Source organism: Bos javanicus, chromosome 14, assembly GCF_032452875.1.
Source record: "Bos javanicus breed banteng chromosome 14, ARS-OSU_banteng_1.0, whole genome shotgun sequence".
NCBI lineage: Eukaryota > Metazoa > Chordata > Mammalia > Artiodactyla > Bovidae > Bos > Bos javanicus.
Window position 1 is genome coordinate 6,449,126 of NC_083881.1, and position 72,089 is coordinate 6,521,214.

At 44.5% G+C, this 72,089-nt stretch overlaps 1 long non-coding RNA gene across 1 annotated transcript; it reads right to left on the reverse strand.

Annotated features, from left to right (window-relative positions):
• Positions 1 to 5,061: 5,061 nt before the first annotated feature.
• LOC133260308 (uncharacterized) lies at positions 5,062 to 49,265 on the reverse strand. Its single transcript, XR_009740738.1, has 6 exons — positions 49,064 to 49,265; positions 48,446 to 48,543; positions 30,946 to 32,963; positions 30,276 to 30,362; positions 9,680 to 9,739; positions 5,062 to 5,661 (listed from the first exon to the last, which is right to left on the reverse strand). It is a non-coding gene; the product is annotated as an uncharacterized LOC133260308 (long non-coding RNA).
• Positions 49,266 to 72,089: the final 22,824 nt, after the last annotated feature.

Genomic DNA, 72,089 nt, shown 5'->3' on the forward strand with positions numbered 1-72,089 from the left:
CAGCAAAAACCATCCTTTCCCATCCTGATGTTTCTTTCACCTTCTGCATCAGCTCAACAAGTTTTTCTTATCTCTCCCCACCCCCATTTTCCAGACTTCCCTGAAGATAAGCATTGCCCAGGGTTCTGTAATAGGCATCAGACTGCTGAATATTTAGCTGGACCTCAGCGATTTTTATCCTCAAGGAGCTTGGGGAACCTGGGCCCCAGGACTTAGGAATGTGGGTGCCTTAAAGCAGACGTGGTACATTTGCATGCTGTGTTCACAATAGACGTGATGCAAAAAACACCGTGTCAATCAGACAATCAGTCAGACATGGAAGCTCAAGCTGACAGGTGATCCGAGAATTCCAGACATCTGGACCCAGGACCTGAGGAGTGCGTGCAATGTCTCGAGTTTTCCTTCCATCTTTCTCTTCCTCCTCCTCTGGCTCCTCTTCATTCTCCTTTCCTTTCTTCCTCTTCCCCGCCAACTCCTATCCTTGTCCCTTTAATCTCCCTTGTCTCCTTCCCTTCTCTCTTCTATTTTTCCCTTCAAAATAGACATTCAAATAAATCAAACGACTTGCCCAAGGTCAACAATGGAAGTGAAAAAAAAAAAACAATGGAAGTGAGTGTACTTACATCCCACTCTAGAATCTTTCACACATTTTGGAGGATTTCATTTGAGGAACATTAAGCAAAATCATTTAAAAAGCAGAAAAAATCTGCCCAGCTAATATTAATAATTTAAAGTTGTACTCAACATAGGTGTGACTCTGAAGGAAGCTCACATGGCGAGGGTTCCACCTGATGTTCAAAGGTCTCTCTCTTGCAGCCGGGAGTGGGGGGGTCCCATGTCACTGGAAACCCCATTCTGGCTGGGTGTTACAATGGCAGCCATGCTGCTTGGAGAAGGTATTAGACACGTAGGATGTTTGCTAAAGTCATTTGTGTCACAGCAGCAGTTATTATAAAACAATCACAGTTTCTGTGGGGTTCAGGGAAAAAAATAATTTGAGAGAGAAGGCTTTCAGGGAGTTCATTAATCATGTGTACACTTTTAAGGGCCAACAGTCAAAGGAACAAAATGACAACCTTTTCTCACCACCAAATGCCCTTTCTTTCAATTAAGGCACTCCTGTTGGTCTCCCTGAGACTCAGGAGCACTTGTAGAAAAACCCCACGTCGTGTGGGAGAAGGCTTGACTGGTGCTGCCTCAGGGCTTTGCATTCAGAGGGGCTTTGCAGAGGAGAAGAAGGGGCGCTGGGTCCAGGCAGAGGGGTGCAGCCACCGTCTGGGACCTCGGGCAACTCTCTCAGCCTCCATGGCCTCCACTCCTAGGGATAAGAAACCTTCCTTATAGGGTTCTTGTAGGAAATAAGAGGGGTTCACTTATGTGAAGGGTTAGGCCACCAACTGCTACTCACTACGTGGTCAACACAGAGGAGAGAGCTTTTGGACACGTCGTAATAGCCCCCATTTGACAGACGCATCATGCCTGCCTACTGAGTGCCTGGGACTTTACATGCATCATTTCTTATCTTCGTAACAACCCTACAGGAAGGAGGGTGGAAGCTAGGCATTTTGGAAAGTTGCGATTCATATTAGAGACTGTGATATCTCACTGACCTCCACAGTCTAGGTAGTAAGCACCCACTGATCTGTCTTGCGGAATATTGAGGTTGAGAGGGATCTTAAACATCTCTGGTTATGCTTGTGCTGAGTATCACCCAACTCTTTGCAACCCCATGGATTGTAGCCCCCAGGGTCCTCTGCCCGTGGAATTTTTCAGGCATGAATACTGGAGCCGGTTGCCATTTCATCCTTCAGGGGATCTTCTTAACCAGGGATCAAACCCACATCTCCTGCATTGGCAGGCAGGTTTTTTACCACCTGCCACCTGACTCTAACCACCATAAAATGTGTTAAACCTCTCTGCAACTCCAGGACAAGGGAGACACAGCATCAATTTGAATGCACGTCATGATGGAGAAACTGGTCAAGCAGACAGTTTCCTTGCAGAACGTTTTCGACCATTAGAAAGTTCTAAATAATGAGCCAGTTCTCATCTTCACCTTCCATCCTTGATCATTGGGTTTATGCAGAAAAATGTCTAAGTCATGCTTGGGCTGAGTTTATATAGCTAGCTGCTAGATAATAGATCTATTTAACAGAAGGACAGGCTTGTCCCTTTCCTCTCGATTTTTATATTTTGAATGCATATAAAGTAAAGTGCTTTTAAAGTCTGGGGTCATTTTAATAGCTAATAGTTATACTTTGGTTAAGAAGTAGGGATAATGTTGTACTTAACAGAGTGGGCTCTGGATTTCTACAACCTAAGTTCAAATCCCAGCTCAGCTGCTTACTGGCTATGCGACCATGGGGCAAGTTACTCAACCTCTCTTAGATCAGCTTCTTCACCCACAAAAGGGGCATGATGAAGTTAATACCCACCTGAAAGCACTGTTGTAAGAACTAAATGAACTCATATATGAATAATTCTTAGAATGTGTCTGTAATATGGGCTTTCCTGGTGGCTCAGATGGTAAAGAATCTGCTTGCAATGCAGGAGACCCGGGTTCCATCCCTGGGTTGGGAAGATCCCCTGGAAAAGGGAATGACTACCCACTCTAGTCTACTTGCCTGGAGAATCCCATGGACAAAGGAGCCCGGCAGCCTACAGTCCATGGGGTCTGTAATACAGTATGTATGACATAGTATAGTAATCCCTCTTTGTGACTGAAAATCAGGTATAATAGGAAAGAGGAAGTAAGAAAGAAGGATGTGAGGTTGAAGCCGTGTCCGTTGACAATAAGACTCAGGGTGATGTGGCCCTGTAACTTCCTGTTCTGGATGTGAGGCAGGAGATAGGTGGACTAACCCCCCTACCCCTTCCCCAACAGGGTAAGCAAATGGAATCCATTCCCTGTGGACAGAAACTCCAAAATATGAATAGCAGGACAATCGAGAGAGGAGGCTGAGCCCTGCCCAGATAAGAGATTAAAAACCAAATATTCCTCATTCTTGAGGTCAGGGAGACCTTCCTAACTATACATGTGCAGGAAGGCTTCTCGGAGGTCAAAAGGGAGGGGCCTCACATCATAGTCAGTGATGCAAACCTCCCATAGGCCTCTTCACTAGAATCCAGCTTGGCCAAGAAATACGCACATACAGGAGGACCCTGAGATAAACCAAACATGGTCTCAGAACCAGGCAAAGCCAGATTATTGGCCAATGGAAACTGGAAAGAAATGCCCCATAAAAAGGATTCAAGCTACCACGAGGGCGGAGCCCGCCCGTGTGTTTATCCACACGTACTGTACTCTTCCCCCTAATACACACTTTCCTTGTTTCGCTACTTCCTTTTTAAAAAATGTTTACCTGTTTATTTTCTGGTTTTGGTGGCACTGGGGCTTGTTGCTGCATATGGGCTTTCTCTAGCTCTGGTGTGCAGGCTTCTCGTCGCAGTGCTTCTCTCGGTGCAGAGCACAGGCTTGGGGGTGCATGGGCTCAGTAGTTGTGGTTCCTGGGCTCTAGAGCACAGGCTCGATAGTTTTGGAGCATGGGCTTAGTTGCTCCGAGGCATGTGGGATCTTCCTGGACAAGGGATCGAACCCATGTCCCCGGCACTGGCAGGTGAGCCAGGGAAGTCCCTTGTTTCACTACCTTCTGTCTCAATGTAGAAATTCCTTTCTACACTGTTGACAGGCCAGGGCCATGTTACTGGCTACGGTCCCTGGTGGCCTAGGGGCCAGGATTCACCACTCTCACTTCTGTGGCCCGACCTCAGTCTCTGGCCAGGAACCGAAATCCTGCTTCAAGCTGCTGCAGGCTGAGGCCACTCGAGATCAGATGAGTGTATGAATGAATGACTACAAGAAATCCACAGAGGCCAAAAGAATACCAAGCTTCTCCCCTTCAGGGCTGTCCTTTTCCTGCCATGCTCCCGCATGGCAGCATGCCCCATTGTGTACACACACAGATGCACCTGTGACCAGCACTCAGCGTTTGTTAGGTCACTGGTCTTTTGCTTGTCTGTTTCCCGTGGCTTCAGCGGGCAGTGACCCTTCCCACCTCTATACCCAGCACCTAGCATGAGTCTTGACAAGTAATAGGTGCTCAGTACGTTGTTGAATGAGTGAATGAACACACCTACAATCCATCAAGCTGAATTTGAGTTTTACCCGCTCCCAAATCAAATGAAAACCACAGCTTTAAAACAATGTCTTAACAGTGTGCATGGCTTTCCCCTCAGAGTGCTAAGGACAGCGCTCTACTCAGATGAATAATGTTCCCATCAAACTTTACCTACTGAATGGAAATGAGTCCAGATGCTAATTTGGGGGCAACCTTTGTGCTTCCACCTGTAGAAAAATGAGCGCGTCCTGCTCAGAAATCAGTCTGTGGCTCAGTTGGAATCATGCAGAACTTCACAGCATGCTTTTCTGCCTGATGACTTTCTTTTAAAATTGTGTTTTCATCTTATTATTCCAGCTTATTCTCCTTTCACCCCAGTCTTCTAATTTATTTTTATTTTTGTCTCATGGTGCTGTGTATAAGGACTTCTTCAAATTCTTTTCAGAATGAGGTCAGCTTTAAACAAACACACAGCAACAAAAAATACATGTCCTTGGGAATTCAGTGACAAGCATTCACCTGTGTCATCTCTTCATTGCTTCCACTATCCACCCCCACCCCCAATCCCCAGGGAAACATTAGTTAACCTACTCTTGCCTTTCCAGCTAAGTTCTTTTTACCAGTGGTCTGATCTGATTGCCATCATAGATTTTCAGGTCTCTTCACACCAGCCATGAATTGGCTTATGACAACACCAGAAAATATCAACAGGAGGCCTCTGTTTAGGACTTCTAAAGCTTCGAGAAAGACCTTGAAAGAACGGTTCAGCTGTGAATGCAAACTAAAGGACTCAGAGTCTTCTCTTCATCCTGAATTTCAAAATATTTGGAATTTTCTATAGAATTGAAAAATGCAATCATTTTTCCTTTAAATGCCCTTGAAAACAAAGCAACAGACATTATTTATAAAAATCAAACATTTAAGATTTATTTTTATTGTTTCTCCTGCAACTACAATCTTAAAGCCTCTATCATGGAAGAAAGAGGTCTCAGGTCCCATAGTCAAATCATGTCACTGTCAAATATAAAATGAATCAAGAACAAAGCCCTTCCTTGTCAAGAGAGCTTTTTTGCACTGGAATCTCTTTTCCCCTTTATTACGGTCCTTAGTTCTTTTAACATCCTTATTACTCCCACCACCCAGGGTATTGGACTTCTGGCGTGGATTGTCATTTACTGAGCTGGCTGAGGGTGGAGTGGGCTCTCCGAACTCCCAGGTATATCGGTGGGTGGTGCCCACTCCTTGGTCTGGATCTGGATTGATGAGTTAAAACACCATCAGATCGGGACTTTACTGGTGGTCCTGTGGGTAAGACTCTGAGCTTTCAGCATGGGGGACTCAAGTTCCATACCTGGCTGGGGACAGATCTTGAATGCAGCAACTAAAGATCCTACATGGAGCAATGAAGATCCCACACAGCCAAATAAATTTATATATAAAAAAGACTGTCAGAACTTCACAGGCCCCAAACAACCCTCTCCAATATTGTCCTTTATGATGCTGAAAGTTCTTCTGTCTCCTTTTGTTCTAAGAAACTTTGTGCCTGCCAAACAACAGGAAACGTGGAGAGATAGGGAGAACAAAAAATAATTAATATTTAATCTCCTTATCTCCTGAATTTTGTATATATTATTATGAGATTTTTAATTAAAAGCTCATCTCAGATTCAGTTTCTCTATTAAACAGGGTAAAGGGAGACGGGTAGGGTGAACAACATGACTTAAGTTTAGAAAGGTACGGGTTTCATTGACTGTTCCCTGATCCTCTGAAAGACGGTAATGGCACACATCAGATAACTGGGAAGGATCTTCAGCTTTCTGTATTTCAATTTCTGAGGAGAGATCAGTCTGGTGATGCACTGAGTTGGACTATTAATTAAATACTTTGAAAGCAAAGAAGAAAATCCAAATCATCGCTGCTCTTGTGGCCCCACTCGAGTGATGGTAGGATGTCCCCCTGCCCCCCTGCCCTTCTCCTCTGTGTGTGAGGGTCTCTGTGGGATCTTCCCACCAGGGCTCTCTCCTATTCCAGGCTAGGGTGGAACCTCTCACTCGGATGAGTTTTCACTGGAGATGCTCAACTGGTCACCGCAGCTCTGGAACCAACAACCTTTCTCAGACCAGTGCATTTCAGCGAGAAAGAAGAGCCCTCTTGTCTTCTGTGCCTCGATCTTAACACAGGCGGTTCTGTAATGTTGAACGGACCCTACCTGCAGACTAGAGTGGTAAGGAAATGATAATTCAGAGGTACTTATGCTGGGTAAAACCACCTTCAGCTCTGAAGGAAAAGCCTCTCCCGGGGCTGGTCCTATGCTGATGCCTCGTGACTGCTCCAGGCTCCTCTCAGTAAGCAGAAGTCAGTTTTGCCTTCTGCACCAGCGGGGTGAGGTGTTGAGTACATCTCTGATCCTCCACAGGACAAAGTGTCCTCTCTCTCCTGATCTGGGTCTGTCAGCAGACGCTTTTCGTCTGTTTTCAGATTTGCTCTTTCCAGAGAACACTCCCTCCCTCCTGGAATCCCCACCTCCTTCTCCTAAGAGTTGGTCTTGCGCTGTGTCTTCCAGCAGGCAATCCCACGCAAATACAGCAGTCCACACGCAACGCAAGGCACCTTGCTGGCCATCTTCATTCTGGAGATGATCAACCACTATGACTATGAGTGGAGCACTAGCAATCTAATGTGGGCTCATTGTAGGGTCTCTTTTAGCTGGAGATGGTGGTCAGGCCCACGTGTCATTTCTGCATCTTTAGGGGGTCATTTCCTGATGTTCTGTGAGAAAATGGCTACCCAGACACCCCTCTACACACACATCTAAGAGTAAATGAAAAATTTCCATCCTAAATCCATATACAGAGAAGAAATCTTTCTCTAGGAAACAAAAGTGGCAGATACTCAGCTCTGCCCATGATACAAGCAGGTTTTCATGGAGTTAGCCACTAGGTGACAAATCTAGGCAATGTATTAAGAAGTAGAGACATCACATTCAAAACTACGGCTTTTCCAGTACTCATATGTGAATGTGAGAGTTGGACCATAAAGAAGGCTGAGCACTGAAAAATTAATGCTTTTGAACTGTGGTCCTGGAGAAAACTCTTGAGAGTCCCTTGGACAGCAAGGAGATTAAACCAGTCAGTCCTAAAGGAAATCAACTCTGAATATTCATTGGAAGGACTGATGCTGAAGCTGAAGCTCCAATATTTTGGCCAACTGATGCGAAGAGCTGGCTCATTGGAAAAGACCCTGATGCTGGGAAAGACTGAGGGCAAGAGGAGAAGGGGGTGACAGAGGATGAGATGCTTAGATAGCATAACTGACTCAATGGACATGAGTTTGAGCAAACTTTGACAGATAGTGAGGGACAGAGCAGTCTGGCGTGCTGCAGTTCATGGGGTCACAAAGAGTCAGACATGACAGCAACTGAACACCACCAACAAAGCTGCCAGGACCCAGAGTACCTTAAAACCCTCAATTTGAGAAGCAGGTCTGTGCTGTATGCATGCACAGTCATAGGAGACAAGGAAGTGAGGGGTGAGTTTAAAGGACAGCACTCGTTTTCCCACCTGAAAGGTGGTATTCCTACAGCAAAAGCATGGTTAGCTCCAAAGGTGGACTCAATTGTCCACCTAATAGAACACAGAGACTTTCTCATAGCTTCAAAATGAGAGATTTCCAAGACCTAAGGGTAATGATTTAGTTGAAATTCAATATACAGATGTCTCTCGTCTCTACCTCCCTACCCTTACACCATCATCTCTGCAAGATGAAGCCTCCACCCAGGGACTGGCCTCAGAGTGAGAGCTCAACTCTGAGAAGTAGGCTGAGGCAGGTGGAGGCTGGGTTGCCCCTCTGTTACTCTGCTCAGGCTGTTCCAACAGAATACCATAGACAGGGCATCTTAAGCAACCAATTTTTGTTTGTCTCAGTTCTGGAGACTGGAGGTCTGAGATCAGGGTACTAGCGTGGGGGCTCCATCCCCTTGACTTCATGTAAACCCTGTTACCTCCCAGAGACACCACCTCCAAATACCATTGCCCTCGGGATAAGGGATTCAACATATGGACTTGGGGGGATGTAAACATTCAGCCCATAGGGTCTCTGACTAGATATTGCTAGGAATTACTTTCTCCCTCCTTCTCTCTCTCTCCTCCTCCTCCCGCCATCCGCTTCTCTCTCTCTCTCTCTGTATATAACTGTGTGTGCAAATGAGAGAAAAAGGAATACAAATTTCATCAAGCATCCAGATGTCTTCAGAAATCTGTCATCACATACTTGATTGAAAGCCATTTTCACCCAACACCTGTTTTTTGTTGCTGTGTCAACTCAGGGTAAGACGAGCCAAGTTTTCAGAACGGGAAGGGAACGTTTTGATTCTAAGTCTTTGAGACAAGTCAGGACTACTTGCTGCATGGAGTGTATCAGACCCCTTTGCATCCTGCTTCTCATCCTCTCCACCTCATCTCCCATCCCAGCCCACATGGGCAGATGCTGCTGTGCAGGATTAAATGCCCCCATGCTGGTGCTTCTCTTCTTGGGCTCAGGTCATGCATCTTTCCTGGCCACTCTGATGCCCTGATGCTGGCTTGATTCTACTTAGTGAGGACCCTCTCCCCATATGACCGGGCAGTGCAGGAGAGTCAGCACCCACAGATGGACTTTCCAGATGCTCAGTGGTGAAGAACCGGCCTGGCAGCGTGGGAGAGGCAGGAGACGCGAGTTCGATCCCTGGGTCAGGAAGATCCCATGGAGAAGGAAATGGCCACCCACTCCAGTATTCTTGCCTGGGAAATCCCAGGAACAGAGGAGCCTGGCAGGTTATACAGTCCTTGAGGTCACAAAGAATCGGACACGGCTTAGCAGCTGAGCATGCACAGCACACACACAATGGCAACTCTCAACAGGGGTCATCTACTTCTCCTGGTTGGTTTTGGGTGAAAAGCCCCGAGAAACATTCTGGACACTCTTCAGAAGTGCCCCAGAAGGACGAAACCATGGGTGCCCATAACGTTGCGTGACCAAATGCTGACTTTTCCTCAGATGAGGAAATTGAAGCTTTTAAAAGATTAAGTAAATATCTAACAGCTATTAATAAAAATACCAGGACTTCAACTCAGGGTCCTCCTTCTAAGACAGAAACCAGAGAGAACTGATATTAACACTAATGACAGCTTTTTCTTTACTGAACAGATGTCGGGATCTAAGCTTATGGCTTTCTGTACGTTATTACTTTAATTCTCACATGAACCCTATGAGAAGGATTCTGTTAAAGCCATTTTAAGGATTAAGTATAAAGATGGGCAGAAGTTGGCAAAACTGAAATGTGGAGAATCTGGGATTCAAAACCAGGTCTGTTTGTCTGCAGAATCCTACATTATCTACTTTTTCATCCAGGAAGTCATTGTTTTGCTTTTTTTTTTTAAATTGTAAACAATTTTTTGTAAACTGGCAATAGTTTGATTATTACTAAAAATCATACTATGACATTGTTGATCTTCCTCCTACTATAAAAATGATTTCATTGTATATTTCTTATTTCATACTTATAATAATATTATGTTTTCTACCTACCAGGTACTTTGCTTAGTGTTTTCCCTGAATTATTCTTTTCGATTCCCGTGGCAGTTCTGAAAGAGAAATGTTGTTATTAGTCAAATTAGTAGATGAGAAATCTAGACTTCAGGGTGTTTAAGCTACTTGCTCAAGGTCGTCTCTGAATCCAAACCATATCTACCCACTGTGTTATACTGTACCCTTCTGAATCTTTAAGGAGAAAGGAAGCCTTTAAAAGAAAGCATATTGAAAGGACCAACATGCCCCCTCCCCCACAGAAGTGAAATCTCCAGCCCCAGGAACACGGTAACCCTGCTGAGTACCCACTGCTGCTGCTGCTAAGTCGCTTCAGTCGTGTCCGACTCTGTGCGACCCCATAGACGGCAGCCCACCAGGCTGCCCCATCCCTGGGATTCTCCAGGCAAGAACACTAGAGTGGGTTGCCATTTCCTTCTCCAATGCAGGAAAGTGAAAAGTGAAAGTGAAGTCACTCAGTTGTGTCCGACTCTAGCGACCCCATGGACTGCAGCCTACCAGGCTCCTCCGTCCATGGGATTTTCTAGGCGAAAGTACTGGAGTGGGGTGCCATTGCCTTCTCCAGAGCACCCACAGTACACGGCTATGATTTATCTCATTTTCATATGATGAACTGTGCTTCTGTGTCACGATGGTGTCATTCTTGATTTCATCAGGAGCTCTGCTTTCATCTCCCTCTTTGTATTTTCCCTGAGTCTCATTGTTTGGGTCCAAATCAGACCTGAGCAGGGAGAGTGACAGAGGGTACATTGTGCGTTCTGTTGTATAGACAGTTGTGGCTGGAGGTCACAGCTATTCCAAGAGAAGCATATTTTCTGGACGGAGCATTTGCAGGGGGTGGGGGTGGTTGTTCAAAGAGAATTACAAAATTGCAAAAATAAGACATCTGGCCATTTCACCTTGTTGACAAGTTTTCAGGCAAGATAGATGGCTCCAGCTCTGGCCCCAACATACACATGTGCCAATACTGTAAATTCTTTTCTAGTCCATACATCTTGATTAAATCCTCGACACTACCGATACACTTGATGAACAAATACCGAGCACAAAGGCTCAGCGAGGCGAGCAAGTCCAGGGAAGTAATTTGACTTGATGTAAGAGAATGAGGTGGTAGATGCCCTAGTAAAGGGACTCCCTGATGGGCCCATCACCACTGGAAGATGAAATGTCGGCCGGTGACCTCAGCAGGCCCACGAGGCAGGCAGAGATGCACAGATGCATGGTTCAAGGAAGGTGAGGTGGGGCTCCAACTCCAGCGGGCTCACATTCACCCTGGCTCCCATTTCTTCAAGCATCAAGTGCCCCGTGAGCACCGAGCCTGTGCTTGGTTCAGTGCCGGGGCTGGTGGCGGGGGGCAGATTATGAGACACTACCATCTCTGCCACTAAGATGAGAAAGACTCAGAAACAAAAACTGACCCAGATTTTATCACAGGAGGGCAATGCAGATGGTGGGAGGGAAAGCAGGGAGGCATCATTCAGGTGATGAGGTTTGGAGGAGAGCCAGGATTGAGCAAGGAGAAAGAGGAGGAAGGAGGAACAGCAGGTGATGGCTTGAGTGTCTAGACATGTCCAGGGTTTAGAGTCCATGAGGAAGTGGGACTGATAAAGCTGGGAGACAGAAAACAGGAAGCAGGTCAAGTCAGCTGTGAGACTTTATTAGATAGAACTGCTTTTTTTTTCAGCTTCTTTACAGCCACACACATCAAAATGACATGTCCTCCTAACATTGTTGAAGATGGCAAGATGAACAGGTTATTGTTACTAAAATAAAATAGAGGCAAGCATGGTTTTGTTTTTCTAGATGTAGTTTTGAAAACCATTGTTAGAGGCCACAGAGAAGCGCTGAGGGTTTTGAGCATGACACACGTATACACCAGGGCTCCTTGAAGCCCCCAGCAGAGGCCACTACACACCAAAGTCCAGTCTTAGGTTAACACTTGAGGTGTCTTAAACTTTTGTCAACGTATTAGAAGCATCACTGGGAAATAAAGTTTATGCAGAGCTCATCTATTCTCAGGGGAACTGATGGGAACTAGACAAACCATAGTGATAGACAAATTGATACCAACTGATTAAGTTTTAATTAGAAATTTGCTTCCTTATCACAAGTCCAGATTGCAAGTGGATCTGTACATCCTGGCCTTTGTTCTTTCCCCTCTCGAGGAGGAAGATGATCATGGAGAAATGGAATTATTCTCAGGAATTTGTTGGATGGATTTTCATCCAATCTGGTAGTGTTTGCACCAGGGACTCTGTAGGGTGTGTGTGTGTGTGTGTGTGTGTGTGTGACACAGCACACACCAGGATGGTGAGGCAGAACATCTGCACCAAAGTTGCCTGGGGTCTAACAGGGAAGACGCACCTCAGTAGGAATTGAGTACAAGAAAGAAGTGTTGAAATACAGGTAGGATCTGAGAAAGCCAGAGAAGTGCAAGACCCCCACTTTCATATCCCACAAATAATATTTCTTTATAAAACTGGTCACATCTGATTCCTGGTACAGCCCTTGGCAGGAAGCAGTGGTTTTCCAAATGAAGTCATTAATAGAAATCTAATAGCAAGGGACTTGCAATGAAGTAGATAATAGGCAAACTACTTATGCTGGATGACTAAGCAGGCTCTGCGGAGTTGGAGCCGATGCCACAACAAAACTCACAAACTGAGCAATTTAAACAATAGAAATTTAGTTTCTCACAGTTCTGGAGGCTAGTAGTGTGAGATTAATGTGTTGGCAAGTTGGCAACCTTTCTCCTAGGCTGACTTCTTAATGGTTTTCTCACGGTCTTTCCTCTGCTTGTGTCTGAGTCCTGATCTCCTCCTCTAATGACACTGCTCATAAACAGGGCCACTTCAGTGATCTAACCTTAAAAACCTCTTTGAAGACTATATGTCCAAGTATGATCACACGCTAGGTCTTGGGGTTCAAAGTTCATTATATTCATTTGCATTCAGTCCACAGACTTCGCTGGTGGCTCAGTGGTAAAGAATCTGCCCACCAATGCAGGAGACTTAGTTCAATCCCTGGGTCGGGAAAATCCCCTGGAGAAGCACATGGCAACCCACTCCAGTATTCTTGCCTGGGGGATCCCATGGACAGAGGAGCCTAGAGGGCTACAGTTCACGGGGTCGCAGAGTCAGATATGACTGAGTGACTAAGCAACAACAACCAACAGTTGAGTCCACAAAAAAGCCATATTGTGTGACACTAAGATGGGGAAATGTGAAAGCAGGAATACTGCTCTAAGTGGAATAGAATCAGGATGTCTGTGAAAAGAGGAACCAAAGTGCCATAAATCTAAGTGGAAAGGGGCAGCTCGCAGGTCTTGATTGACAGTCGTCTGGACAGTGGGCTTGTTCAACACTATGCTGTCCTGCATCCTGACTCCCACAGCCTGGGACCCAGGGCACTGGCTGGGCGGGGAGGTTCGGAAGCATAAGGAGCCCCACGTTAATCTCGGACAACCTCTTCCAGTCGACACTCTCAGTCAGTGTTGTACTCGTAAGATATCTGTGATTTCCACGAGGTTGATGACATTGTCACCACCTGACAACAGAAAGGAACTCTCTCAGGCAGCCTGAGATCGCATGGATGCCTCTGCCACCAGATTTGTCTTCATGATTGACTGAATACTTTGGCCACCTGATGCAAAGAGCCAACTCATTGGAAAAGACCCTGGTGCTGGGAAAGACTGAGGGCAGGAGGAGAAGGGGACGACAGAGGATGAGATAGTTGGATGGCATCACTGACTCGATGGACATGAGTTTGAGCAAGGTCCGGGAGTTGGTGAAGGACAGGGAAGCCTGGCGTGCTGCAGAATCAAACAACTTAGTGACTGAACAACAAGTTCCCACCTAGACAGTGGTCTGTTAATGACCTGTTATGTGTTGCTCTTCCATTTTAAAAGGCACAGTGATGCATCATAAAAATAGTGAGTGAAAAAATAATTACATGTTCCTGAAACTGCTTAGTAGTTATCCTTGAACTATCAAATCATTGCAATTAATTACTTGGTAATATAACTTTTCTTTTTTTAATTTCATGTTAATGTTCCAATTTACTAGCCACAAAAGATCCTGACATCACTGCTACACCAGCAGGGTGGATATTTTAAGCAGTTTTGACAATATAATTATGGTGATTAGCTAGATATTTGCTTTCTATCAGCTAAATGATAACACCTTGTCCTGAGAACCTGTTTCTTGGAGGAATCTCAAAGATGTTTATCAGCAAGCATTATTTATGGGGATGGTGGGTGGGTCAAAGGCCCCCAGGTTGAGGGGCTCACATTTCAGGTTGACACGAGGCCAGTGGTAGTTAAAGGAGACCCTAGCCCAAGAATGGCACTCAGAAGAAGCAGATGGTAAGATCATAAAAGCTTCATGTCACCAGGGAGCCTGGTAGCAGGGGTGTGGTCCCTGGATCAGGGGCCCTTGGGACTGAGATTCTTATTTCTTTAGGCTGTGCTGGGTCTCCATTGCTTGCAGGCTTTCTCTAGCTGCGGCAAGCCAGCACTGCTCTGCAGCAGTGGTGCGTGGGTTTCTCATTGTGGTGCCTTGTCTTGTTGCAGAGCATGGGCTCTAGGGCTCCTGGGTTTCAGCAGCTGTGCCATGTGGCCTCAATAGCGGTGGCTCTCGGGCTGAGCTACACCGCAGCACGTGGGGTCTTCCCGGGTCGGGGATTGAACCCATGTCTCCTGCACTGGGAGGCGGAGTCTTTACTATCAAGCTATCAAGAAAGCCCAAGGCTGAGATTCTGCACCACAATGTCAGGAATTTGGGCCTCTACCATTTCTGAGAGGCCAGTATTAGAGCCCAATATAACAGATAGGTAAGTTCCTGAAAGTCTGCTATGTCCCAAGAAGTCTAAGCCAGATATATTGTGTGCTCTTGTGCTAAGTCGCTTCAGTTGTGTCCAGCTCTTTGCCACGCTACGGCTTGTGGCCTGCCAGACTCCTCCGTCCGTGAGATTCTCCAGGCAAGGATAGTGAAGCAGGGAACCCACCTGCCAATGCCTGGTATATTTACCTTGGCAGTAAAACAAGCAAACAAAATAACTCTTACTTTAAATGCATAGCCTCATTAGCAATTAAAGTAACATTAAGTAAAAGCAACTTCTAATTTACCATAGAACACCTATTGAATAAACAGTACCAAACAGATGCTGTCAGGGATGGAAAGACACACGAGTACACTCTGCCTCTTTTTTCTGGAGAAAGGCAACTCAACTGGATCTATAAAACTATTTTCTTTGACTTTTAAATTATTTCAAATGGAATCACATGGATGAAGTTCTGAGTACTTTGCCCAGCACTTAGCAGGTCACCAAGGAAACCATGTCTCCTTTCCTTTGGGTACTGCTTTAGCTCAGTCTCCTGGAAAATCAACCTGAGGCACAGCCTAAGTGATAGTGTTTATAAGGGGATAAAAAGCCTGGGTAGCAAGAGGTGGGAATTTTTGTTTTTTTAGTTTTTTTTTTAATAAGAGAAATAATTTTAAGGTGGGAGCTTTAGGATGAAAGTTTCTTTTCTTACTCAGGGTATGATGAGGCCAACAGATTTGGAAATGACTGCCACAGTTTGTTATTTCCAGTTCCCAGGAGGAAGGACACACATGGTTCCCACGGGAAAGCACCAAGGTGGATCAGGATGCAGAGGCAGTGGTATAAGTCAGGGATGGAGGCAGCATTGTGGGTCCTGAAGGGAAGAACAGGGTGGGTGAGGGTGAGCAGGCTTAGGGTTGGCTGATGTGAATAATTCCTGTGGGTGGTGACATAGGGACTCTCTCTGGTGGTCTGGTGCGTGGTCCTGGAGCGATCAGAACAGGCGGGTGTGGCAGACTCTAGGTTCATCCACATCACTACTGATCCCGTTTTATTTTTTATGACCGAGTAATATTCCTTTGCATATATGCATACATATCTTCTGTATTCACCTCACGGCGGACATTTAGGTTGCTTCCATGTCCTGGCTGTTGTAAATAGCACTGCAGTGAACATTGGGCAGCTGCTGTACAGCACAGGGAGCCCAGCTCTGTGATGACTTAGAGGGGTGGGATGGGGGCGGGTGTGTGGGAGGGAAGCTCAAGGGGGAAGGGATATATGTATACTTACAGCAGAAACTATCACAATACTGTAAAGCAATTATGCTCCTTTTTTGTTTGTTTGTTTTTCAGAGGACAGGTGGGTGGTAAGCCTGAGTGTGAGAGCCCCAAAGAGATGGGTGAAGTTGGGGGCGGGGGGAGGCTCTGGATTTGTTGTTTGCATGTAAAAGGTAAACTCACAGGTGAATCCTTTGCTATTTCTGGCAGGTGGCTGACCCCGAAGGGGCAGTCTCTACTGGGTCAGCAAGATCCCAGATGTCAGAGCATCAGTATTACTATAGCAATAGAGAGGGAAATGACCTAAGAAAAACGGGAAGAAAAGTACAAAGTGCATTAAGACTGAGAAAGCTGCATTTTCACACACAAAAATGCTGGTGGATTCTCTGTTGTGTGTGAGATGTCCCCAGACACCATGGATTGGAATGACTTATTGGGGTGGGAGAAGAGAAGGATTTATTTTCCAGCACCTCTCCATCTTCTATTACTCACTCTGCAAGGGTTACCATCTGGGTATGAACCTCACTGTACTCCCAGGTCACATCCCAGAGTCACCAAAGGGCAGAGGGCAAGAGGTTGACAATGAGGAGACAGGTGAGGTCTGCTCCAGCTTTGAAAAGTCAGAGAAGGACCCCGAATGAAAAAGAAACATCTGTGGGCAGAACCGTGATTGCCCCCAAATCCGTATGCTGAAGTCCTATCCCCAAGACCTCAGCATGTGTATTTGCTGCTGCTGCTGCTGCTGCTAAGTCGCTTCAGTCGTGTCCGACTCTCTGCGACCCCATAGACGGCAGCCCACCAGGCTGCCCCGTCCCTGGGATTCTCCAGGCAAGAACACTGGAGTGGGTTGCCATTTCCTTCTCCAATGCAGGAAAGTGAAAAGTGAAAGTGAAGTCGCTAAGTCGTGTTCGACTCTTTGCGACCCCATGGACTGCAGCCTACCAGGCTCCTCTGTCCATGGGATTTTCCAGGCAAGAGTACTAGAGTGGGGTGCCATTGCCTTCTCTGGTATTTGCTACTAGTCTTGCAGTAATGCAGGTAAGGTGCAGTCAGCAGGGGGGCCTGTCCAACAAGACTGTTGTCCTTATAAGAGGAGATCAGGACACAGATGGGCCCAAAGGGAAGGTCATGTGAAGAAGCGGGGAGAAAACGGCCCTCTGAAGACCAAAGAGAGAGGGCCCAGAAGATGCCAGGCCTGCCAACCACCTTGAATTTGGACTTCAAAAACTGTGAGAATATAAATTACTGTTGTTTAAGCCACTCAGTCTGTGGCACTTTATCATGGCAGCCCTGGGAGGCTAATACAGAAGCCATTGTACAAAGTTGTTCACAAGCTATGAACTTACAATAGATTTCAGAAAGGATGATTGAAGAACAAAATAATGAATAATTAATAATGAATAATAAATACCTAGCCATTAAAATAAAAATTCTCTACAGTAGGCAGACAATTGTGGGCATTGAATGATGGTGAATAAAAAAGGCAGAAGGGAAAATAGAATGTATATGCTGATTACAGCAAAGTAAAATAAATGCAACATCTATTAAGATTAAAGAAGATTTTGGAGTGATGGGAAATTAATTCTTTTTCCCCCAAAAGTTGTTTGAATTATACTACAGTTGAACACAGGCATACCTTGGAAATATTGTGGGTTTGGTTTCAGGCCACTTCCATAAAGCAAATATTGCAATAAAGCAAGTTATACGTACTTGATTTCCTAGTACATATAAAACTGATGTCCATCGAGATGATCACACTACGTGAAGTCAGAGAAAGACACTCATAGTATTTCCCTTATATGAGGAATGTGAAAATGATACAAATGAACTTATTTACAAAATAGACTCACAGACATAGAAGAGGAGCTTCTGGTTATCAAAATGGAAAGGGACGAGAGGTATAAATCAGGAATTTAGGATTAACACATGCCCGTTACTATACATAAAAAAAAAAGATAAACAACAAGGACCTACTGTATAGCACAGGGAAATACAACTAATATCTTACAATAACCTGTAATGGAAAAGAACCTGAACAAGAATACACATCTCTATATGTATGGGTACAAGTGAATCACTCTGCTGTGCACCTAAAACTAATACACCATAGTAAATCAACTACACTTTAATAAAAAAAAATAAAATGAAAAAAGTTTTATTTACACTCTACTGTACCCTACAAAGTATGCAATAGCATTATATGTACATACCTTAAATTTTAATATGCTTTATTGCTAAAAACTGCTAACCTTCATCTAAGCTTCCAGCAAGTCATAATACTTTTGCAATAGTAATAGCAAAGATCACTGGTCACAGATCACCATAATAAATATAATGAAAATGTTTGCCATCTAATCATCTCATTCTCTACCACCCAATCTATCATTTGTCCCCCTCAACTTCTCGTATCTTCTGTTGCCTTGAATTGTTTTTGCTGCTGTTGTTCAGCCACGCAGTCATGTACAACTCTTTGTGACCCCATTGGACAGCAGCATGCCAGGCCTCCCTGTCCCTCACCATCTCCCAAAGTTTGCCCAAGTTCACGTCTGTGCATCAGTGATGCCATTTCATCCTCTGACCCCCTCTTCTCCTTCCGTCCTCTGTCTTTCCCAGCATCAGGGACTTTTCCAATGAGTCAACTGCTCGCATCACATGAATTGTTTTCACTGTTATGCCTAAACAGAATATGCAAATGATCAGGGGCTGGGTAACTCCACTAACTGTATTAGTTTGCTCAAGTCTGCTTACTTGATCTGTGAAGCTAAGTTCAGTTGCTCACTTGTGTCTGACCCCATGGACTGCAGCATGCCAGGCTTCCCTGTCCATCACCAACTCCCGGAGTTTACTCAAACTCAAGTCCATTGAGTCAGTGATGCCATCCAACCAGCTCATCCTCTGTTGTTCCCTTCTACTCCTGCCCCCAATCCCTCCCAGCATCAGGGTCTTTTCCAATGAGTCAGTTCTTCGCATCAGGTGGTCAAAGGATTGGAGTTTCAGCTTCAGCATCAGTCCTTCCAATGAATATTCAGGACTGATTTCCTTTAGGATGGACTGGTTGGATCTCCTTGCTGTCCAAGGGACTCTCAAGAGTCTTCTCCAACACCACAGTTCAAAAGCATCAATTCTTCAGCACTAAGCTTTCTTTATACTCCAACTCTCACATCCATACATGACTACTGGAAAAACCATAGCTTCGATTAGATAGACCTTTGTTGGCAAAGTAATGTCTCTGCTTTTTAATATGCTGTCTAGGTTGGTCATAACTTTCCTTCCAAGGAGTAAGTGTCTTTTAATTTCATGGCTGCAGTCACCATCTGCAGTGATTTTGGAGCCCCCCAAAATAAAGTCTGTCACTGTTTCCACTGTTTCCCCATCTATTTGCCATGAAGTGATGGGACCAGATGCCATAACCTTAGTTTTCTGAATGCTGAGTTTTAAGCCAACTTAAATCACTCAAATCACTTTCATCAAGAGGCTCTTTAGTTCTTCTTCACTTTCTGCCATAAGTGTGGTGTCATCTGCATATTCAGGTTATTGATAATTCTCCCGGCAATCTTGATTCCAACTTGTGCTTCATCCAGTCCAGCATTTCTCATGATGTACTCTGCATATAAGTTAAATAAGCAGGGTGACAATATACAGCCTTGATGTACTCCTTTCCTGATTTGGAATCAGTCTGTTGTTCCATGTCCAGTGTTAACTGTTGCTTCTTGACCTGCATACAAATTTCTCAGGAGGCAGGTCAAGTGGTCTGGTTTTCCCATCTCTTTAAGAATTTTCCAGTTTGTTGTGATCCACACATTCAAAGACTTTGGCATAGTCAATGAAGCAGAAGTAGATGTTTTTCTGTAACTCTTTTGCTGTTTAGATGATCGAACGGATGGTGGCAATTTGATCTCTGGTTTCTATGCCTTTTCCAGCTTGAAAATCCAGCTTGAACATCTGGAAGTTCATGGTTCATGTACTGTTGAAGCCTGGATTGAAGAATTTTAAGCATTACTTTGCTAGCATATGAGATGAATGCAACTGTGTGGTAGTTTGAGTATTCTTTGGCATTGCCTTTCTGTGGGATTGGAATGAAAACTGACCTTTTCCAGTCCTGTAACCACTGCTGAGTTTTCCAAATTTGCTGACATATTGAGTGCAGCACTTTCACGGCATCATCTTTTAGGATTTGCAATAGCTCAACTGGAATTCTGATGCTTCCTAAGGCCCACTTGACTTTGCATTCCAGGATGTCTGTGCACTCCTGCATAATTTCTGCGTTTCGGGGAATGAGTTCTCATCTCATTGCTATTTAGTCTCACAGTTGTGTCTGACTCTTCAGTGGCCCTGTAGCCTGCCAGGCTTCTCTGTCCATGGGATTTCCCAGGCAAGAATACTGGAGTGGGTTGCATTGGGTGTTATTGCAATTGGGTAAATTGAAGTAAAATGTGTTTGGATGGAAGAGAAGGAATCATTGCTCATCCCCTTCTACTTATATTTCCCTTTGGAAAGCTTGAGATGCACTATTTGACAGATCTTTATTGTATATGCAGGCACATATATGTATGCATATGTATGTCAGAGACTGTTGTGTGTTCACTAAAACACACACCTCTCCCAGACCAGTGGTGGGAGATAAACTCCATGAAGATTTTGGACTGCCTCCTTGGTGAAATTGGGTGAAGACAGGTGTCTAACCTTCTGGGGCACATCACAAGGTATAAGCCACATTATTGAACCATGAGTGCATGTGTGCTGTCACTTCAGTCGTGTCTGACTCTTTGTGACCCCATGGACTTAGCCCACCAGGCTCCTCTGTCCATGGGATCCTCCAGCAAAGAATACTGGAGTGGGTTGCCATGCCCTCCTCCAGGGATCTTCCTGACCCAGGGATTGAACCCGTGTCTCTCAGGTCTCCTGCACTGGCAGCTGAGTTCTTTCCCACTAGTGCTACCTGGGAAGCCCTAGTGTACCTTGAGTTCCCTGCAGATAAAAGTTGGGCACTGTGTTTGATGGGCCTCTTTGGTTTTGGAAGCAGTGTGTACCACATTTGAGAACATTGTTCCAACAGTTTATTGATGACTAGGAAGGCTGCCAGTTTTGACTGGGGCCAAAAGCCAGAGGCCAAAAGCAACTTCTGCAAGAGGATCAGCCTGCTGTAAAGGCGGCTCTGACATGGAGCTATATGACCAGGCAGATTTCAGGTGCCAGATCTATTGAAGTAGACACGAATGCTGTGTGGAGGGCTTGGCAACTTCAATAGGAGAGCCACAGAGAAGACCTTTAGGTTTCTGGATCAAAAACACACTTACATCACAGAGAATTACGCACTATTCAAAAAGAAGCTCCTGCCATGCTACTGGATCTTAATAAAAACTGAGTGTCTGATCATGGGGCATCAAGCAATCGTGTGATTGGAACTGCCCACCAAGAGCTGGGTGTTGTCAGCTGGTCAACCTAGTCAGAAGATTGAGTGTATACAGCAACAATCCATCACATGATGAATTGACTCCTAGTCAACGGACAATAAATGCTAATTCTTCTCCTATACAAGTTAGAAGCATTTAGGCTAAGCTCATTTATGATTTAGAAGGAAAGATAACTTGATTACATTTCAGATGCTATCAAATTCCAAAACACAATGAGTACTGCAGAGGCTAAGAGAAGAGAGAAGAAAGCAAGTTTTTGGAAGCAAATGAGATGAGATTTAATATAGATAAAGGTAAGCGAATGCACCTGCAAAAAGTCACAATCAGCATTAATTTAAAGTTGGAACCTGCAATTTGTGGAATAATCATACTGGCAAAAAGCTGAGGATAATAATGTATAATAAATTATGGATTGAGTAATGTGGTACTTATTAGAAAGCCTACGTCTACCCTCTTGTGGGATGGAAATAAATATGAACAGACATGGTCACATCGCTCCAGGACTCTTCCTGAGACAGAGCTAGACACTGAGGATGCGCTGGTCAAGGTAGAATGGAAAAGCAAAGTGAGGAAGGAGACAGGGGGTTCAGCTGAGTCTGCAGGGCACTGTGGACTTACACAGGGTTGAGATAAAAACCGTGGAGCAATCCAATCTCAGAGCATGGGGATTAAGACTAGAGGTCAGCACAATGTCCTCAGCCAGGTAAGGGGTCAGGGTAGCAGATACACAGCATCAGTAATAGAGACCTTGAAACTCTGGTCAAGGTAAGGTTATTCTGACCTCACTTGAAGGCTTTGGTCACTGAGTGTCAGAGTAGAGATGAATCCCTGGGAGAAGCTGACCTTTCTCCCCTTTTTTAGGGTAGAATTTAGGGTTCTTAGGGTGAACAGTGAAAGTGCTTCATGTGAGGGAGTCAGCAGAGAGGTGCCTTGGATAAAAGCTGCTTGTTTCCCATATGACCTGTTAGCTGAGATTCCATTCATCCGCAAGTATGAGAAAGCTGGACACTGTGGCTTATGTAAGCACATACCTTGCTTTTTTTTCATGAATCAGGCTGTCTGGAGGTTGTCTATCACTGGCATTGGGAAGAAAATGAAGCCATATGCTTATTTCTCTTTCATGAGATGAAAAAGCATGTGCTGAGTAGAAGGACTCACATGAACGAATGCACAGAAATGTGTAGAGAATGATACCAGTGGCAATCACAGTTTACCATCTACTCAATACACGTGGTCCCTTTCTTCCTTCGTAATCAAAGCCCAATTCAGTTTGGAAGCCACATGATCATCTTTAGAGAGACACGTGCTTTCCTCAGCATCCATTGATCTCTAGCAATTAACTGAAAATTTTCCTTCTAATAATACGTTTTCCTAACGAAAGGTAAGTACATATATGGCATCACTGGTTCCCCTTACCCTGTCTTTCTGGCTTGAATGAGAGTGTGGTCCTAACATCGTGGCTGCTGCCTTGTCATCATGGAGGAAAGACCAAGACAAGCTCCAAGACGTCCGTCCTTTAGGATCCAACCTCAGGGTCACCTGTTCAGACACCCTTCATGGGGACACCCTCCAATGCTTCTCTGTCGCTTCCTTTGCTTAGTTCCTTCACTGAATTTATTTCAACCTGAAAAAAACCTTTGTTTTTCAACATACTTGTATTATCTCTCTCTCCCATGAAAATGTAAGCAGTGCCTTGAAGTCAGGGATGGTGCATAGCGGACACTAATGAATAAACGTTAGATATCCAAACTCCTGAAGGTAGGAGTGAGGCCCGTAGGACTCCGTCATCTCCAAGGCCCTTTATCATCAAACAACCAACCACTGATCCCTCATATTTCTAGGTTTTTCTTTTGATTGTTGGGTTCTTAAGACTTTTTTGATCATGACCTCCTGGCAGCAATAACTTTTGCATCACAGCTAATTGTGTGTACTTGGTCAGGAACTGTATTGCCTTAATGTTGAAAAAAGAAAGAAACTAACTCCCAAAAGGTCGGACACAGTGACTGAGCAACTAGCACTTTCACTTTCTTTTCCACTTGTTTATATGACCTATTAAAGGTCTGCAACCTGAAGTCTGAAAAGCTCTTGCAGTTGAGGTATTTTGTCCCATGCAATCTGCCATTAAACTATGTCTTACTTGGGAAAATATTTTTAGTAATGATAAAATAATAATATACAAGGGAATATGCTTGTACATTATTATAAAATATATAGCATGCTATAGAAGATATAATAATAATATAATTAAGCAATAAATCTAACATGTATACAGCTCTCCAGAGCACACAGATTACCATCACACAGAGTGTCTCGTCTATGTACTGTGTCAATCCTCTAATGATGGTAGGCTCATTTATCATATGAGAAAAACTAGCTCAGAGGGCATATAATTTATCTAGGAATACTTTGCAAGCTAGTGACAGAGCCAGGGCTCAAACCAGGGTGTTCAACTCCTCTCTCAGATAGCTCTCTCCTCATTAAATGCCTGTTAAGGATGCAGATAATTTAGATGAATCCTTTCTGTCATTCTGGCCATTGTCTCTCTCTGCTGTAGCATCCACTTGGGCTCTGTTCATTGCAGTATAAACTCTGGGAGTCAGGACAGAGACTCAGAAGGAATCAAAAAGCATGCACAAGTCCATCTCGTTTCATGACCTGGCACGTTATTTGACTTCTCTGAGACTTGGTTTCCTCACCTGTACGTGGAGGTCATTCCCGTTGGTATACCAAACTCAGGGGCTTGTTGTGAATGTGCTTGTGGAGATCCTTAGGCAGTCTGAGCCTCTGGATTTTGTCAAGGGCCTTCCCTCTGCTGGGGATGTCTGCCCTTCTGCTTGGCACAAACTAGACATTACTTATCCTCATTCACATGTCTCCTCCTGGGCACTCCTGCCTCATGTTATTCTTACTTTGATTACAGCTCTTCCCCATCCCATTAATATGTGCTTCCTGTACATTTTAGCGTTTGGATGGAGTGGGTGCTCACTAATTATTTCAAAGCATCATCCCTTGTACTCTATATTCTAGACCTGAGCTGTGCTCTGGGTAGTTATCCAATAGCAAGCTCAAATTCTTGGGAAGATGTCAGTATTTCCATCATCTGCAAACTTTGTGGGAGGAATCACAACACACGCTCCACAAAGCGAGTATTACAGAATGTCCCCCCAGTGGTTTGATGACTTTCAGTGGCACCCATATGGATCATGGAATTCCATCTCTTAGTCCTGCACTTGGTGGCCTCAGGACTGTGGAATTACAAGTAGAAGTTTGTAGGCAGGTGGCTGCAGATGGTGCAGTGCTCAGTGAGGTCATGGACTGGGGACAGAGAAAGGACAACCTTTTTGATTAATGTGCCAGTGAAGACATCAAATGTAGAAGGTGTTACTTGGATACTGTTTCTCAGGCAGCAGGGATCAGAGTGCATGGAGCATGCAGCATTCATTCTTCAGGAAATGCTAAGAGAAGCAGAGATACGAGTGAGGGGCTGGATGAAGCAAGAGGAACAGTGAGGGGAGATAAGATCAGAGAAAGACCAGAAACTCAGTGTGTGTGGACAGGGGGTGAGCTTAGTCACTAAGTCACATCCAACTCTTTTGTAACCCCATGAACTATAGCCCACAAGGCTCCTCTGTCCATGGGATTTCCCAGGCAAGAATACTGGAGTGGGTTGCCATTTCCTTCTCCATGGGATCTTCTAGACCCAGGGATCAAACTGGCGTCTCCTGCATTGCAGGTGGCTTCTTTATCAATAATTCACGGTGCCCAGGACAAAATGAAGATGCAGAGTCTCTGGTTCAGAAATTACTAAGAATTCCAAGACAGTGACAGTGGAGCTTCAAACCAAACACAGGCCCTTCTGAGCACGACCGTGCAATACCGTCTGCACACCGTGAAGCCGGCCATGTGTGGGCCCGGGAAGCCACCACTTGCTGCTTCGCTCACTCAGTGAGAAATCCCCAGAGACTTGAAACCAAGGGGGGTACAGTGAACCGTTTCACTTAAATCACTGAATGTTCTGGAGGGGTGCAGCAGGGGAGGAAGGGAAACAGAGAGACCAGCTTCAGGGGTATCACTGTCATCAGAGAAAGGGGTGTCTTGAAATACTTTCCTGTCAGATCCCATTTCTTTTTCTTTTCTTTTTGGCCACACTGCACAGCATGTGGGATCTCAGTTCTGCAACTGGGGATTGAACCTGCACCCCTACAGAGGAAGCACGGAGTCTTCTCAGTGGTTAAGATTCTGTGATTCCACTGCGCGGACATGGGTTCCATCCCTGGCTGGGGAACTAAGACCCCACATGCTCTGTGGTGATGCCAAAAAGAAAAGGGAACCTGCAGAGGAGCGGTCCCATCCGAGGTGCTTTTTGGGAGTAGAGACATAGGGATTTGCTGGTGAGGTGAGTTGAGTTTGAGGGCCAGAGAGAACATGAAGGTATTTTCTAAGTTTTTGGTCTGAGCTGTTGAGTGGATGCTGATGCCATTTACAGAAACAGGAAAGACTAGAGGGGAAACAGATTGTGTAAGAAAAGAATCCTCTTGGAACTGATGTTAAAGATGTGGGTCAGACATTCAGGTAGACAGACATGAGTGGTATGGTAAGACAGACATGAAGACACGAGACAGACATGGTTAGCACCAGAGATGGAGTTGGCCTCAGTACACGTGGTCCATGAAGGCTGCGTTCAATAAGGAAGGTTCCATACGTCCTAATGTTCACCACCAACATGCAAAGCTATGCTTTTAGGTAGAGTCCCAGCTCTCCTGCTTATCAGCCATGTGCCCTTGGACATGTTTCTTTGCCCCTTTCCATTCATAAAATAAGAATAAACATACATATCTCCTAGGGTAGCCCTGGAGATTAAAAGGGATAATGCGTGTAATCTAATGGCCAGCAGGAAGCACTGTATCAATAGTTGCTATTAATGCAAATCAGTTATCTATGAGATAAATTCAATTGTCCTGAAATGTACTTAAGGAAATTTAGTGTTCAAACAGAATAGATTCAACCTTGAAGATAGGCAAGAGGTATTTTCGACTCTCCTCCCCCTTCCCCAGTGAAGGTCAGAGATTTGACTTTATTTAAAGTTAGACTAGGTTAAGAGGCCAGACACTCGCATAAAAACATCCCCTTTATCTCTTTTCCTTTCCACATAATTGCTGCAGAATCTCTCTCTCTCTTTTTTCTCAGTACAAGCTTTCAAAGTCCTGGCTAAAGATTCAGACTTCCTGGTACCCAAAAGTTAAGCAAAATAAGACGTTTGAAAGCAAGAAAGGCTGATCTTGGCTCCAGAAATATGGGATGGTCAGAAATACTGGGGATTTGATGTGGGGGTGCTACTGCATTTGAAATTTGAGACCTGAAAAAAAGGCTTCCCGAACCTCTTGAGAAACCTGTATGCAGGTCAGAAAGCAAGTTACAACTGGACATGGAACAACAGACTGGTTCCAAATAGGAAAAGGAGTATGTCAAGGCTGTATATTGTCACCCTGCTTATTTAACTTACATCCAGAGTACATCATGAGAAACGCTGGGCTGGAAGAAGCACAAGCTGGAATCAAGATTGCTGGGAGAAATGTCAATAACCTCAGATATGCAGATGACACCACCCTTATGGCAGAAAGTGAAGAAGAACTGAAGAGCTTCTTGATGAAAATGAAAGAGGAGAGTGAAAAAGTTGGCTTAAAGCTCAACATTCAGAAAGTGAAGATCATGGCATCTGGTCCCATCACTTCATGGGAAATAGATGGGGAAACAGTGGCTGACTTTATTTTTGGGGGCTCCAAAATCACTGCAGATGGTGATTGCAGCCGTGAAATTAAAAGATGCTTACTCTTTGGAAGGAAACTTATGACCAACCTAGACAGCATATTAAAAAGCAGAAACATTACTTTGCCAACAAAGGTCCATCTAGTCAAGGCCATGGTTTTTCCAGTGGTCATGTATGGATGTGAGAGTTGGAGTATAAAGAAAGCTGAGTGCTAAAGAATTTATGCTTTTGAACTGTGGTGTTGGAGAAGACTCTTGAGAATCCCTTGGACTGCAAGGAGATCCAACCAGTCCATCCTAAAGGAGATCAGTCCTGGGTGTCCATTGGATGGACTGATGCTGAAGCTGAAACTCCAATACTTTAGCCACCTGATGGGAAGAACTGACTCATTGGAAAAGACCCTGATGCTGGGAAAAATTGAGGATAGGAGGAGAAGGGGACGACAGAGGATGAGATGGCTGGATGGCATCACCGACTCAATGGACATGGGTTTGGGTGGACTCTGGGAGCTGGTGATGGACAGGGAGGCCTGGCGTGCTGTGGTTCATGGGGTCGCAAAGAGTCGGACATGACTGAGTGACTGAACCAAACTGAAGCATGAGGAGAGATCAGACCTGGCTCCTTGGAGAAGGCTGGAGACACTCCACCTTTGGGAGCTGAGGGTCCTGGTTCCACCAGGCTCTCCACAAGCCTCTCCCCTTGCTCCATTCTGTCAGCCAGACCTGCAATCATCTGTGTACCTTCTTTAATTGATTCAATTAGGAAATGTACTAAAAACTTCAGAGAATAATAAACTGTCCATCCAGATATTTGCTTTATAAATTATTTAACAGTAAAAGAAAATGTAAAATGGAAGTCCCTTCATTCCATTCTCCTCTACTGAGGAAATCAGGGTCTAAGGAATGGGAAAGACTAGAGATCTCTTCAAGAAAATCAGAGATACCAAAGGAACATTTCATGCAAAGATGGGCTTGATAAAGGACAGAAATTGTATGGATATAACAGAAGCAGAAGATATTAAGAAGAGATGGCAAGAATACACAGAAGAACTGTACAAAAAAGATCTTCATGACCCAGATAATCACGATGGTGTGATCACTGACCTAGAGCCAGACATCCTGGAACGTGAAGTCAAGTGGGCCTTAGAAAACATCACTACGAACAAAGCTAGTGGAGGTGATGGAATTCCAGTTGAGCTATTCCAAATCCTGAAAGATGATGCTGTGAAAGTGCTGCACTCAATATGCCAGCACATTTGGAAAACTCAGCAGTGGCCACAGGACTGGAAAAAGTCAGTTTTCATTCCAATCCCAAAGAAAGGCAATGCCAAAGAATGCTCAAACTACCGCACAATTGCACTCATCTCACACACTAGTAAAGTAATGCTCAAAATTCTCCAAGCTAGGCTTCAGCAATATGTGAACTGTGAACCTCCTGATGTTCAAGCTGGTTTTAGAAAGGGCAGAGGAACCAGAGATCAAATTGCCAACATCCGCTGGATCATGGAAAAAGCAAGAGAGTTCCAGAAAAACATCTATTTCTGCTTTATTAACTATGCCAAAGCCTTTGACTGTGTGGATCACAATAAACTGTGGAAAATTCTGAAAGAGATGGGAATACCAGACCACCTGATCTGCCTCTTGAGAAATTTGTATGCAGGTCAGGCAGCAACAGTTAGAACTGGACATGGAACAACAGACTGGTTCCAAATAGGAAAAAGAGTTTGTCAAGGCTGTATATTGTCACCCTGTTTATTTAACTTATATGCAGAGTACATCATGAGAAACGCTGGACTGGAAGAAACACAAGCTGGAATCAAGATTGCTGGGAGAAATATCAATAACCTCAGATATGCAGATGACACCACCCTTATGGCAGAAAGTGAAGAGGAATTAAAAAGCCTCTTGATGAAAGTGAAAGTGGAAAGTGAAAAAGTTGGCTAGAAGCTCAACATTCAGAAAATGAAGATCACGGCATCCGGTCCCATCACTTCATGGGAAATAGATGGGGAAACAGTGGAAACAGTGTCAGACTTTATGTTTTTGGGCTCCGAAATCACTGCAGATGGTGACTGCAGCCATGAAATTAAAAGACGCTTACTCCTTGGAAAGAAAGTTATGACCAACCTACATAGCATATTTAAAAGCAGAGACATTACTTTGCCAACAAAGGTCCGTCTAGTCAAGGCTATGGTTTTTCCTGTGGTCATGTATGGATGTGAGAGTTGAACTGTGAATAAGGCTGAGCACCGAAGAACTGATGCTTTTGAACTGTGGTGTTGGAGAAGACTCTTGAGAATCCCTTGGACTGCAAGGAGATCCAACCAGTCCATTCTAAAGGAGATCAGCCCTGGGATTTCTTTGGAAGGAATGATGCTAAAGCTGAAACTCCAGGACTTTGGCCACCTCATGCGAAGAGTTGACTCATTGGAAAAGACTCTGATGCTGGGAGGGATTGGGGACAAGAGGAGAAGGGGACGACAGAGGATGAGATGGCTGGATGGCATCACTGACTCGATGGATGTGAGTCTCAGTGAAGTCCAGGAGTTGGTGATGGACAGGGAGGCCTGGCGTGCTGCGATTCATGGGGTCGCAAAGAGTCGGACACGACTGAGCAACTGATCTGATCTGATCTGACCAAACACGCTTAAATCTTTGGACTATCCATATACAGCTCCACAAGCAAAACATATTTTTGTTTTTTGCACATTAAAGCACTTCCATATATGTCTTATGCTCATATGACTCTTTTTGTAATTTGCTTTCCTCATTCGACATTATGTTGATAAATATGTTCTGTTCATTAATTTTAATTGCTAAGTGCCTCATTTCACAATTTATCTGTTTCTATAATGAAACAATGTAGGTAGGTTCTTTTCTCTTGTTGTTTCACTCACTGTTTCAAGCGACGCTGGCTTGGCCACCCTGGGTGTGGACCAGCACACCTGCGGGTGACTCCCCAGTGCCCTCTGACAGCAGACTTGCAGCAGAGAAGCTTGCTTCTCTTCCATATTAACAGATGGTACCGGATTGCTTTCCTAATGGTTTCCCTACTTTACATCACTGCCGGGGATGTTGAAAGTTCTTGCATCTCCATAGTCTATGACTATGAGTTCCTTACTACTGTGCTAAGTGGGAAAGGCACCTCCTTGTTGCTTTCCTTTCATTTCTTTGATGGGTGGGACACGTCCCTCTCCAGATCCTTATTTGTCAAAGCCTCTCTGGCTGGATCTTTATTACCTGTAGCCAAATGTCATTTCTAAGGAAGGCAGGCTTTCTGACCAGTGCTAACTGACCTGCCGGGCTTCCCAGGTGGCTCAGTGGTAAAGAATCCACCTTCCAAGCAGGAGACTTGTGTTCAATTCCTGGATCAGGAAGATCCCCTGGAGGAAGAAATGATAACCCACTCTAGTATACTTGCCTGGAGAATCCCATGGGCATAGGAGCCTGGTGAGCTACAGGCCATGGGGTCACAAAGAGTCAGACATGACTGAGTGACTAAACAATGACAGTAATTGACCTGTGAGGGACCACCTGGAGCTCAAGCCGGGGAGGGAGAGTGAAGAGAACGGGAGTGGGTATCTCAAAGGACAAACTTCATCAGCTTCATGATTTTGCCCAGGGATCTCAGGAATCTTGCAATTCAATTTAATACACGATTGTCCAAGATTAAACCTAACAAAACTGTGTTCTCCGATTTTGGATTCTAGTTTTGACATGTGTCTCCTCCCCACTGCTTACCTCTGTGCGGGGTGCTTGAGGAGTTCTCTGAGCTTGGGCATCTTGCCCAAGACTTATAAAGAGTCAGTCTGGACTTAAAAGAAACCTCTATGCAGGCCAATCCTGCAAATATTTATCAAGTGTCTACTATGAACAATTCACTGTTTTCCTTCAAATACAATGTATTCCCTTCGAGGGCCAATTAACAAAGTGATTAAAGAAAGGAACAGATGTATCACTGCCTACCTTTCTCTTTTGAGAAGCCCCAGGTCGGGTAGGAAGTGGCGGTTTCTTCTCAGTTCCCCAGCCCCACCGACTGAGTCACCAGGAGAGGTCCCAGACCCCACAGCCTTCTGTCCCAGACACCTGGCCGTATCCTTGTCTGGGACCCTCCTCAGCTGCCAGCCCGCCTCTCTCCATACATTGTCAGGAGCACTCCCTCCGTTGACTTCAACCGCATTTGGAAGTTAAAAAACACAGATGGCATTGTGGTTCCAGGCTAATTGCAGCATATTTCTCTGATAAGCGATTCTCATTATGTGCTCGTCAAACGATTATGGAAATTAGTGGTGGTTCCATCTTTGTGCCTGTCAGGTCTGGTTAATAAAAAATGGAAACAAAAAACTAAAGAGAGGAAAACTTAACAGCTAAGAGTGGTCTTGTGACCAGGAGGCTGGAGGTAAAGAGGAAGGAGCACTTCCAGGCAATCCTCAAGGACGGCTCCAGGCAGGACTGGCCATGTCTGCTCCAGGGAAGTTCGGTCTCTACTCAGGGTCTGAGGCTCCCCAGACTCAGGGGGAGGAGCACATAGGAGCTGCTCATCCCTTGCCCCGCCTTGCACCTGATGCCCTGCCTTGACTTCCTTGGGTGAGCTTAGCCCTTGAGCCTTGGGATGCTGCTCACATGACCGTGGAGATTCTGCTCTGGCTCCTGTGGCTCCTCAGGCTTCTCCATCCACCATGGAATGCAACACAATCTAGAGGGGGGGAACGCAGGCTGAAGACAGACCACGCAGGTTCAATCCCAGGTCCACCACCTTTAGCCATCGCCTTACACTGATGGTCTGAGCCCTCCAGAGCTCAGTGTGCACACGGGCGAAACAAGAAACAGCAGGAGCACTCGTTCCGTGCAGCTCCTGTGAGGCTGTGATGAGATGCTGCACCCAGAGCCCGTTGCACGACGCCTGACTCCACACAAGCAGTCAAGCGATGTTGGCCCCGTCAGGTCACAGCTGTGGAGCCAGTTCTGCCATCTGCTCATCGCTTAGCCATCTTAGTTGACCAGTAAGCTCCACGAGAGCAGAGACACCGCTCTCAGAGTATGCCAACAGCTCACACATGAAAGATGCTTAACAAACTGATACTGAATGAGTAAGTACGTTGAGGAAAACCGGCCCTGAGAACTGTACGCATACTCATAATGGGAAGATGGAGAAATGACTAACCAGAGATTCTCAGGGGAATAATGACATAGGAGCTTATAAAGCCATAAAGCCATATTAAAAATTGCAAAAGAAACTAATACAAAAATAGTTCTAAATTTCCAAAATGATTGTCACTTATGTCAGTTAAATAATCTCCCCATTGAAGTGACTTATTTATGATCATGATTAAAATTTTATAGGAGAAACCTATGATTTTCAGAGAGGTTAAGTAACCTTCCCAATATTGCCCAGCTATTAGTTAGCAGGCATGTGCTAAGTCATTTCAGTCATGTCTGACTCTGTGTGACACTACAGACTGTAGCCTGGGGTACAGTCCTGTAGGCTTCTCTGTCCACGGGATTCTCCAGGAAAGAATACTGGAATGGGTTGCCATGCCCTCCTCTAGGGGATCTATCAGACCCAGGGATTGAACCTGCATCTCTTATGTCTCCTGCATTGGCAGGTAGGCTCTTTACCACAAGAACCACAAAGGGTGAGATGTAAGCTTGGGTCCTTTGAACCTCAAACATGCTCTCTCTTTCCATTAAAAGACCCGTTTACTGCTGGAAGAGCCAGGAACACTTGTGGGCTCGTGGTGACACTTGCTGTTTGGGGAAAAAAAAAGCCACACAGATATTAAAGTAAACTACTTCCCTTTTGGTCTTTCCTTTCATATTAGGCAGAGTTCAAAGTAAACCGGTTCTTGTAATCCTCTGACGATTTCTCACCCTTGTGTATTGATCTGAGAAGCCTCTGGAGTACTTTGCTTCCCAAGGGCTCATCAATAAATGAAGAGGCTTTACCATCAGCAGGTTACAGCGGCAGAGGGAGCTGAAGGAAACTGGCAGACAAAGGAGAGGTTGGGTTGACTGGGGAGACCCAGGGGTCCACCTTTACACGACAGCGCCTGAAGAATTTCCGGCCGGTGACCCTGTCCCTTCTTCCCTCCTTCACACCTTTCTGGTGTGTATCCACGTGACATGATGCTTCTTGGCTGCAGCAGATGGAGTCTCAGTTGCATGGATGGTGGGGTTGGGGGCCTGGAGGGCCCATCTGGGGGGGGTCCCTACAGGGGGTGCCCAGCACTGTCAAGCTCCCAGGACCACTACTGAGCCCCACAGGCCCCCAGACTCAATGGCTTCCCTCCCAGGCCCCTGCTCTCTGTTTCCCCAGCCCCCCCACCCCCACTCCCTCTGCTCTCTCCAGAATGGTAGCAGAGTGGCCAGCCCCCCACCCCACTTCTTGTGCCTGGCCACATCCAAGGGCAGGGCCCCTGGCCCTCCGGCCCACAGGATCTCACTTTCCAAAGAGGACAAGAGGGTGTGGGGTGAGAAGAGCCCAGTGAGGGGAAGGATGAGTGCTCCTGAAGGCCGAGCCCCGTGGTCCTACTCTGGGGTGTTGACTCTCCTGGATGAATGCTCCTTATCCTCTTCCTGTTAAATGTCTTGTTCTAGGCCTACAGGCAAAACTGGGGCTCACAGGCGAGAAAGGACCCGGAGCCCCAAGCTCCTACCATGTGCCAAGCATTGCACTGGGTGCTAAGACCAGGATCCATAGAATCCTCAGAAAGGTGCAAAACCAGCCCTTTCTGTGTCCGTTTTGTGGATGAGGAAGGAAGATATGAGGTGCCCAGATGGCGCAGCCAGTGGGTAGCAGTCAGTACTCAAATCCCACCAACTGGGACCCCATCTCTTTTCAAATGTCCATCCGAGGCCCTCCTGTCCTACAGCTGGGCCCATGTTACTACGGAACCCCATTTCTTGAGGGAGGTTTGGGGATTCTTTCCCCACACTGGTACACAACATCTTGGGCCTGTAAAGGTGTGGGAGCTTGACTAAAGGGCTACAGGATATGAGAAGCCTGGCAGGACCCGAGGCTGTTAGTGGACTTGACTGCTTTGTTGTCAACACTTGAGAGCAGTTGGGAGTTAGGGAGAAGAGTTTAGACAAGACTGCAACTGGTAACGCGGGTTACTGGGCTTGCATTCATTTTTAGATCTTATTTCCCCAATGCTGGTAATTAGCACTTGGAAGTGTATCTGTGCTGATGAAACTGCCTGCCTGTATTTGTTTCCTGGCTTCTCTGAAAACAAAGGGCTTCATCCACCCTTCCTGAGCCTGTGCATGTGAGTCAATGGGAATCATAAAACATACATTGTAAAGCTGTGTGGTGCTGTAGCAACTGTGAGGAGATACCCCACGTCCATGGGCAGAGAAGCCGCGGCAAGACAGTAGGCACTGGAGCAGCGGCTGCCCAGGGCTGGAGCAGCTGTGAGGAGATATCCCACATGCAAGGGCAAAGGAGAAGCCCCAGAAAGAAGGTAGGAGGGGCAAAATCGCATTTAGAATCAAACCCCATACCCGCCAGACATGCTCAGAGGGCTCAAATATACCTTGTGCACACCAGGACCCAGGGACTCCACAGAGACTGAGCCAGAACTGTGTTCAAGTGTCTCCTGAGGAGGTACAGGTCAGCAGTGGACTGCCACAGGGGCAGGGACTCTGGGTGCAGCAGACTTGGGTATGGCATAAGCCCTCTTGGAGGAAGGAGCCATTAACCCCACCATAGAGCTGCCAGAACATACACGGGACTGGAAAACAGACTCTTAGAGGGCACAAACAGAACCTTGTGCACACCAGGACCCAGGAGAAAGGAGCAGTGACCCCACAAGAGTCAAGACTTGCCCGTGACTGTCCAGGAGTCTCCTCCAATGGAGGCGTGGGGTCAGGGGTGGCCTGCTGCAGGGTCAGGGGCATTGAGTGGGGCAGTGCATGCATGCAACCTTTTGAAGGAGGCCACCATTATCTTCATTACCTCCTCCACAGTTTGACCCCAAGTCAAATAACAGGGAGGGAACACGGACCCACCCTTCAACAGAAAATTGGATTAAAGATTTACTGAGCATGGCCCTGCCAATCAGAATAAGACCCAGTTTCCCTCTCAGTCAGTCTCTCCCATCAGGAAGCTTCCATAAGCCTCTTATCCTTCTCCATCAGAGGGCTGACAGACTGAAAACCACAATGACAGAAAACTAACCAAACTGATCACCTGGACTACAGCCTTGTCTAACTCAAGGAAACTATGAGTCATGCCATGTAGGGCCACCCAAGATGGATGGGTCATAGTGGAGAGTTCTGACAAAACATGGTCCACTGGAGAAGGGAATGGCAAACCATGTCAGTATTCTTGCCTTGAGAACCCCAAGAACAGTATGAAAAGGCAAAAAGATAGGACACTGAAAGATGAACTCCCCAGGTTGATAGGTGCCCAATATGCTACTGGAGATCAGTGGAGAAATAACTCCAGAAAGAATGAAGAGACAGAGCCAAAGCAAAAACAACACCCAGTTGTGGATGTGACTGGTGATGGAAGCAAGGTGCGATGCTGTAAAGAGCAATATTGCATAGGAACCTGGAATGTTAGGTCCATGAATCAAGACAAGTTGGAAGTGGTCAAGCAGGAGATGGCAAGAGTGAACAATGACATTTTAGGAATCAGTGAACTAAACTGGACTGGAATGGGTGAATTTAACTCAGATGACCATTATATTTACTACTGCGGGCAGAAATCTCTTAGAAGAAATGGAATAGCCATCATAGTCAACAAAAGAGTCCAAAATGTAGTACTTGGTTGCAATCTCAAAAACAACAGAATGATCTCTGTTTGTTTCCAAGGCAAACCATGTACTATCACAGTAATCCAAGTCTATGCCCCCAACCAATAATGCTAAAGAAGCTGAAGTTGAACAGTTCTATGAAGACCTACAAAACCTTCTAGAACTAAAACCCAAAAAAAGATGTCCTTTTCATTATAGGGGACTGGAATGCTAAAGTAGGAAGTCAAGAAATACCTGGAGTAACAGGCAAATTTGGCCTTGGAGCACAGATGAAGCAGGGCAAAGGCTAATAGAGTTTTGCCAAGAGAATGCACTGGTCATGGCAAACACCCTCTTCCAACAACACAAGAGAAGACTCTACATATGGACATCACAAGATGCTTAATACCAAAATCAGACTGATTATATTCTTTGCAGGCAAAGATGGAGAAACTCTACACGGTCAGCAAAAACAAGACTGGGCACTGACTGTGGCTCAGATCATGAACCCCTTATTGCAAAATTCAGACTTATATTGAAGAAAGTAGGGAAAACCACTAGAACATTCAGGTATGACCTAAATCAAATCCCTATGACTATACAGTGGAAGTGACAAATAGATTCAAGGGATTAGATCTGATAGAGTGCCTGAAGAACTATGGACAGAGGTTTGTGACATTGTACAAGAGGCAGTGATCAAGACCATCCCCAAGCAAAAGAAATGCAAAAAGGCAAAATGGTTGTCTGAGGAGGACTTACAAACAGCTATGAAATGAAGACAAGCAAAAGGCAAAGGATAAAAGGAAAGATATACCCATTTGTATGCAGAGTTCCAAACAATAGCAAGGAGAGATAAGAAAGCCTTCCTCAGTGACGAATGCAAAGAAATAGAGGAAAGCAACAGAATGGGAAAGACTAGAGATCTCTTCAATAAAATTAGAGATACCAAGGGAACTTTTCATGAAAAGATGGGCTCAACAAAGGACAGAAATGGTATGGACCTAACAGAAGCAGAAGATATTAAGAAGAGGTGGCAAGAAAATACAGAAGAACTATACAAAAAAGATCTTCACGACCTAGAATAACCATGATGGTGTGGTCACTCACCTAGAACCAGACATTCTGGAATGCAAAGTCAAGTGGGCCTAGGAAGCATCACTACGAACAAAGCTAGTGGAGGTGATGGAATTCCAGTTGAGCTATTTCAAATCCTACAAGATGATGCTGTGAAAGTGCTACACTCAGTATGCCAGCAAATTTGGAAAGCTCAGCAGTGGCCACAGGACTTGAAAAGGTCAGTTTTCATTCCAATCCCAAAGAAAGGCAATGCCAAAGAATGCTCAAACTACCACACAATTGCACTCATCTCACGCGCTAGTAAAGTAATGCTCAGAATTCTCCAAGCCATGCTTCAACAGTATGTGAACTGTAAACTTCGAGATGTTCAAGCTGGATTTAGAAAAGGCAGAGGAACCAGAGATCAAATTGCCAACATCCGTTCTATCATCAAAAAAGCAAGAGAGTTCCAGAAAAACATCTACTTCTGCTTTATTGACTACACCAAAGCCTCTGACTGTGTAGATCACAACAAACTGTGGAAAATTCTTCAAGAGATGGGAATATCAGTCCATCTGATCTGCCTCCTGAAAAATGTGTATGCAGGTCAAGAAGCAATAGTTAGAACTGGACATGGAACAACAGACTGGTTCCAAATCGGGAAAGGAGTACATCAAGGCTGTACATTATCACCCTGCTTATTTAACTTATATGGAGAGTACATCATGAGAAATGCTAGACTGGATGAAGCACAAGCTGGAATCAAGATTGCTGGGAGAAATATCAATAATCTCAGATACGCAGATGACACCACCCTCATGACAGAAAGTGAAGAATTAAAGAGAATCTTGATGAAACTCAATGAGGAGAGTGAAAAAGTTGGCTTAAAACTCAACATTCAGAAAACTAAGATCATGGCATCTGGTCCCATCACTTCATGGCAAACAGATGGGGAAACAGTGGAAACAGTGACAGGCTTTATTTTGGGGGGCTCCAAAATCACTGCAGATGGTGACTGAAGCCATGAAATTAAAAGACACTTGCTCCTTGTAAGAAAAGTTATGACCAACTTAAACAGCATATTAAAAAATAGAGACATTACTTCAACAACAAAACTACAGTTTTTCCAGTAGTCATGTATGGAAGTGAGAGTTGGACTATAAAGAAAGCTGAGTGTGGAAGAATTGATGCTTTTGAACTGTGGTGTTGGAGAAGACTCTTGAGAGTCCCTTGGACAGCAAGGACATCCAACCAGTCCATCCTAAAAGAAATCAGTCCTGAATATTCATTGGAAGGACTGCTGCTGAAGCTGAAACTCCAATACTTTGGCCACCTGATGTGAAGAACTGACTCACTGGAAAAGACCCTGATACTTGGAAAGATTGAAGGTGGGAAGAGAAGGGGATGACAGAGGATGAGATGGTTGGATGGCATCACCAACTCAACCGACATGAGTTTGAGCAAGCTCTGGGAGTTGATGATGGACAGGGAAGCCTGGCGTGCTTCAGTCCATGGGGTCGCAAAGAGCAAGACACAACTGAGCACGTGAACTGAAAGCATACGTCAATCCAGGGCAAATGTGAGATGAACCCGACTTTCACCTACAGGCAAATGCTTTGTGGGACCCATTTCTGGCTTGATGGTGTGCTGTGTGTGGCCATGAGGCTGTTCAGCCCCAGCTCTGGGTTCCCATGTAGGTTCAGCCTCTTCCTAACACTGTGCCCTTGGCATGAGGCTAACCTCTCTGAGCTCTAGTTTTCTCATCTGTAATATGGTGATAAATACAGAATCAGAGATAATAGGTGCAAAACCCCTGACACAAAGTGAAAAGTGAAGTTTTTAGTCACTCAGTCATGTCCCACTCTTTGCAACTCCATGGATGATAGCTCGCGAGGCTCTTCTGTCCATGGAATTCTCCAGGCAAGAATACTGGAGTGGGTTTCCATTCCCTTCTCCAGGGGATCTTCCCGATCCAGGGATTGAACCTGGGTCTTCTGCATGACAGGCCAGATTCTTTACCATCTGAGCCACCAAGGAAGTCCCAAAGTAGGCTATTATTATTACTATTATCATCACTTTATCTTGGTATAGTAGTCATGGTTCTCCAGAGAATCCAAACCAACAGGCTAGATATAAATATGGATATAGATACACATACACACAAACACACAGATTTATTCTAGGAAATTAGCTCATGTGATTATAGATGCTGAGAAGTCCCAAGATCTGCATTTAGCACACTGGAGACCTAGGGGATCTGGTGGTACAGTTCTAGTCTGAAGGCCCATGGGCTCAGGATCCAAGAAGGCCAAGGTTTTTTCTGGCCTTCAGACTCTCAGTTCACTTATGAAGACCAGGAAAGATCGATATCCCCATTCAAGCAGTCCAGCAAGAGGACTTCCCTCTTCCTTGATGGAGAAGGCACAGTCTTTTTGTGCTATTCAGGCCTTTACCTGGTTGAATGAGGCTCACCCTCATTAGGGAAGGCAATCTGCTTTATTCAGTCCAGCAATTCTGATGCTAATCTCATCCAAAAACACCCACCCAGAAACTCTCAGAATAGTATTTGAACAAATATTTGAGTATCTTATTGCCCAGTGAAATTGATACAAAATCAACCATCATACTTGGCATGGTCCAGTTACTTAGCAGTGAGACCAGATGGGGAGGAGCCAATGGCTGGCTCTAAAGCCCACACTCTAGAAGGAGAGATGCTGAGAAGAGGCAGTTGTAGCCACAGAGGGGAGTGGCAGGTGATGTGATCAGGCACTACTAGAACCAGAAGGAGAGCCTGCCAATGAAGAGATTCGGGTGTTAGCTGGTGCGAGTGGAAGCACACCCAGGAAGCCAATGTGCAAGAAACAGTTGAAGGGATATGGGCATACGGCTTCCCAGCTGATTCAGTGGTAAAGAACTTGCCTGTCAATGCAGGAAATGCAGGAGACACAGGTTTGATCTCTGAGTCGGGAAGATATCCTAGAGTAGGAAATGGCAACCCACTCCAATATTCTTGCCTGGGAAATCACATGGACAGAGAAGTCTATTGGGCTACAGCCCATGGGGTCGCAGAGAGTTGGCCATAACTGAGCACACACACACAAGTGATGATGTGAGCATAAGAGCACTGAGTGTGTCTGCTGCAGATGCCTGGACCAGGGAGGCTCCTCAGAGAAGGTGACATTTAAAGATGAGAAGAAGCAGACATGAGCCTAACAGGGAAGAGAAGCCAGACGTTAAGTGGAGAGGACAGGGTTCTGCAGAAACTGAAAGAGCCATGGACAGTGGTAAACTGGAAAAGGGTGCTGGTAAAATCTGCTTTATCCTTCCTGTTTTATAACAGGGACAGGGGAGGAAGCGGGAGGCCCAGAGAAACTGAATAACTTGCCCAGTTCACAGAGCCAGCAAAGCCACAGACCTCAGTTCTGACTGCATGAGCAAGGGGGTGAGGGAGGCAGGTAAGACCATGCTGTCAGAGGGGTGAGGGGACTAGAGACACAACTCAGGGAGCCTAGCAGAAGAGAACAGGCAGGAACACCTTGACCCCTCCTCCTCCCACTCCTGACCCAGGGAGCCTCCTGGGTTGCTATGGTTCTTTCTTCGGGCAGGAAAAGCTTCTCAAGTACAAGGATGTAACTGAACAGACACGGTTATAAATAAAGTGACAGATACCATAGCAACAGGGAAAGCAAAATGAAATGTGCCATCTTATTGTAAAGGGCAAAACCTACACTATATATACAACAAGCAAGCATCTCCTTCCTCTTCCCAGTGCTTTCCTACACAGACATCTCAGACTTCACACGCAACAGGCCTGTCTCCTCCACTGAAGCAATTCTGATACAGAATTTATACATATCTTTGTGCCCGTCTCTTTGTGTGTTCAAGTGTTTAGTTACATAAAGTGCCCCCAGCTCTGTACATCAAGATATACTTTACCTTATGATCCAGCAATCCCACTGCTAGGCATACACACTGAGGAAACCAGAAGGGAAAGAGACACATGTACCCCAATGTTCATCGCAGCACTGTTTATAATAGCCAGGACATGGAAGCAACCTAGATGTCCATCAGCAGATGAATGGATAAGACAGCTGTGGTACATATACACAATGGAGTATTACTCAGCCATTAAAAAGAATACATTTGAATCAGTTCTAATGAGGTGGATGAAACTGGAGCCTATTATACAGAGTGAAGTAAGCCAGAAGGAAAAACATCCATACAGTATACTAACGCATATATATGGAATTTAGAAAGATAGTAACAATAACCCGGTGTACGAGACAGCAAAAGAGACACTGATGTATAGAACAGTCTTATGGACTCTGTGGGAGAGGGAGAGGGTGGGAAGATTTGGGAGAATGACATTGAAACATATAAAATATCATGTAAGAAACGAGTTGCCAGTCCAGGTTCGATGCACGATACTGGATGCTTGGGGCTAGTGCACTGGGACAATCCAGAGGGATGGTATGGGGAGGGAGGAGGGAGGAGGGTTCAGGATGGGGGACACATGTATACCCGTGGCGGATTCAATTTAATATTTGGCAAAACTAATACAATTATGTAAAGTTTAAAAATAAAATAAAATTAAAAAAATAAATAAATAAATAAAAAGAACTAAAAAAAAAAAAAAGATATACTTTAAATTGTAGCTATATCTTGGACTGCAAGGAGATCAAACGAGTCAATCCTAAAGGAAATCGAGCTTTGAATATTCATTGGAAGGACTGATGCTGAAGCTCCAATACTTTGGCAAAGAGCCGACTCATTAGAAAAGACCCTGATGCTGGGAAAGATTGAAGGCAGCAGGAGAAGGGGGCGACAGAGGACGAGATGGTTGGATGGCATCATTGACTCAATGGACATGAGTTTGAGCAAGCTCCAAGAGGCAGCTAAAGGCAGGGAAGCCTGGCGTGCTGCAGTCCATGGGGTCGCAGAGTTGGACATGATTTAGCAACTGAACAACAATACATAGTAAGCCTTCCCCAAAGGCTTAGTAGTAAAGAATCCGCCTGCCAATGCAGGAGACTCAGGTTCAATCCCTGGATTGGTAAGATCTCCTAGAGGAGGAAATGGGAACCCACTCGAGTAATCTTGCCTGAAAAAATCCCATGAACAGAGGAGCCTGGCAAGTTACAGTTCAAAGGGTCTCAGAGCACAAGCATACATATTATATCTCTGCAAAATACTAAGGTATAGAGATTAGGTTCTGTGGCAGATTATATTTTCCAAAGATGGCAACAATATTTGTCTACAGAGACCTTGACCACTCTTCTTCTTGACCTATTGTAGATCTACATCCTCTCCCTTTGAATCAGGAAGGGCTTATAACTGCTTCACCCAGTAGAGTGTGGTGAAAGCAAAGCTTTGTGACTCCTGGGGATAAGCAAGAAAAGGGCCAGGCAGCTTCCACCAGTTTCTCTTGGGACACTGGTTCTATGAGGGGCCAGCCCCCATGTAAAAGCTCAATTTCCTTGAGGCCACCATGCTAGAGAGACCATGTACTGACACTTCAACCAAGAGTCTCGACTGAGCTCAGCCGTCCAGTCACATGTGCCAAAATGTCAGACACTTGGGTGAAGCTGTTTTGCATCCACCAGCCAGGTACCAAGAATAACCGCAGGTGATGCTGCAGAAAACAAAGCATGAGCCAGGTCCTGCCCAAATTTGGGACCCAGTGGATTTGTGAAACATGATTATCACTGAAGTCACTGAGTCTGGGAGTAATTACTTACACCACACTAGAGAAGGGGGATGGGTACCCACATAAATGTCACAAGAGCCACCAAGAGCACAGCATGTGTCACACCCTATGCTGAGCCTTGACGTTCATCATCTCCTTTTAGCCCCAAGTCAGCATCATAAAGTAAGAACCACAACCTCTCCATTTTTTTTCCAAAGTGCAAATAGACTATGATTTATCTAACTCCTCTCACTGTTGGGTATTTAGATTGCCACCAGTTTTTAATTTCACAGATAATGTCACAAAAGTGGGAAGAAGGGAGGAAGCAAGCAAGGGTAAAGAGCAAGAAGAGCATCAGTCCACACCATCGTATCATCTAAGACCTAGAGGCAAAACACAGCGCCACGTTCAGACCTTTGGTCACGGAGAGCTGACCTCAGGCTACTATACTTCAGATATCAAGCTACAACCTCTGCTTTTCAGATGAGGAGACCTGCTTTTCAGGTCTCAAGCAGGAGCCAAGAATAAGAGCCTAAGAAGAAGAATAAGAGAATAAGAGCCTGGTCCCCTGGCTGTAGAGGGCCCACTTCTAACTACGAGGCTAGACCTCACTGCTGAGATTCGACCCTTTTAGCTTTTCCTTATGTAGACTCACTCATGCTTTTTCCTTTTTTTTTTTTTTTCAGAAAAAACAAAATGGGACTCTATTATGCATACTCTTGTGTAACTTGCCATTTTCAGTTAACATATTTCCAAGTCAATACATACAGATCTATATTACCATTGTAAACGGCCATGGCCCACTATGCCAGATGGATTTACTTTAATGCATCTAACCAGTCCTCCTGAGGATGGATATTTAGGTTGCTTAAATAATTTTTTTTGTACCATTACATATAATGTTTTCAAGAACTGCTTTGCACATTTATCTTTCTGCTCTGGTATAATTATTTTCCTAGAACAAATTCCTACACATCAATAGACTGAATTCCGCAAAGGCAGTATTTAAATTTTTACAATAGCATATATGAGCTCCTATTTATCCAGGCCATTGACAATACGGGAATTTCTCCACTGGTTTTCATTGTGTTCATGTGATAACGCTGAAGCTCCAATACTTTGGCCACCTGATGTGAAGAGCCAACTCACTGGAAAAGACCCTAATGCTGGGAAAGATTGAGGGCAAGAGAAGAGGGTGGCAGAGGATAAGATGGGTAGATGGCATCACTGACTCAATGGACATGATTCCGAGCAAACTCCAGGAGACAGTGAAGGACAGGGAACCCTGGTGTGCTGCAGTCCATGGGGTCACAAAGTCAGACAAGACTTAACAACTGAACAATAGCCACTGGTTTCAATTTCTACCATAAGCACCTGTTCAATGCTGGTTGAAAAGACCCTCTTGAAGTCCGTGCCTTCTGTCAGTTCTGGGGTGATCCTGGCTCCCCCCACCATGATAAGAGTGGTTTATCCATTGCCATGGGTCTGAGCTTTGGTGGCTGCTGCCGGCACCTCCAGCTATGGCATCACTTTAGACTGTGAAGTTGGTTTTTGTTGTAGCTGAAAAAGCATCCTTAGCAGCTTCCTGAGCTGAAAATGCAGGTGAGGCTTCTGAAGTTTGAACGCCGGGGTTTTGTGAGTTCTGACACCTCCACCACAGTCTTGTCCCCAGGGCTTTGCCTTTCCCGGCCTCACAGTTACTCAGACCTGTGTAATAGGCATGGCTTGAAAGTGAAAGTGTTAGTCGCTTAGCCCTGTCCAACTCTGTGTGATCTCATGGACTGTAGCCCGCTAGGCTCCTCTGTCCATGGATTTCTCCAGGTGAGAATACTGGAGTGGGTACCCATCCCCTTCTCCAGGGGATCTTCCTGACCCAAGGATTGAACCTGGGTCTCCTGCATTGCAGGCAAATTCTTTACCATCTGAGCTATCAGGCATAACTGGCATGGCTTACATAGCAAAATACGCTCCTCAGTTGTACATTTCCCTGTGGTCCTGGCATGTGCCTCTGATGGCCCACCTCTCCCCTTATTTCTAAATTCATATCAAAATTTGAACTTGCTTCCTAAGTGGGCTCCTTTCCTATCATGCCCCCTGGCTGAGTTTTCTCTCTCTCCTTTTCTTTTGATTTGCTCTCTTACTGATACAGAGAAGGCAATGGCACCCCACTCCAGTACTCTCGCCTGGAAAATCCCATGGACAGAGGAGCCTGGTAGGCTGTAGTCCATGGGGTCTCGAAGAGTCGGACACGACTGAGCGACTTCACTTTCACTTTTCACTTTCATGCATTGGAGAAGGAAATGGCAACCCACTCCAGTGTTCTTGCATGGAGAATCCCAGGGATGGGGGAGCCTGGTGGGGTGCTGTCTATGGGCTCCCACAGAATTGGACACAACTGAAGTGACTTAGCAGCAGCAGCTTACTGATAACAAAACTTGTTTTTCAAACACTGTCCGTATGTTAACTTGTAAGCACAGCACAACAAAATAGATGGAGTCAAGAAGATCTAGGCTTTCCAGAACTATCCAGTTTTAAATGAATCTTGACCACACATGTCCCTCTGAGTTGTACATTCCTCCTAGCAATGGCTCCTCCATCAGGGCAGCCTCTAGCCCGAGCCTCATCGATTGCCTGTTCTCTTGGAAGAACCATGTCTTCTCTGGGTCCCAGTCCCATACATGATTTAGGTGTGCCTGCTCAGAGCACACTTTTCTACTCTTTTCCCCTTGGATCACACTTAATACTGCCAACCTTCTCAGGTTACCCCTTTTGACTCTGTCTAGATGTGTGTGACCACTTGGCCTGGCTCCTCTGGAGTCTAAGAAGAGCTTGTCCAGTTGTTCCAATGATGGTCTCCACCTCTGGCTTTGAGAATGAGCCTCTACGTACTTTCTGGACCTGGAATCCCTTCTGAGAGTCACTCTCTTCTGCACCTTCAGTATTAGATTTATTTGATCTTTGATCCCTGCCATTTCTTACCATCTGCTGCTGCTGCTGCTGCTGCTAAGTTGCTTCAGTCGTGTCCGACTCTGTGCCACCTCATAGATGGCAGCCCACCAGGCTCCCCCATCCCTGGGATTCTCCAGGCAAGAACACTGGAGTGGGTTGCCATTTCCTTCTCCAATGCATGAAAGTGAAAAGTGAAAGTGAAGTCGCTCAGTCGTGTCCGACTCCTAGCGACCCCATGGACTGCAGCCCACCAGGCCCCTGCGTCCATGGGATTTTCCAGGCAAGAGTACTGGAGTGGGGTGCCATTGCCTTCTTACCATCTAGGAACAACTAAAACACATCCTTCCTGTTGATTACATCTTTCATGATGTTTGGGATCATCCTGACCCAGGGATCCAACCCTCGTCTCCTGTGTCTCCTGCGTTGGCAGGCTGACTCTTTACCACTGTGCTCCTGGGACGCCCCATGACCTTCTTCATTTTCCTCCCCTGCTTTGGTAAGAAATCTGAGGCACATTTTCAACTAGTTAATCCTGTTGTGACTCTGGAGGCAAACAATAATTAGGCAGAGAAAGTTTCTTACACAGAACATTTAAATATCTTCCTCGTCCATCACATTTGTAAAACTGTTACCACATTGTTTCCTAATTCAACATGAAAAGCTGACACAAACCCTATGTCACAGGGACCCTGCTCCTTTTTTCTGTTTTTTGGATCTCTGATGATATCCAGCAACTTGTGGCGGACAGAGCAGCAATCTGAGTCTCTGAAATCTAAAGCCATGGCTGGACCCAGGTGTCTGCGTGGGGAGCGACTGATTATGAGCCCCGTTTGCCGCATTTAGGGCACAACCTTCATACATTACTGCCTCTGGAGCTCACAAGGAATTTATCTGCTTTTCCAATTTGAAGTCCTGGCTTATGGTCCTTGCTGAGAAACACAGTAAAAGAAGCAAAAAGTTATTCCTCCCACTGTCAGCTGAAAAGTCCATAAACTGAAGCTCTATCTGTTCTGAGGCAGGTCTTCCCCAGGCTAAACAACTCCCTTCGTCCCAGAAGCAGAGGCTTGGCTCATTGGTACCTGCTCAAGTCAGAATCAGCCAGCAATATCTGAGCATCAGGACTCACTAATGATCATGGTCCAGAGTCACGTGATGGTCATGAGCATGCCCGCAGGAGAAGACGCTGGAAACCACAGGTGAAAACCCTCTGGGACACACCTGAAACATCTCGGCCATGCCAGCAGCAATGTCTCCCCGCACTATTTTGGACTCCAAATGATCATTCCAATGCCCATTTGTTCCAAGCAAAACTTTTTATATGTAGGATTTTGAGGTGGGGGGGGGCATTAAATAATAACTATGGAATCTCAGAGTTTGAAATAAATCAAGAAATGACACATAGGAGTCAGAGAAATGGAAATCAAGCATCAGTTCTATAACCAGGCTGGCTGGTTTGGAGAGTGTAGCTTCCATGAGCTGTCATAATCTGGGCTTCCCACCCCCTTCTCCTCCGCCACATTGAACATGACCAGCTCAGTCTCCAGGCCTCCTCATCTCAGGAACCCAGGCATTTGCTGCTTCTCTAACTTTATCAGATGGATAAGCAGAAAATGTGGGTCTCCCAAGGCCTCCAGGAGGCCCATTGACTTCTCCGCATCTAACCCATCAGAGCACTGACTTCCCATCCTGAGTTCCCTGGAGATGGGGCTTAGGGCTGGAAGAGGGGCAGAAAGATGCCTACAGTAGACAAAGAATGAGACTAAGTGTTCCCTAACACTAGTCCCAAGGGACTGCTGCTCTGTTTGTGCCTCATTAAAATGCCAGAGCTATGCTAAGAGTTCAAAACACCCTCCAATAAACAGTAGGCTGAGCAAGAGGCAGAGAAACAAAAAAGGATTCGAGAAGTACATGAAAACTTTCTACCTTACATGCCTGGACTGCTGCTCAAGTCACAGGACTCCTCTGCCCTATCATATCCTGCCAGAGGTACCCATACTCTACTACTACTAAGTCACTTCAGTTGTGTCCAACTCTGTGCAAGCCCGTAGACGGCAGCCCACCAGGCTCCCCCGTCCCTGGAATTCTCCAGGCAAGAACACTGGAGTGGGTTGCCATTTCCTTCTCCAGTGCAGGAAAGTGAAAAGTGAAAGTGAAGTCGCTCAGTAGTGTCTTGACTCTTAGCGACCCCATGGACTACAGCCCACCAGGCTCCTCCATCCATGGGATTTTCCAGGCAAGAGTACTGGAGTGGGGTGCCATTGCCTTCTCCACTCGTATTCTAGCTCCACAGAATTGGTACATTTATCTGCCTGGGAGAATCCGGGGGTGGAGAAACCTGCAGGTGAGTCCCCCAGGACAGGGGAAGAATTCCAGAGTTCAGAACCAGGGAGAACTCAAGTAGGGTCTCATAAGCATAAGAACTGGGTTGGGACAGAGATGGGAGGAGTGTTTCAGACTGATGACACAAACTTCTGCTATAGCAGAGGACTTGCTTTCATTGATCGGATGAACATAATAGTGGATTTACTGGACTCACTGGGGGCTTCCGAGTGGCACTAGTGGTAAAGAAACTGCCTGCCAATGCAGGAGATTTAAGAGACATGCATTCAATCCCTGGATCAGGAAGATCCTCTGAAGGAGGGCATGGCAACCCACTCCAGTATTCTTGCCTGGAGAATCCCATGGATAGAGGAGCCTGGAAGTCTGCAGTCCATGGGGTCTCACAGAGTCAGACACCACTGAAGTGACTTAGCGCACATGCATTGGGCTCATTTAAAGAATCTTTGTTATATAGATGAGGAGATGGAGACCAGGAGTGGTAAAGGAAGTTGCCCAAGGTCATGTAGTGGGTGAGCTTGGATTTGAACCCTGTCTCCTGACTCTCAAGCCCATGCTCATTAGTAACAGGAGGCATCTTTTGACTAAACTTGGCAAAGCTGCCGTGACCCTTCTGCATTACTTCATCACACAGAGAAAAGCCAGGGGCAGCCTTGGTCTCCTGAAATGCTCCACAACTGACATGCAAATGACCTCCTACCTTGACCTTGAGCATGATCACAAATTCATAAAGAACACATGTATGTATACATAAACATTCCCTGTGTTTGAAGTAGGTAGGAGTCCTTCTGGCGTAAGCTAAAAGGGAATAAACAAATACATGGTATATAACATCCTCAGTAATGGGAAAACAAATTCTAAGTTGGATTAAAGGAGAGCAAAATCTTAGAGCAGGAAGAAAACCACTTGAAGAAAATGTCACAGAAACAGCATCCACCCACTCCTTGCTGCTTCCATTCTTTCCCATCAGCTCGGGCCAGCTGGTATCTCCCTCTGCTCCACCCACCACGGCTTCAAGGTCCCGTTTGCAGTTCTCTGCCAAAGTCTCCCCTTGGTCTCTCAAACCTGTGCCTGGGGGAAGGCGAGGCCTGGACATGGCTCTTCCCTAAAGCGCACGTGCCTTACCCGCCTTGTCATTCATATCCTAAATATCATCTCCTCCCAGTGGATATCACTGCTTATCTAGAAATAGTTTACAACATAATATTATACAAATTTGGGGGGTGAGTGGGTTGCAGGGAAAGTACATACAAGAGTGGTAATCCCCAAGAACCAACAAGACCCCCTATTGAGGTATTTTTCCATTATGGAGACTCACATGAAATGGTGGTGGTGGTAGTTTAGTCACTAAGTCATGCCCAATTCTTGTGAGCCAATGGTCTGTAGCCTGCCAGGCTCTTCTGTCCATGGGATTCTCCAGGCAGGAGTACTGCAACAGGTTGCCATTTCCTTCTCCAGGGGATCTTCCTGACCCAGGGATCGAACCTGTATCTCATGCACTGCAGGCAGATTCCTTTTCTGCTGAGCCACCAGGGAAGCCACACATGAAATGGTAAACAGCCAAAGATTAAAAAAAATTTTTTTTTTATTTTGGACCCGGTATTAGAAGGAGTAGAGCACATGTTTGGTGGCTGTAGCAAAATTCTAAAGGACATCAGACTGTAACGATGGACTCACACAGGAAAGATCACTTTTCTTAAACCTCTCTGACTGTGTTCTGTTGCATGCCTTAGTGCCCCGACCAGGGATCGAGCTTATGCCCCCTGCAGTGGAAGCAAAGAGTCTTAACCACTGGACCGCCAGGGAAGTCTCAAGATCACAATTAATAAGGAAATAGAGGTAACCCAATATGCTGAGGGAATATAAGCATGAAAAGCCAATGAATGGCACAGATGGGGGCAAAGGAGAGACCTAGCTTAACAGCAACCCATATGCAAAGTATTTTTTAAAAATATGGGGCTGTGTTATATGGGATCTTAGCTTCCTGACGGGGGATCAAACCTGAGCCCCCTGCTGTGGAAGCATGGAGTCTTAACCACAGGACCACCAGGGAAGTCCTGAAAATTTTTTGAATTATAAAGTTTAGGAAAGTATTTTTCAATAAATTTGCCAGTGTACATCTCCACCAGCTTTAGGACTTTTAACCTTGTAATCCACTTCTAGAGCACCCTCTTAAGTACATAATAATAGATTTTGACAGAGATGTGTATATATAAAAGTACTAAATTAGTGCAGCATTCAAGTAGTAAAAAATGAAAATAACCCTAATTTCTAATTATAGAAATGTTCAACTGAATACTATGCTTCGTTAAATGTCACATTTTCATAGAATTTTTAATGACGGAGCAAAATCTTTGTTTTACAACACTGTCTTTCTAACTCAAGTTGTGCCTGTAGTGACAATATTTGAGGCTTCATGGAAAAACTGTGGGGGCAGTTAGGAGGTAAAACACATCAGTCAGTCAATCACTTTCTCAGTCTCTGTATGAGGTCACCCCCGAAGCATCCGAGTGTCCCAGAAGGAGGCAAGGAAAGGACATTGAAGGGTAAACGAGGTTTCCTGAATCAAGCCTGTCTCACATGAATACTGGGCTATCGATGCCATTTCCATGGTCAGTGACCCCCGGTACAAAAGATGCTACAAGGCATCATTTCCTTTCATGTTTACTCCTCAAGCTCCCCCAATATAGAAATCATTTTAAGCAACTGTCAGTTTTCCAGACACTTTTACTTGCAGCTTGCATCAGTAAAGTGGTGCACCCATGACTCTCCCCATATCCATCACCAACACCAGTGCAAACTAGCCCCTCCACTTTTTCTCCCGGTCTCCCCTGTGGTCATCTGCAGACCTGCTCTCGGGAAAGAAGTTTAAGGGGATAGACTCTAGTGGCACCCTCTGCCTCAGTTCCCAGGCATACGAACTAAATGGAGGTCAAGAAGGGGTTGAGCCTCTAATGGCAAAACACCAATGAATTCCTGGAGCAGGGTTAATTAAATACACATTCAGTCCTAGGACCAAGCTTACAGCTATCAGAATCAAGATATTTTCAAGGTGAGAGAGCTTTAAGAGTCTTTTTGTGACATTGGCTAACAGTCTATTGAGGAATGATGAAGAGAACAGGCTTAAGGTCAGACTAGAGCTTGTTTGAATCCACTCTATCACTCATATCTTAGACGCAAGTTTGAGCAACCCATTCCACAGATTTTCAGAAAAACTATCCTGTGAAAAATAACACTATCTACTTTCCAGCAACAGGGGCAAGGTTAAATAAAGTAATGCATACAAATGTTTAGTGTACTGGCCTATCAATTGAGTACTTAATAACTAGGATCCTATCTATTGCAGCATTCTTTAGAGAGTCAGTAGATCCTGGCCCCCAACTTTAAACAACGGGGGACGGGGACAGGAGTATAAGCAGAGGATTAATTGACAAGAAAGTCATTTTTACAATGTGGCAAGGGATGAAATTCAGAGGTTTGCATCACTTTTCAACACATAACAGCGATTACTTGCCAGTCAAGGCCCAGACACTCTTGTCCAGGAAGTCTAGCTTTCCTTCTTGCCTCGACTGTGGTGGTTTCTGCAGATTTAGTGTTGGGGGAGTGGAGTAAAGGGAGGAATGGTGCAAAGGATACACATGGCAGAAGATGGCATTCTGGGAAGAAAGTTCTTGAGAAAAGTTTGCATCTTGGCTCCACTTCTTGCTTTTGCAGTATGACTCAGTTTTGGTGAGAAAGAAGCGTTTTGGCTGCTCCTCAAGAACAGAGCCTGTTGTCGACGAGGACTTGGGACAGCGTGCTCTCCTTCTCTCGGAAGACCCGCTGTCCTCTCTACCCAAATCCGTCTGCTCTGGCTCAGGAAGGAATGCTAAGCCCAACACGTATGTGTCAGATATGCTGCAGGGTGTCTGCTACAGCCCAGCCATCTGTGACAGCCGGATCTGCCAACCCGTCACCATGCAGGGAAATCCACTTCACATCCTCCCCCTCATGCCAGTTGGAAGTTCTCTTCTCTCTGATTAATCTCTCCAGTAAGGGGGTGGGGAGGGTGCAGACCAAGGCAGCCGTATCTGCAGAGTTTGGGTTTGAAGAATTCTTGTTCACAAATGAGAGTCTTTGTGAGATAGTTGAATTTTGGGGGAGAGGATAAAGCACACAGGTCAAGGGTGAGAAGAAATTCAAAACAGGTCTTTAACCCTGGGAGTTTTCAAAGTAATGATGTCTGATTCTACTCAGAGAAGTATGAAGCATGTGTGATCAGTCGTGTCCGACTCTTCAGGTCCCCATGGGCTGTAACCCACCAGGCTCTTCTGTCTATGGGATTTCCCAGGCAAGAATACTAGAGTGGGTTGCCATTTCCTTCCTCAGGGTATCTTCCTGACCCAGGGATCGAACCCACGTTTCCTGCATTGGCAGGTGGATTCTTTACCACTGAGCCATCTAGGAAGAGATCCTGGCACAATTGATAAAAGGTATGGCCTGGGCATAGGATTTTTAGAAATTCCCTGGGTGATTTTAATGTAATGCCAACTTTGAAAGACACTGGTTAGGAAAAGTGCATCTCAAACTTTAACTTGCTTGAACATCACCTAGGCATCTTGTTGAAATGAAGATTCTGATTCAGTAGGTCTGGGGTCGGCTTCCTTGGTGGCTCGGTGATACAGAACTCCACCTTCCAATGCAGGAGACATGGGTTCAACCCTTGGGTCAGGAATATTCCCCTGGAGAAGGAAACAGCTACCCACTCCATATTCTTGCCTGGGAAATCCCATGGGCAGAGGAGCCTGCTGGGCTACAGTCCATGGGGTCAGACACAACTTAGCAACTAAACAACAGGGCCTGGGGTCAGCCTCAGCCTCTTAATTTCTGATGTGCTCTTAGGCGACGCTGGTGCCCCTTGTCTGTAGAACACACTTTGAGCCATGAGGTTCCAGATTAGAACATCCTTCAGCCTGAAATTCAGCCTCCTTCTGTGTCTGCCCAGAGAACAAATTCAAGACTCAAGCTTAAGTATCCTCTGCATCTCAAAGACCTTCTTGCATCTTATGCCATCTCCTTGGCCTCAGAAGTGACCACACCTTCCCATGTGCCCTTACTTGAACTGACACGGTCCTCTGTCCCCTTGAAATCCAGCGAAATTCCAGCCTTATTCTGCATCTCCTGTGTAGTCAGGGCTCCTAATCGTTTACTGAATCAATGAGCACAGCCCATGGGCTCTACTTACTCTGCTTCATTTCACTTTATAACTGTTAGGATTATTTGCCTATTGTCCGTCTTCCTCCACTAGAATATAAGTGTCAAAAGGAAAGGTACTTTTATCTTCTTATTTACTGTCTATTCCTGGCATTCTAGCACATCGTATATGCTCAATAAGTATTTGCTGGATGAATGAATGGATGTTAGACAAGGCATATAGCTAAGGTTACTGTCCACCCCTAGATGGGCTGAGGGAGATGGGGAGTGTAGTAGGTGCAAGAAATCAGGCAAATGCAGAGCTGTCTAGGCCCACTTGTATTTATTTTCCATTTTCTTTTATAATTATTTTTAAATTGAAATATATTTGATGTACAATATTGTGCTAGTTTCAGGTGTACAGCACAGAGATTTGGTCATATATATCAGATCAGATCAGATCAGTCGTTCAGTCATGTCTGACTCTTTGCGACCCCATGAATCGCAGCACACCAGGCCTCCCTGTCCATCACCAACTCCCAGAGTTCACTCAGACTCACATCCATCGAGTCAGTAATGCCATCCAGCCATTTCATCCTCTGTTGTCCCCTTCTCCTCTTGCCCCCAATCCCTCCCAGCATCAGAGTCTTTTCCAATGAGTCAACTCTTCGCATGAGGTGGCCAAAGTACTGGAGTTTCAGCTTTAGCATCATTCCTTCCAAAGAAATCCCAGGGCTGATCTCCTTCAGAATGGACTGGTTGGATCTCCTTGCAGTCCAAGGGACTCTCAAGAGTCTTCTCCAACACCACAGTTCAAAAGCATCAATTTTGTGTGTGTGTGTGTGTGTGTGTGTGCATGCTTCCCTTCAGTCATGTCCGATTCTGTGTGACCCCATGGACTGTGGCCCACCAGGTCCCTCTGTCCATGGAATTCTCCAGGCAAGAATACTAGAGTGGGTTGCCACGCCTTCCTCCAGGAGATCTTTTCAACCCAGGGATCAGACTCGTGTCTCTACCATCGCCTGCACTGGCAAGTGGGTTCTTTATATACATATATAGATACATATTCTTTATCACATTTTTTTCTCTTATATATTATTGTAAAATTTAAGTATAATTCCCTGTGCTATACAGTAGGTCCTTGTTGGCTCTCTATTTGATTTATTTTAAAAATATTTATTTACTTATGTACTTGGCTGCACCGGGTCTTGGTTGCAGCATGCAGGATCGTCAGTCTTTAGTCGCAGCATGTGGGATCTAGTTCTCTGACCAGGGGTCATACTTGGACCCCCTACCATAGGAGTGTGGAATCGTAGCCACTTGACCATCAGGGAAGTCCCTGCTTATCTATTTTATATATAAATATGTGTTTACATTAATCTCCAACCAGAGTTGTCCACACAGTGCCTGGCACATAGCAAGCACTCAGCACATCTTAAAAAATAACTCTAGTAATCTTTGAATAATTTTTCTCTGCTTCAGTATCAGCCTTCAATGCTTCTGTGAGCCTCAAGGTCAATGCATTTACATCGCTACACCCACCCACCAGCCATCTACCCATCCATTTATCCATGTATCCATCCATATGTATTGTTTTGGTTAATGTCCAACAATAGAGCAAAAAAAAAAAATTAATTAGCCAAGGGAGTTTACTGATGTTCTTTGTTCAATTGTTAAACATTGCAAATGTGTTTTTAAAAAATCCCTCTCTTTGGTAAGTGAAAAATGTAAGTTCCAAGATCAATCAGAAAAACACACTTCACAGGTCAAAGATACGGAAGCAATTCCGCTCTTGTCAGCATTTTCTCAGCATAGATGTGCATATTCTTCTTTGTTGATTATGAACCTGAGTCAGTCAAATGAAATGCCTTGCTTGCTCATGGCAGAATTCATCTCAGCGTTTCCCTGGGCAGAGTGGGAGTGGGGAATCAGAGACAGGAAAGAGCATTAACTCCCCAGGCAGACCCAGTGTAGGGCCCTGTGGAGAGATGTTATTGACTAGATGGTTCTGCAGAGACCTGCCAAAAATAGGATTTGGAGTAATAGGGATGAACAAGGCTTAGCCAGACAATCACTCTGTATTGCTCAGTGGCCCAAAATTGTTCCCTGAGATGTGCTTTCCAGTTATTTGTCCAGATTTCTATGATCTTAACAGATTGCTCCTGGGTAGAAAATAGCTTGACTTCCCCAAGCTCTGACAACCCTTAATTCGTCCTCGTTAATTCTTTTGTAGCCTGTGTGGATTCCAGAGGGAAACACACTTATCTGGCTGTCTGATTCAGGGGATGATTGCCTCCAGATTGCTCAAGAAGCTGTACTCAGGAATCTTAATGCGCAGGACGTTAGAGGCAGAGACTTCTGTTTCTCCTGGGTGTTTAGCCTTTGGAAACCAGAAAAGCCAAGCTGACAGTGTCTCTAGGGGACAGACGGGACACAGGATCTCACCCACTGGGTAGCCCAGGGATGAGGGACGGGAAAGACAGAGGAACATCATTTGAGCCTTGTCAGGGTGGAGGATTTTGTGGTCAGGTAGAGGCTGGCCCTCCATTCACCTCTCCTTTCTGAGAACGCACATGTCTTTATATACTTCCTTAAAATGCCTAAAATTTTTATTTTTTATTAATTTTAATTGGAGTATAGTTGCTTTGCAATGTTGCATTAGTTTCTGCTGTACAGCAAAGGGAATCGGCTAGGTGTCTACATATATCCCCTCTGTTTTTGATTCCTCCCCATTTAGGTCACCACAGAGCATTGAGTAGAGTTTCCCGAGCTATGCAGTAGATATTATTAGTCATCTATTTTATACATAGCATCAAATGTATATATATGTCAACACCAGTCTCCCAATTCATACCCCCCCCTACTTCCCCCACCTTGGTATCCATACATTTGTTCTCTACATCTGTGACTATTTCTGTTTTGCAAATAAGTTCATCTGTAAGATTTTGGGTGGGGGAGGGTGGTTTCCCAGGTGGCGCTAGTGGTAAAGAACCTGCCTGCCAATGCAGGAGACCTAAGAGACTCGGGTTCGATTCCTGGGTTGGGAAGATACCCTAGAGGTGGGTATGGCAACCCACTCCAGTATTCTTGCCTGGAGAATCCCATGGACAGAGGATCTGGCAGGCTATAGTCTATAGGGTTGCACAGAGAGGGGCATGACTGAAGTGACTTAGCACATATCATTTTTCTAGATTCCACACGGAAGTGATATTATACAGTATTTGTTTTTCTCTTTCTGACTTAACCTCACTCTCTGTGACAGTCTCTCGGTCCATCTACTTCTCTGCAAATGGCACAATTTTGTTCCTTTTATAGCTGAATAATATTTCATTGTATATATGTACCACATCTTCTTCATCCATTCCTCTGTTGATGGACACTAAAATCTTTATTTTAAAAAATTGCCTGTTTGATCATTTTGGCTGCTAAGACAGAGAAACTGAAAGCTTGCCTTTGCTCCATCACTAACCAGTGACCCAGCTTGGCTAATCCTGGTCACTTCTCTGCACCTCTGTTAGCTCATCTCTATAATGAGAAGGGACTCAGAATAGTGGTTACAACTACAGACTCTGTGTTCACACCAGCTCTGCTTCTTAGTAGTAAGGTGACCTCTGAAGCTTCTCAACCTCTGTTTTCTCATCTGTAAAGTAGGGAGCTCTGTAATACCTCGTAAGGTTGTTGTAAAGATTAAATGCATCAATATATGTAAAGTGCTCAGTATGGTGGCTGACACATGTTAAGTGAGACAGAGACATTTGCTATTTCTAAGAACAGAGGATGGCTGTTTAAGGCTCCTTCCTTCTAGATTTAAAGGATGAGTCATTACCATATGACTGTCGTATATTTTTGGCTGCCTACCCAGCATTCATTTCCCTATTTTCCCCCCTTCCAAAAGCCCCCAAATATCCTCTGAGGAAACACCCTTCAGAACCCCCATGAGACCATGCAATACCACTTTAGATTACATTGCCTGTGTGCTGAGTTGCTCAGTCATGTCCAACTCTTTGGGACCCCATGGACTGTAGCCCACCAGGCTCCTCTGTCCATGGGACTTCCCAGGCAAGAATACTGGAGTGGATTGCCATTTCCTTCTGCAGGGGATCTTCTCGACCCAAGAGTCACCAGGGAAGCCCTATATAGCTGGATATATAGACATATATATCCATTATATCTTATTAGCTCTCCTCTAATGACAAGGATACAAGTCATTCAGCAAATCTATTAGAAGAAAATTGCAAAAACATTGGCCAAAGCATCCTAGTTCACATGAATAAAATCTGCCCCCACCCCTCTCTTACCAGGTTGTTTCTGGGCATTCTATGAGATGTGCCATATCAGAAAAGATATCCCTTCGGTTCCCATCTGTAGTCTCATTCTGTTATGGTTTAAAAAAAAATGTATGAAACCAAATCTGGGCACACAGATTTTCTGGTGGGCATGATGATGGTCTGTGTTATCCATAAGGCAATTTACAAAGAGACTCCATATTCATTCACTGACTTTATTCTTATGATAACATTCAGGGGCCCCATTTAAGGAGGGAAAAAAAAAAAAAACACTGAGCCTCTGAACAATACTAAACTTCGATTCTTGGAAGTCTAGTGATCTGTCTCACTAGAGGGGGAGGTAAGGCCAGAATCTCAAACATGACTTCCTCCTTTCTGAAATTCTTTTTACATTGGTTTTCTAGGAAACTCACACTCTTCTGTTCCTTTTCCTAACCTGTAAAGTCAAGGGTCTAGGACTGTTCTTGTTCCTCTCCTTCTTTAACATTGTCCCATTAAATTAACTCATTTGATACAATGGCTTTCCATGCTCTCTACTTGCTGGCTGATATATTTACTGTCTGTATTCTCATTAGAATGTAAATTTCAGTAGGGTAGAATTTTAACTATTCTATTCAATTTTGTATCCACAAAGTCTAAAACAGTACCTGGATTTCATTTCCTTTGGATATATGCCTGGAAGTGAGATTGTGGAATCATACAGTCATTCTATTTTTAATTTTTTGAGGAACGTCCATACTGTTTTCTGTAAAGACTGCACCAATTTACATTCCCACCGAACAGTATACAAGTGTTTCCTCTTCTCCACATCCTCACCAAGATTTATCTTTTGTCTTTTTGACAATAGCTATATATGCTTGCTGCTGCTGCTGCTGCTAAGTCGCTTCAGTAGTGTCCGACTCTGTGAGACCCCATAGACGGCAGCCCACCAGGCTCCCCCATCCCTGGGATTCTCCAGGCAAGAACACTGGAGTGGGTTGCCATTTCCTTCTCCAATGCATGAAAGTGAGAAGTGAAAGTGAAGTCGCTCAGTCATGCTTATGCATACATAAAATATAGTAAAATATTCAACCTTAAAAAAAGAAGGAAATCTTATTTGCAAGGACAGGAATGAAACTAGAGAGTGTTATGCTAAGTGAAATAAGCCAGACCCAGAAAGACAATTCCTTCATGATCTCTGTTACATGTAGAATCTCCAAAAGTAGAATTTACAAAAGCAGACAGTAGAATATGATGACTTCCAGGGGCAGGAGGGTGAGGGGAGTAGGGAGATTCTGGTCAAAGGGTAGAAGTTTCAGTTATGCAGGATAAATAACTTCTGGAGACCTAAGATTCAGTATGGTGATGATGCTTAATAATATTGTATTGTATATTTGAAATTTGAGGGCAGATCTTGTGCTCTTACCGCAAATAAACAAAATGGTAATTATGTGAGTTGATGGATATGTTAATGAGCTTCATGTGATAATTATTTCACAATGTATACATATACCAAAACCACATAATATACCTTAAATATGTACAACTTTTATTTGCCAATGATACCATAATAAAGCAGGGAAAAACAAGAGTTCCTGGAACTTAGCAGGCACTCAATAAATGTGTGAGGGATGAATGAATGTATAACTTCAAATACAAAGGTCTTGCTTCAAACTATATCATTTCTGAGGTCTGTAGTACAGAACAAGGCTCACCTACCACTTGAGTGTGACCTACATTTGGGGCTAGATAATTCTCTGTTGGTGCGGGCCTCTTTGATGTCTTGTTAAATGTTGAAGAATCCCCAGCCTCTTCCTACTAGATGCCAGTTGAAATGCTCAGTTATGACAACAAAAAAGTCTCACCAGTCATCACAAAATTGCCACAAGAAGACAAAATTGCCCTAATAGAGAACCACTGGGATAGTGGAAAGTTGGTTTACTATAAATAGTAACTAAAGAGCCTCTTGATTAAAGTGAAAGAGGAGAGTGAAAAAGTTGGCTTAAAACTCAACATTCAGAAAAATAAGATCATGGCATCTGATCCCATCACTTCATGGCCAACAGATGGGGAAACAATGGAAACAGTGAGAGACTTTATTTTGGGGGCTCCAAAATCACTGCAGATGGTGACCATAGACATGAAATTAAAACACGCTTGCTCCTTGGAAGAAAAGTTATGACCAACCTAGACAACATATTAAAGAGCAGAGACACTGCTTTGCCAACAAAGGTCCATCTAGTCAAGGCTATGGTTTTTCCAGTGGTCATGTACGGATGTGAGAGTTGGACTATAAAGAAAGCCGAATGTGGAAGAATTGATGCTTTTGAACTGTGGTGTTGGAGAAGACTCGAGAGTCTCTTGGACAGCAAGGAGATCCAACCAGTCCATCGTAAAGGAGATAAGTCCTGAATATTCATTGGGAGGACTGATGCTGAAGCTGAAACTCCAATACTTTGGCCACCTGATGCAAAGAACTGACTCACTGGAAAAGATCCTGATGCTGGGAAAGATTAAAGGTGGGAGGAGATGGGGATGACAAAGGATGAGGTGGTTGGATAGCATCACCGACTCAATGGGCCTGAGTTTGAGTAAACTCCGGGAGTTGGTGATGGACAGGGAAGCCTGGCATTCTGCAGTCCATGGGGTCACAAAGAGTCAGACACAACTGAGCGACTAAAATGAACTGAACTGATAAACAGAAGATCAGGGTCCCAGTTCCAGCTGTGTAACAAGTAATTCACCTCTCTGTGCCCCAATTCCCTGAATTATAAAGAAAGGATTAGAATAGATACCACATAAAACAGTGGTGAGGATTAAATGAGTTAGTGAATTCCAAAATAACCAGTGTGGTGTCCAGTTAGTATTCATTTCCCTCTTGGCTCTGGGACTGAATTTCTTTCTGTACCAAGGTTTCATGACTCCTTTTGAGTCCTACTTACTCTCTTGGTTTTGTCTCACTATTCTTGCCTTGACCTTGGATCTTGCTTCTTTGTCCCCAGTACCTGGGATCTTCTCTGACTGTCCTTTGAGCTTTCTCTTACAGCCAATCTTCTAGCCACTGGATATTCAGTCTCCATTCTGAATCCCTCATCTGGTTTTGGAACTACAGCTCCATCTCAGATAGTTTCTCCCAGGCTTGTTCCATCCTTAAACCTCTCCCATCCGATCACCTTTCCAGCCACGTGAACTACGTCAAGGTTATTTTCCCACCAGCACTCATGTTGGTGGAGATGAGGAACAAATCAACATGCCTGGGATCCGTGTCATCATTACCCACAACACACAAAGGCAGCTACTTCTCTGGGCTCTGGACTTCTCATCCCATCAATTAGAAGAGAAGTTGTTAGTTGGAGTTGCCTTTTTCATTGACCATGAGATAAAGACCTATTGGCCTTCCTAAAACCAACTGAACATTAAGTCTCCTTCCAATTTCAACAGTGTATGTCCAGGTTTCAAACATGGGAGTGAAAGAATAGTAAAGGGTTAAGAAAGTTAAGAGTTAAGGATTAAGAATAGTTACGGGTTAAAGTTAAAAACATCTTAGAATTATGGTTTCCTCTCCTGTCCCTCAAACCTGGACAGCATGTTAAAAAGCAGAGACATCACTTTGCAGAAAAACGTCTGTATAGTCAAAGGCATGGTTTTTCCAGTAGTCATGTACAGACGTGAGAGTTGGACCATAAAGAAGGCTGAGCACCAAAAAACTAATGCTTTCAAATTGTGGTGCTGGAGAAGACTCTTGAGAGTCCCTTGAACATCAAGAAGATCAAACCAGTCAATCTTAAAGCAAATCAATCCTGAATACATATTGCAAGGACCGATGTTGAAGCCGAAGCTCCAATACTTTGGCTACCTGATGGGAAGAGCCAGCTCATTGGAAAAGACCCTGATAGTGGGAAAGATTGAAGGCAAAAGCAGAAGTGGGCAGCAGAGGATGAGATGGTTGGATGGCATCACTGACTCAATGGCAATGAGTTTGAGCAAACTCCAGAAGAAGGATGGAGGAGGCTGGCATGCAGAAATCCATGAGGTCACAAAGAGCTGGACACAACTTAGTAACTGAACAACAACTCCTGTCCTTATCTAGTTGCTTTCTGGTGATCAGATCAGATCAGATCAGTCGCTCAGTCATGTCCGACTCTTAGCGACCCCATGAATTGCAGCACATCAGGCCTCCCTGTCCATCACCAACTCCTGGACTTCACTCAGACTCACATCCATTGAGTCAGGGATGCCATCCAGCCATCTCATCCTCTGTCGTCCCCTTCTCCTCCTGCCCCCAATCCCTCCCAGCATCAGAGTCTTTTACAATGAGTCAACTCTTCGCATGAGGTGGCCAAAGTACTGGAGTTTCAGCTTTAGCATCATTCCTTCCAAAGAAATCCCAGGGCTGATCTCCTTTAGAATGGACTGGCTGGATCTCCTTGCAGTCCAAGGGATTCTCAAGAGTCTTCTCCAACACCACAGTTCAAAAGCATCAATTCTTCGGTGCTCAGCCTTCTTCACAGTCCAACTCTCACATCCATACATGACCACTGGAAAAACCATAGCATTGACTAGTTGAACCTTTGTTGGCAAAGTAATGTCTCTGCTTTTGAATATGCTATCTAGGTTGGTCATAACTTTCCTTCCAAGGAGTAAGCGTCTTTTAATTTCATGGTGGCAGTCACCGTCTGCAGTGATTTTGGAGCCCAGAAAAATAAAGTCTGACACTGTTTCCCCATCTATTTCCCATGAAGTGAAGGGACCGGATGCCATGATCTTTGTTTTCTGAATGTTGAGCTTTAAGCCAACTTTTTCACTCTCCACTTTCATCTTCATCAAGAGGCTTTTTAGTTCCTCTTCACTTTCTGCCATAAGGTGTGATGCATTGAATAGGGTTCAGGTTTTGGGGTCAGATGAACTGTAGGGAATCTTCACTCTGCCACTCACCATACAAACTAAGTTTGTATGTAGACATACAAACTTAGTTATGTTAGCTACTCATTCTGAGCCCTCAACTCTCTTTTGTTTTCCACCAGAAACAGCTCCTTGTTTTCCACCAGAATCAGCTCCTATAAGGGCTGTATGTATTGAGTTGGCCAAAACATTTGTTCAGGTTTTCTGTAACAGAAAACTCAAACAAACGTTTTGGCCAATCCAGTATAATGTATAAAAATCCCCAGTGAACAGCATCTAGCACAATATGGGCCTTTGCTAAATGTCATTTTCTCTTCCCTTCACATCCTCAGTCTGGTCCCTCTATTTAATCCTCTCACATGGGCAAAAATCCTAGTTCTTTAATCTTTACATTTTCCTACCCTGTATTCTTGCATATTGCTTTTGCATAGCTATGATTTGATTAAGCGTCTATTGGATAAAATGGACTTGAAATCTGACATGCTATAGGATAGGAAATAGAAATAAATCATATTAAAATATGGGCTTCCCAGGTGGCTCAGCAGTAAAGAATCCGCCTGCAATGCAGGAGACACAAGAGATGCAAGTTCAATCCCTGGGTTGGGAAGATCCCCTGGAGGACGGCATGGCAACCCACTCCAGAATCTCATGGACAGAGGAGCCTGGTGGGCTACAGTCCATAGGGTCGCAAAGAGGTGGACATGATTGAAGCAACTGAGCACACACACAAAATATAGTAGAAAATAATGAAAAAATATGAATACAGAAGAACCAGAATGATAAGGAGAAATTGGCCTGAGAATTCAATCCATGCTGTTTTCAACGAGGCTTTGTGTGGGTGAGCAGTGATGAAGAGCAAGGACTTTGGAGTAAGACAGAGCTGGGTGTGGAGTCAGACCAGTCCAGGACCTAATAGACTATCTGCCACACAACAAATGTTTCTAACAATAAATACTTAATGAAGCTTGTTACATGTTTTAATATACTGGACTTTAATTATGTCACAAGCAATTATTTTACTTCTCTGAGACTTGATTTATTAGTCTGTAAATTGGGAATAGTAACAAGAATGAAATGAATGAACGTAAATAAAGTGGCCGAGTGCCCCCACACAATCTGTGTGTAACATATCATAGATGCTATCACTGCAGAGCTTCTGCTTTACCTTGGGCTAACTGACATTGCTGTTTGTGAATATGCTTAATACAAATCCCTGGATGTTGGTAATCATATTCCATGGCACATGGGGCTGACTTTCAGAACACTGAAGCTAGAAAAAATAGTGAGGTATAAATCAGACCAGCTCAAAAGCCTGCAAACTGTGCAATGTTGGGGAAAGCACCTTGCTTTTCTGATTCTCTGAGTAGTTGTGGTCTGGGATCTTCTCTATTTCTAAAAATCTTTGAGTAGGGCTAATTGAACTTCATGTTTAAAAGTGTATGATTAGAAGAGCAGGCTCTGTTTCCCTAAATATTGGTCAGTGATGTTAAGTGCGTGTGTTTGGTTGGGGGCCAGGGAAGGGGCACTGAAAAGAGTTCTAGTGACCAAGAGGGAAAGGAAAGGGGAGTAATACATGTTGACGGTCTATTAAACCAAGAATATGTGCGTCACATGCCATGCATTTTAAATATTCCCATAAAAACCCTGTCAGAATTGAGTTCCAAGCTCTGCTATCCCCATAAGGGAGTTAAGATTGTTGTTGTTCAGCCACTAAGTCGTGTCTGGCTCTTTGAGACCCCATGGACTGCAGCACACCAGGCTTCTCTGTCTTTCACCACCTTCCGGAGTTTGTTCAAACTCACGTCCACTGAGTCAGTGATGCCATCCAACCATCTCATCCTCTGTCATCCCCTTCTCCTCCTGCCTTCAATCTTTCCCGGCACCAGGGTCTTTTCAAATGCGTCAGCTCTTCGCATCAGGAGGCCAAGGTATTGGAGCTTCAGCTTTAGCATCAGTCTTTCTAATGAATATTCAGGGTTGATTTCCTTTAGAATTGACTGGTTTGATCTCCTTGCTGTCCAAGAGACTCTCAAGAGTCTTCTCCAGCACCACAGTTAGAAAGCATTAATTCTTCCACACTTAGCTTTGTTACTGGTCCAACTCTCACATCTGTACATGATTATTCAAATCAAGAATATGTGTGTTACTCGTCATGTATCTTACATATTCCCACGAAAAAACTGGCAGAATTGAGTTCCAAGCTCAGCTTTCTCCGTAAGGAAGTAGTGATTGAGAGATGTTGGGATAAAATCCCAAGAGGAAAACCTTTTTTTTTTGTTTGTTTTTTCCCTTCTGTGCTTCCCCAACCTCAAGCCTCCTCAGGAAGTGCCCAGATTAGTTATTCAACTGGTATGACTCGGGACCTCCCAGCCTGCTTCCCTCCAGTCCTGCCTCTGTGATGCTGAGAATAAGATCATTTCATCTTCCTTCAGGAACCTGAGACTAGCCCTGAGGGAAAAGTCCAAGCTCCTCACCACAGTTTCTAAGGCTCCAGGTGATGTCTCCTGCCAACTTCTGCAGCTATACTGTCACCTTTACCTTTTCATCTATATTCTTTGAGCACCTTCCTCATAATAGACATTTTGCTGGGCTGGCTCCACAATGGTAAGAAGTGGTTCTGACCTTTTCTTATAATGTAGTAGGGTTATATATGCCATAATCAACTAACCACACAGAAACCTATCACTACTGTGATAGATAGATCATCATCACCTAAATATCATCATCACCTATTAGCAATAAGTAACATTTATTAAGCACTTATGATCAAGGAACTCTTTGAATCACTTTAAATGTTTTGTTTTTTTTTTTTTCACTTAAGCCTTCCAACAAGTCTATTAGATAGGCATTTTTATTTCCATTTTCCGGGTAGGAAAACTGCCTCATTGACAGTTTACATTTCTTGTGCAAGGTCACACAGCTTGGAAGTGGCAAGGCTGGGATCGGTCCCCAGGAAGTTGCCTAGACTCTTCACAACGTGCTACTACTCCAGTTTATGGTTACAGAGGGCGGTAAGCACCTGGAAGAAAGGCTTGCACCATGATCTGTGTGCAGCTGGTAACAGCAAGCCTGAGGAAACAGTATTTGCAAAGTCATCTTTTCACCTGACTTCCTTCTTCCTTCACCCATTATGCACACTAGCCTCTGACAGAGACGGACCTCTGGCTGCCCTGCGCTCTCTACAGCCTTCCAGATGTTCTGGATACTTCCTCTGCATTGGAGGCCTGTCCCTCTTCGACAGGCTACCATCTGCTCATTCACTCATTTGCCAAGTAATTGTTGGAGCTGCTATTGTGTCAGACACTGCTAGAGTCTGAGTCTACTGAGATAAACAGACACACCCTCTGGCCCCTGGTGCTGACCTTCTGGAGGGGAGATGGACATACAAACAAGCACAGAATGGGCAAGACCTTAGCATGATGGGCTATGTGGATGAAAAGGGTGAAAGAAAAGAGAAAAACAGCCTGCCTGTTCCATAGAACATTGTGTGCTAAGTCACGTCAGTTGTGTCTGACTCTTTGTGACCCCAAGGACTTCTCTGACGACCCTGCCAGGCTTCTCTGTCCATGGGATTTTCCAGACAGGAATACTGGAGTGGGTTGCCATTTCCTTCTCCAAGGGGATCTTCCTGAGCCAGGGATCAAACCCACATCTCTTATCTCTCCTGCATTAGCAGGTGGGTTCTTTACCACTATCGCCACTTGGGAAGCCCCATAGAACATTGCCACCATTTTTAACAACAAAAATACTATATACAGTCTATATTTTTAAGCCTAAGATCAGTTTTAATTATTACCAGATCAATAATCTGAAAGCCTCTAGTGATTTTTTTTCTCAGTGCAGTACATTTTGTCTTCCTACTCCTTCCATCCTTCCCCTTTCTCCTTCCTCCCTCCCTCCTTTCTTCCCAATCACCCTTCGGAGGTGATGTAAATACCTGCTTTGCTTTCTCCTTGCCAGGCACTGTGCCTGTTGTTCATCCTTCAAAACTCAGTATGAGGCCTTCCTACAGAAGGCCCTTCTTCTTTTGTGTGTGTTTTTTTTTAAAGGATTGTGCTGGGGTCCAGCCCCAGCTGATCCAGGGAGTTCGAAGGGGAGACGGCATCGGCGATTACACTGGCTTTATTTAAATATTCATCAAAGATATAAAGAGTAATAGAATGAGGATGGCTCAGTAGGAAAATTCAGCAGAGAAAAGAGGCTGAGTAGCTTGGTTTACGTGGAAAATCAATATAACCTGTGACATCAGGTTAGCTCTGACCACAGAGGCTGCAGGCGCCCTCGCAAATAGCGGAAGGTGCCCCAGCTTAGGCACCTTCTCGAGTGGGTCTTAGAAGCCCTGACAAATGAATGGTTGCAGAGGACCTCCATGCTCCAGATGGAGACTCAGCCAGAAATTGAGAAAAAGAATGACATGGGGAGACCAAGCTTCGGTGAGCAAGGCCCCTAGCTTTATTTTCAACAGGGGCTTTTATACCATAAGTTGTACATAGAGGATAATAGGGAGTGTGAAAACATGCAAAGTCAGCGTCTTTGATCCTTATCAAAACCAGGGTTTCTTTCCTGCAAATTTATCGTATACAAATGGTTTAGGTGATTTACATCATCTTCTGGCCAGAAGGCCTATTAACAGTTTATGACTCTTGACAAAGGTTTGTCAATCCATAAGACTTATTTTCTCTAAGAGCAATTATTTTAAGGTTTGGCGCCATCCTCCGAAGGTGTTAGATAAAGTTGCATTCCTATAGGGCAGAAGTGCAGTGGGTTTACAACAAAGGAAAGAAGTTATTACCTTAAGGGTCTAAAGTTGCTAACACCAAGGCCACTACTTATTTTTTTCTACATACCAACTATATTAATTAATACACATTCAAGGATACAATACAGGGGATGTGGAAACTTGGCAGCAAGCATTGGCTCATCAATGAAATCTTTTACTAGTTTTATTCTGACAGTTTCTAACTCTCTGAGAGGCTCTAAGCTATTTGAATATCTTAGGCTTCTGTGCCTCTCGCAGCTGAGAGACTGTAAACAATCGTATGCATAGCTGTAGGAGTCTGGGTAAACTTGTCAGGCGAGTTAGAGAGCTATCTGAGCGGTTTGAATTTAAACACTTCTAATGCCCAGGAACTTTATTAACTGGAGCTGTGAGTTAACTCTTTATCAGAGAGAGCGAGATGGTGGTGGGGGACAGCCCCCAGTAAAGTCAGAGGTGAGAGCACAAAGCAATAAAGTAGGCAGACTCTGGTTTTGGGGGTAGATGCTCGAGAATATCCAGGGGGACTCCTGAGGCTCGATCCCGCCTTTGCTTTTGCCAAGCGTCCTTCCTCATGACCTTTGCCATGGGCGGAGCTCCTCACACCGGCTCCCAGCAGGATTGTACACCATGATCAAAGGGGATCCATTCAAGGTAGGCAAGGACGGTTCAACATTCACAACTCAATCAGAGCAGAAGGCCCTTCTTGAACCAAAAGTTTCCAAAAAGGTTGAGTAGGGTCCTCATCTTTCTGCTTCCACTGTATCCTCTAAGAACTGATCATGAGGCCACAGTTGGAGGGTCTGTTGTCTGCCTTCCCACTAGACTATGTCCTCCCTGGGGGAAAGGACTCTATAGATATAGTTTGAAACAGTGACTGCACACACAGCAGATGTAGGTGCTCAGTAAATATCCATTGTGTCTGTAAATAAGTTAAATTCAGGACAAAACCACCATGGAAAATATGCAGAGAAAAAGGGCTTGAATAGTATTCTTGCAATCTGAAATTCTATGAGATGTAAATTATCTGGTTACTTATGCAAAGATGGGCACAATAAAGGACAGAAATGGTATGGACCTAACAGAAGCAGAAGATATTAAAAAGAGGTGGCAAGAATACAGAGAAGAACTATACAAAAAGATTTTCATGACCCAGATAACGACAGTGGTGTGATCACTCACCTAGAGCCAGACATCCTAGAGTGTGAATTCAAGTGGGCCTTAGGAAGCATCACTACAAACAAAGCTAGTGGAGGTGATGGAATTCCAGTTGAGCTATTTCAAATCCAGCTGTGAAAGTGCTACACTCAATATGCCAGCAAATTTGGAAAACTTGGCAGTGATCACAGGACTGGAAAAGGTCAGTTTTCATTCCAGTTTCAAAGAAAGGCAATGCCACAGAATGTTCAAACTACTGCACAACTGTATTCATCTCACACACTAGCAAAGTAATCCTCAAAATTCTCCAAGCGAGGCTTCAACAGTACGTGAACCAAGAACTTTCAGATGTTCAAGCTGGATTTAGAAAAAGGAGAGGAACTAGAGATCAAATTTCCTATGGTTGATTCATGTTTGACAGAAAACAAAATTCTGTAAAGCAATTATCCTTCAACTAAAAAATAAATAAATATTAATTAGGTCCCATTTGTTTATTTTTGCTTTTATTTCCAATGTTCTGGGAGGTAGGTCATAGAGGATCCTGCTGTGATTTATGTCAGAGAGTGTTTTTCCTATGTTCTCCTCTAGGAGTTTTATAGTTTCTGGTCTTACGTTTAGATCTGTAGTCCATTTTGAGTTTATTTTTGTGTACGGTGTTAGAAAGTGTTCTAGTTTCATTCTTTTACAAGTGGTTGACCAGTTTTCCCAGAACCACTTGTTAAAGAGATTGTCTTTTCTCCATTGTATATTCTTGCCTTCTTTGTCAAACATAAGGTGTCCATATGTGCGTGGATTTATCTCTGGGCTTTCTATTTTGTTCCATTGATCTATATTTTTGTCTTTGTGCCAGTACCATACTGTCTTTATGACTGTGGCTTTGTAGTAGAGCCTGAAGTCAGGCAGGTTGATTCCTCCAGTTCCATTCTTCTTTCTTAAGACTGCTTTGGCTATTTGACATTTTTTGTATTTCCATACAAATTGTGAAATTATTTGTTCTAGCTCTGTGAAAAATACCATTGGTAGCTTGATAGGGATTGCATTGAATCCATAGATTGCTTTGGGTAGTATACTCACTATACCTAATTAAAATTAAAAGCTTCTGCACAACAAAGAAAACTATAAGGTGAGAAAACAGCCTTCAGAATGGGAGAAAACAATAGCAAATGAAGCAATGGACAAAGAATTAATCTCAAAAATATACAAGCAACTCCTGCAGCTCAATTCCAGAAAAATAAATGACCCAACAAAAAATGGGCCAAAGAACTAAACAGACATTTCTCCAAAGAAGACATACAGATAGCTAACAAACACATGAAAAGATGCTCAACATCACTCACTATCAGAGAAATGCAAATCAAAACCACAATGTGGTACCATTTCACGCCAGTCAGAATGGCTGCGATCCAAAAGTCTACAAGCAATAAATGCTGGAGAGGGTGTGGAGAAAAGGGAACTCTCTTACACCGTTGGTGGGAATGCAAACTAGTACAGCCACTATGGAGAACAGTGTGGAGATTCCTTAAAAAACTGGAAATAGAATGGCATACACACTGAAGAAACCAGAATTGAAAGAGACACGTGTACCCCAATGTTCATTACAGCACTGTTTATAATAGCCAGGACATGGAAGCAACCTAGATGTCCATCAGCAGATGAATGGATAAGAAAGCAATGGTATATATACACAATGGAGTATTACTCAGCCATTAAAAATAATACATTTGAATCACTTCTAATGAGGTGGAGGAAACTGGAGCCTATTATACAGAGTGAAGTAAGCCAGAAAGAAAAACACCAATACAGTATAATAATTCACATATATGGAATTCAGAAAGATGGTAATGATAACTCTGTATGTGAGATAGCAAAAGAGACACAGATGTATAGAACAGTCTTTTGGACTCTGTGGGAGAGGGCGAGGGAGAATGGCATTGAAACATGTATATTATATATGTGGAATGAGTCGCCAGTCCAGGATCGATGCATGATACAGGATTCTCGGGGCTGGTACACTGGGATGACCCAGAGAGATGGGATGGGGAGGGAGGTGGGAGGGGGGTTCAGGATGGGGAAAACATGTACACCCATGGTGGATTCATGTTGACGTATGGCAAAACCAATGCAATATTGTAAAGTTTATATATATATATATATATATATAAATTTTTAAAAATTGGCAACATCCATTGGATCATAGAAAAAGCAAAAGCATCCCAGAAAAACATCTACTTCTGCTTCAATGACTATGCTAAAGCCTTTGACTGTGTGGATCACAACAAACTGTGACAAATTCTTCAGGAGATGGGAATACCAAACCATCTTACCTGCCCCCTGAGAAACCTGTATGCAGGTCAAGAAGCAACAGTTAGAACTGGTCATGGAAAAACAAACTGGTTCCAATTCGGGAAAGGAGTATGTCAAGGCTGTATATTGTCATTCAGCTTATTTAACTTAAATGTAGAGTACATCATGCGAAATGCTGGACTGGATAAAGCACTGGCTGGAATCAAGACACCACCCTTATGGCAGAAAGTGAAGAGGAACTAAAGAGCCTCTTGATGAAAGAGAAAGAGGAGGGTGAAAAAGCTAGCTTAAAACTCAACATTCAAAAACTAAGATCAGGGCATCTGGTCCCATCACTTCATGGCCAATAGATGGGGAAACATTGGAAACAGTGACAGACTTTATTTTCTTGGCTCCAAAATCACTGCAGATGGTGACTACAGCCATGAAATTAAAAGACGCCTGCTCCTTGGAAGAAAAGCTATGACCAACCTAGATAGCATATTAAAAAGCAGAGACATTACTTTGCCGACAAAGGTCCATCTAGTCAAGGCTATTGTTTTCCCAGCAGTGATATATGGATGTGAGAGTTGGACTATAAAGAAAGCTGAATGTGGAAGAATTGATGCTTTTGAACTGCGGTGTTGGAGAAGACTCTTCAGAGTCCCTTGGACTGCAAGGAGATCAAACCAGTCAATCCTAAAAGACATCTGTCCTGAATATTCATTGGAAGGACTGATGCTGAAGCTGAAGCTCCAATACTTTGGCCACCTGATGCAAAGAAAAGACCCTGATACTGAGAAAGATAGAGGGCAGGAGGAGAAGGGGACAACAGAGGGTGAGATGGTTGGATGGCATCACCAACTCGCTGGACATGAGTTTAAGCAAGCCCCAGGAGTGGTGATGGACAGGGAGGCCTGGCGTGCTGCAGTCCATGGGGTTGCACAGAGCAGGAAATGACTGAGCAAGTGAACTGAACTATGCCAGGCAGTCTGGACACCTAATTGCCCTTTGCTTAGTCTATCTGTTGTGATAGTAGACATTTGACACATCTCTTCACTTAAGACTTATGCAGAATCTCTGATTTTGGCAAAGATTCCTTATTGCCTTGATCCTCCAAAGTATTGTTGTTTAGTTGCTAAGTTGTGTGACTCTTTTGCAACCCCGTAGACTGTAGTCCACCAGGCTCCTCCCTCCAGGGGATTTCCCAGGCAAGAATACTGGAGTGATTGCCATTTCCTTCTCCAGGGATCTTCCTGACTCAGGGATCAAATCCAGGTCTCCTGTATTTGCAGGCTGATTCTTTACTGAAGAATCCAGAAGATTACACTGAACCACCTGGAAGCCCTCCAAAGTATTAGAACCTCTGGTTTTTAACTGAGCACCTGGCCACCCAAAGTGAAATCTGCATCTCTTAACCTCTGTCTCAATCATATTAGCCAACAGGAAGTAAGGACCCATGCTATGTGAAAATTCCACTTAAAAACAGGAGATGTTCTTTTACCTCAGTCCTGCTGGCTGGAATATCCATCCACTCATGTGTTCAAATATTCATGCAGACATGGGTCATGGCAGAGGATGGCAGGATGGCAGAGCAGCAAGACAGGACCTGGAGTCTCTGACAGCTTGGAATCCTTACTGACCTTGGAATGCTCACCTCCAGACCTAAAGGAGGGAGAGATAAAATAGACCTCAGTCTTGCTTGAGGTGCTGTTATTTGGAATCTGTTACATGCAGTCATGTCTAATCTTGACCAGTACACTGATTTTCTTTCTATAGAAACACAGATTGTCAGAGGCATATGGGAC